Genomic DNA, 72,089 nt, shown 5'->3' with positions numbered 1-72,089 from the left:
GAGAACTTACAGATATCAATCTGACTGATAAATTACAAGCCTCTAGAGTTTTGATTTTACTGGGTTGGGTTACAAGGATTTGTGACAGCTAACCGTAGGGGGCAGATGGCTGGAAATGTGAGCAGGATCCACCACAAGAGAACCATGAGATGGGTGGTCACTACAGGGAATCGGCGAGACCCCTGGGGCTAGAGAGTGGCTGGCACTAGCGTGGGATGGCGCCTTTATTGTTTCATGCTACAGGAAGGCAAAAAGTAGATATGATAGAACTGCAGACAACTTTCTTAAAAAATACCCAGACAACATAATTTCTGCTAAGTTCTTTATTTTTCTTTCTTGAGCCTAAGGCTCCGCTGGTGTGTGATTTGGAAAGAGGAAGTGAGCAATGTCTGGCAGTGGCCACTTGTAGCGTGACTCACAAATAGACCAGCAAAGTTGTTTGCAATTATGAAGGCAGCTAAATCAAAATTAGTGAAGCAGCAGCCTCATTCTGGCAGCCTGCATCAAAAGCAGATTCTTCACCAAGCTAGATTCTTTGGCTGAGAGGCTTGTTCCTGGTAATTTAGTTTGTAGGCTCTTCCTTCACACCGTCCAAAGGTTTCCGAGCATTACCTAATACTCCTCATCAAACTAAGTTTGATTTCCAAATTAGCTTGAATGGGTTTTTTTTTTTTTGTCTGTTTGTCTGTCTACCTGTCTTTCCATCTGTCTAATCTGTTTGAGACAAGGGTTTCAGTCTATGATATTTTTCAAAAGCAGAGGAATATAAAGTTTCTAACATAGAGGAACATGCACATAGACATGTGTACACATGTGAAGGCCAGAGGTCAACTTTAGCTATCTATCTTCTTGCTCACCACCTAATTTTTTGACACATTTTTTTTCCTTTTTCTTCTTTGGTTTTTCAAGAGAGGGGTTTTCTGTCTAACTCTGGCTGTCTTGGAACTCACTTTGTACACCAGCATGGCCTCAGACTTGCAGAAAGCCACCTGCTTTTCCCTCCCTAATCCTGGGATTAAAGCTATGCCTCACCACTGCCCATTAAGACAGTTTTTCTTATTAAACCAAAAACTCACTGATTTATCTAAATGGGTTGGCCAGAAAGTCTCTGGGATTCCTTCTGTCTCCTCATGCCCAGTTTTTAATGTGGTTACTGGAGATCCGAACTCAGGTCCTCATACTTTGTGAAGCAAGTACTGTACATGCTGAGCTACCTCCCCAGAATTTTCTTTTTGAAATCTCGAGAAGCTTACAGAAACAGAAAGGAAAGTCATTGAACTTGTGGTAGTTTAACATTTCTTTATTCAGCTAAGTGCATTTTGCACCTGATCATGAATTATACAGAAACATAAGTGTTGATCTACCATATTTCTAGGAGTTTCGTGAGAATGCCAGACATTTCAAAAAACTAAATCAGCAAGAATGCAATTTTTTTTTTCTTGCCAGGTGTCCTCACCAGAGTGACATCATCTTTAATCCCTGCATGGCAATCCTTGATGCCCAGGGAAGACAGGGCAACCTGGAAGCCCAACTACTTCTTTAAGATCATTAACCTTTTGGGTGATTACCCAAAATGCTTCATTGTGGGAGTAGACTATGTAGGCTCCAAACAGATGCAGCATATCTGCATGTCCCTCCGAGGGAAGGCTGTAGTGCTGATGGGCAAGAACACCATGATGCTCAAGGCCATCAGGGGGCATCTGGAGACAAGGTAGGAGCTTGTGAAGTTACACTGCTGAACATGCTGAACATCTCCCCCTTCTCTTTTGGGCTGATCATCAGCAGGTGTTTGACAGTGGCAGCATTTGTAACCTGAAGTGGTGGACATCACAGAGAAGACCCTGTATTCTTGCTTCCTAGAGGGTATCCACAATATGGCCAGCATCTGACTGCAGATTAGGTACCCGACTGTTGCCTCAGTGCCTCACTCCATCATCAATGGGTACAATCTGGTCCTGGCTTTGTCTGTAGAGGCTGAGTACACATCTCCACTTGCTGAAAAGGTCAGAGCCTTCCTGGATGAACCATCTGTATTTGTGGCTGCTGCCATCACTGCTGCTCCTGCTCCCTCTGCAGTCCCAGCCAAGGCTGAAGCTAAGGAAGAGTCGGATGAATCAGATGAGGATATGTCTCTTGGACTAATCTCCCCAAAGCAACCGAGTCAGTCAGTTTAATTTGAGAAAGGTGAAAATAAAGGCTTCCTTCTCTTAAAAACAAAAAGAATGCAATTCTTCAAAAAGTAATTATCTTTGCTTTTCTTTAATGGCACTTTCTGGTGATATGTGATTCATTACAGTTGCTGTTTGTTCAGAATTTCCAGATGACCTTTCATCTTCAACGACTTCCTGATCTCACCAGAGTCTTTTTCATTCTGAATTGTCAATTCTTTCACTGCTAAATGGATGAAATGGCACCTTTATTTATATGCTATGCAAATGGAAGTGAAAAAAAAAAACTCTTAAGGCCACATCCATGAAAAGAGCATAGGAATCATTCATTAGAGAAGCAGTTAATATGCACTTAAGAACACACATTATAGATACTGAAACATTAGAGCAATGGTTCTCAACCTGTGGGTCACGACCCTTTTAGGGGTCAAATAACCTTCTCACTCGGGTTGCCTAAGACCATCAGAAAGCACAGATATTTACATTATGATTTATAACTCATTATGATTCAAAATTGCAGTTTTGAAGTAGCAATGAAAGGAATTTATTTTATGATTGGGGTCATCACAACATAAAGAACAATATTAAATGGCCGCAGCATTAGGACAGTTGAGAACCATGGCATTAGGTGAGTTTTAATTACAATTATTTATCATTTATTTATTTGTTTATTTATTTAGGTGTGTGTGTGTGTGTGTTCATGTGTGCCTCTGCATGTATTCTATGGCAGTTGCATGAATGTCAGAAGAAACACTATTGATGGGAAAATTTGTGGAGCAGAACATCAATATTACTATTTATTAAGATCTCTCCACCATATATGGGTTTCCATTAAAATACAGAAACTTCAGCCTTTCAGTCCCTTAAGGCTGAAAATTACAGGAATCTTAGTAAAGTTAATGTTCAGAAAAAAGGCCAAAACAATTTTCTTAGCACACATACATTTATTTTTCTAATTCTGCAGTCTGACATCATCATTTTCTAGAGGAACTTGTCTAAGACCTCAAGAAGAAGCCAGCAGGTGCTAATTTCCTCAAATATCTGCCATTCTTTTCTTGCTCATTTAAAATTGAGACATACCTGTGCATCCTCAGGCAGCAACTGTAGTAAATTGATGTATTACAAAGTGTAATGATCTGATTAGAGTTGGAGCTATTCTATCTCTTCAAAGTCAGGTCATCAGATCAGAAGCAAGTGACTTTACTCGCTAAACCACATTGCCAGACCTAGGAAATGCTCTTCAAGGTAGTCTTTATGTAATAATGACTTTATAGTACTTGTGCTATTTCAACTACTTTTGGAATAGTAGAACTGGACTATATGGTGCTATATGAGCTACCTATGTCCATGAAAAATGGTCTGTCACTCCAGGACTTAATTTCTTTATAAAATCAGAGATTATAAAAGAGTAATTATGTACTTTTCAGCTTAGAAACTCTACCTGTTTATTCATCTTATTATTAAGATGACACATATTAAGTCAGTTGTTCTAAGTTAATAGACAGACTAAAAAAGAGGTAGATCAAAGTACAAAATGCAAATGATCAAATGAAGAAAACCTGGAAAACTCCATTTTTTTATTGATACTGCTCATGTGGCAATTCTTTAGGATTTATTTTCTGAAAGTGCCTATGCTGTTATTTCAATTATGTATCGAATGGTCTTATTAAAACTTAACTTAAGGCATTCATAAATAATGGTTGATCATCTATGATAAGGACTGTTGTAGACACTGGGCATACAGTGGCTATATGTCAAATATGATTGGATTGCTGAAAAGATTCAAAATTCATTTCAAGGAAAGTACTGCTTTAGGTACTTTGTAATTGTATTCAGTGCTATTTCAAACATGACAGCTCCTCAGGTAATGGTTTTGACTTAAATAGATAATCTTTGTACAGGAGGTCTATGTTCTCCAAGTAGGTTGACTTGTTTATAATCTTATTTTAGATGTACTTATTTTCTGCATACAAGTATTTTGCTGGCATGCATGTCTATATACCACATGCATACCTGGTACCTACAGAGGCAAGAACAGGGTACTGGATCTCCAGGAACTGGAGTCATGGATGGTTGTGAGCTACTGTGTGGGTGCTGGGAACTAAACCCAGTTCTTTTACAAGAATAACACATACTCCTGACCCCTGAGCTATCTTACCAGACAAGATTTATAGTATTTTAAAACACAGATAACTTATTCAGTTATCAGACATCTCTTCATGATTCAAATATGTAGAACTGTATCATGTATCTATTTCTAGAATAAGGTTTTATAATACAAAAGGCTCAGTCATGATGAGTTGCAGGGTTTCTGTTCCTGCACAAAAACATCATGACCAAGGAGCAAGTTGGGGAGGAAAGAGTTTCATTCCATGGCCTCTCACAGTGCCAAGCTTAAGCTGCTCATCATGACCCTTCATTCCTTAAAAACTAGTACTACCTGGGTGACTCTTACTCATTACCAAGTTCAGCCACAGCACGAGTTCCAACTTGGCTATCTCTAGAAAATAGCATCTTTGTGCTCTCAGGAAACACTTCCCAAAAGATTTTACGTCAATGATGCTGGTCTCTTCTTAATCACTGCTAATTTCTTAGCTCCAGCTGACCAGCATCAATAGTCCCAGTAATTAAAAGGTTTTGCTTTAGTAGTTCTGGCATCTTCTTAATCACAGCTGATTCATCAGCCCCAGCTAACCAAAAGCACAGAATCTTCACAAACAAAACAGCAACAGCCTTGATAATAGTCTTTAATCTTCTCTCTGCAATTTCACAAGCCAGGCCTCCATCTTCTGCACTGTTCTCAACATTATCTTCCAAGCTCCTACAGAACATCCCGCAGAGCTCTTAATATGCCAATGGCTCTTCTAGCTCAAAGTTCCAAAGTCCTTCCACAGTCCTCCTCAAAACATGGTCAGGTTGTCACAGGAATATCCCACTATGCTGGTACTAATTTGTCTTAGTCAGGGTTTCTATTCCTGCACAAAACATCATGACCAAGAAGCAAGTTGTGGAGAAAAGGGTCTATTCAGCTTACACTTCCACATCGCTGTTTATCACCAGAGGAAGTCAGGACTGGAACTCAAGCAGGTCAGGAAGCAGGAGCTGATGCAGAGGCCACGGAGGGATGTTGCTTACTGGCTTGCTTCCCCTGGCTTGCTCAGCCTGCTTTTTTATAGAACCCAGGTCTACCAGCCCAGGGATGGCACCACCCACAATGGGCTGGATCCTCCCCCCTTGATCACTAGTTGAAAAATGCCTTACAGCTGGATCTCATGGAGGCATTTCCCCAACTGAGATTCCTTTCTCTGTGATAACTCCACCTAGTATGTAGGTGGATGATCTTGAACTTCTGATTTTCTTAACTCTACCTCCCAAATGCTAGAATTACATGGTATGGAACTCTGCACTTATTTTACAGAGTGTTTGGGATCAAACGTGGCAGGTGCTCTCCCAGCTGAGCTTCATTTCTAGCCCCAAACTCTTTTAAAATCATAATTTATCATATAAAAGTTCTTTACACATATTATCCAACACACACACAAATACCTGCATATATCTATGCTTTTACAATGGAAAGAAAAGCTTCAGAAAATAACTTATTATGTGTGCAATGTACTTTTACATAATTTATTATATTCTTTTTCTTTGTTTAAAAATACTGGTTATAATAGTTCCAAAAAATTTCAGGATCATTTTGTCAGGCCAGTATTATCTTGATACAAAAGTTAGAAAAGAATGCTACCTGAAAACTGCAGAACCATATCTGTGATGACTATTCATGAGAAAATCCTCAACACAATGCCATACAGCAAATTTAACAGTGTAAAAAGATTGTTGTAAACTGAAATTCCCAGGAGAAAAAGCCACCTAGGTGAAAATTCTATAAGACTGACTGATTAGAAATGTGTGATTATAGTAAGGTAAAATGTTACAAATGTATAGGCAAAACTATCTCTGGCTATTAATAATCCCCTTATTAATGGCCATTCATTTCCTACCCCTGTGACTAAGTAATGTCCTTTCTTCTATCAGATGAAGCATTGGGAGAGCGCTGGCTTCCACCAACTTCCAAACCTAAGAATGTCATCAAATGACATCTAAAACGTATCAGAGTTGTCTCCAACGTTCTGGAACTCACCTGCCTGATATTCCAATCAATGAGATTTCATTTATTTTATGTATGTGAGCACACTGTAGCTGTCTTCAGACACCCCAGAAGAGGGCATCAGATCTCATTACAGATGGTTGTGAGCCACCATGTGGTTGCTGGGAACTGAAATCAGGACCTCTGGAAGAACAGTCCTCTTAACCACTGAGCCATCTCTCCAGCCTCCAATCAACATTTCTCTCTCTCTCTCTTTTTTTCTTTTTTTTAAAATTGGATAGTCTCTGAATTTACATTTCAGATGTTATACCCTTCCCCCAATCCCATCTCCCCTCCCTCTCCCTTTGCCTCCATGAAGGTGCTCCCTCTCCCAACAACCCTCTCCCACCTCAGCACCTTGTTTTAAAAAAATGCCTTGATTTACAGCTTCCTATTGCTCTATGACTATAAAAAGTTCATGTAACCACTTTCACACTAGACTTTGTTATTCCAGGTAATCTACACAGTAATTTATATTGGGCACAGAATAAAGTTTCTTACTCACTTTAAAGTAAAAGCTGTGTTTGTGTTAATATTTTATATCACAACTAAGTGGATTCATCTTTAAGACAATGAATTGTCTAAATGTGAAATGAAACAAAATGTCTTATAATGAAAAAAATCAATCTAATATACCATATTGATAGGACAAAGAATAAAAATATCATGAAGAAGAAAAAAGCATCATGTCAATTGTTTCCAGAGCATTTTGCAAAGTTCAACAGCTTTTCAGTTTTCAACACTCAACAAAGTAGGACTATAACAATATAATAAAAATCTCACATTCCCAGCTCATAGCTTATATCATATTTAATGGTGAGAAGCTAAAAGTGTTTTCTCTAAAGTCAGAAACAAGAAAGAAAATGCCAAGTTTCATAATCATCTCTGTTTTGATTAACGTAATACTAGGAGTCCTGCCCAGAGTCATGTGGGCAGAGAGGCAAAAGACATCCACAGTGGAAAGGAAGAGATGAAACTGTATCTGCTCCCACCTGATGCAATCTTACATGTGAAATGTTGTGTCTGCTGGGAAGAGATGTGAAATCGACGGAGTGAATATGATTAAACAAGATGCATGGAACTCTCAAAGATCTAATAAGAAAAGATGAATTGCAAACAATTGCCCAAAGAATTCTACAAAACTTAAAGCTGGTAGATGATCGAAATAGTCACAGAATACAAAATCAACAAAGAAGTCAGCTGTGTTTCTCTACATTAATAATGAGCTACCTAAAAAAACAAAAAAAAAAAAAAAAAAAAAAAAAAAGAGTAAGGGTCAAGATAGCACCGGATGGAGGAGATTAGAGGACTTGGAGCCTATAGTCTTCGTCTATTACACAGCTAGTTCAAGTCCAGCAGTTACAGAAGATCCTGTATCAAAAATGCCCTTCTCACTCCAAAAGAAATACCAAGGCTGGAGGTATATTATTTCCAGAATTGAAACCAGAAATAAGGGGCTGGAGAGATGGCTCAGTGGTTAAGAGCACTGACTGCTCTTCCAGAGGTCCTGAGTTCAAATCCCAGCAACTACATGGTGGCTCACAACCATCTGTAATGAGATCTGACACCCTCTTCTGGTGTGTCTGAAGACAGCTACAGTGCACTTACATGTCTAAAATAAATAAATCTTAAAGAAACAGCAACAAATTTGTATGTGGCAGGTATGGTGATATATATCTGCAATTTCAGCACTTTAAGTCATAGGTCAGCCTGCAATATACTTTAAGTTGAAGGTCACCTAAGGCTACTTAGCATTATGTCAAATAAATAAATAAATAATATAGACATATAAACCAATGTAACTGCAAGAATTCTTCACATGTGTGGTTGCCATGAGTCTAAGTATGCACTCCAAGTTTCATGTGCTGGCAGATTGACTTTCTCTTCAGCTGTATTCCAAGGAATGGTAGAGACTTTAAAACGTGAGACCTATGTACAAGGTGATTAGATTATCTGGTAAGTTATCTTAAAGAATGATCAACACAGTTTTTCTACTTTCTTCCTGGAATATTGGGATGCTATGTCAGCCTGGTCCCTGAACCTTAGCAGCATCCTTTTTATCATGTGGTCTTTTGCATATTTGCTTCTGTTCAGGTTATTCTGTTACCTGGCATTTCGATTCATACAGCCCACAGTATAGTTTTCTTGTAGGTCATTTTAAGAATTGGATATTTTTTTTCTTTTTTTTAACATCTTTATTTTACAAAACAAAGATAAATGTACAGATTTCAAGCATTTTTTGCCTAAAATTATACAATACATTTTTGTCAGTACTTTTTTTCAGATTTTAAAATAATTTTTACATAAATCTATATGAATAGTCAGTACTTGATCTTTTTAAAGGTAAAATTGGATATTTTTAATTTATATTTCAAATATTATCCCCTTTCCTGGTTTCCCCTCCAGAACCTTCTATCCCATCCCCCTTCACCCTGTTTCTATGAGGATGTTCCCCCATCCACCCACCAACTCCCTCCTGCCTCCCCGCTCTGGCATTACCCTACACTGAGGCATCGAACCTTGACAGGAGCTCCCATTGATGTCCAACAAGGCCATCCTCTGTTACATATGTGGCTGGAGCCATGGTACTCTTTGTGTACTCTTTGTACTCCATGTGTACTCTTTGGATGGTGGTTTAGTCCCTGGAGCTCTGGGGTCCTGCCTGGTTGGTTGATAGTGTTGTTCTTATGGGGTTGCAAACCTATTTAACTCCTTCAGTCCTTTCTCTAACTCCTCCATTGGGGACCCTATCCTCAGTCCAATGGTTGGTTTCGAGCTTTCGACTCTGTATTTGTCAGACTCTGGCAGAGCCTCTCTGACAGTTATATCAGGCTCATGTCAGCATGCACTCACTTCTTGGCATCTTCAATATTGTCTGAGTTGGGTCTCTGTATATGGATGGATCCCCAGGTGGGGCAGTCTCTGGATGACTTTCCCATCAGTCTCTGCTCCACTCTTGTCTCTGTATTTCTTCTTGTGAGTATTTTACTTCCCCTTCTAAGAAGGGCTGAAGTATCTACACTTTGGTCTTCCTTCTTCTTGAGATTCATGTGGTATGGGAATTGTATCTTGGGTATTCTAAGCTTTTGGGCTAATATCCACTTATCAGTAAGTGCATACCATGTGTGTTCCTTTGTGACTGGGTTGCCTTACTCAGGATATTTTCTAGTTCCATCAATTTGCCTAAGAATTTCATGAAGTCATTGTTTTTAATAACTCAGTAGTACTCCATTGTGTAAATGTACCACATTTTCTGTATCCATTCCTCTGTTGAAGGGCATCTGGGTTCTTTCAACCTTCTGGCTATTTTGTATGTCTTTCTACCTCCTTGCTTTTTTTTTTTTTTTTTTCATTGTGCAAAAGCTTTATCACATTGTTTACATTCATAGGGTTCCTTTCCCTTATGTGTTCTTTCATGCCTTTGGGTATGACTCTCATATGCAGAGGCTTTACCATTTTGAATAAACATATGTGTTGCTCTCCAGTAGAAGTCCTTTCATGTCTTCCATGTCTTGTAGAACTTTGAAAATATTCTTCAATTTATGGTCTTCCAAAATGTAGGCTTTGTAGAGATCCTTCTGAGAAGGATTCAGCAAAGCCCACTCTTCCCAACTAAATTTCACATGCACAGAATCATAAATCACTATATCAGTCTGTAGTCCAACTCCCCAACAATCGTCAGCAGCAGCTGTTAGTTGAAGTCCAAGGATCTAGCAGATGCTCAGTCCCACAAGGCAAGCAGCTGAGAGAGAGAGAGAGAGAGAGAGAGAGAGAGAGAGAGAGAGAGAGAGAGAGAGAGCTATCTCCCTGCTTTTTAATAGAATTTTCTTTATTTTTCTTCTTTTTAATTAATTATATATTTGTTTTTTGTGTGTATAGTGCATGTGGAGCCCAGAAGAGGGTATGGGATCTCTTGAAACTGTAGTTACAGGTAGTAGCTACCCAATTTGGGTGCTGGAAAATGATCCTGCAAGAGCAATACTTTTAAAGCCTCTGGTTGATGTTGTTTGTGTGGGGACGGCATCTCCTGTAGTTCAAGCTAGCCTCAAAGTCTGTGTAACAAGGATGACCTAGAACTTCTGATCCTCCTGCCTCTGTCTTTCCAGTGCTATGATTATAAGTGTGCACTGCATAACCAGGATAGATCCCTACATAGATGCAGGATAGGCCCCTACATTTTAAGAGGAATTGGGAGATAAAAATTGAAAAGGGAAATGGATTAATTTGCAGTTTAGTCTAAAGATGTGAGATGGGAATAACTGAAGTTTTTCCCTACCATGTGGTCATCTTACAATTACAATTTATACAAAACAGTGAGACAAAGGCCAAAACATAAGTAAATTTAATTGGATCCTGGAGGCAGAAGACTAGGCTGTACATAGGCTTAGCAGTTAAGAGCTCATACTGCTCTTGTAGAGGACCCAAGCTTAATTCCCAGACCCTATGCTAGGTAGCTTACAACCACCTGAACGTTCAGTTCAAGGGGATATGATGTTCTCTTCTGACATCTCTGGGCACTACACTTATACATATGCACATACAAAGACACACACATACACACAAATGTTTAAAAATAAAAGTAAGTCTTACAAGTTGAGTTTGGGAGATGAAGGATTGATTCCCAGCTGAATGCTGCTCTTTCTTAACATGCCCATTCCTTTGACAGGCACAAAGTGCCAGTCTTTTTACATCTTTTTCTTTATATCCTTTCTTTGAAAATCAGCTTTATGTTCCAGATTCATGCATCTTTGTGAAACATCTGAATTTTGCAAGTGAAAAAAGTGGTACTCTGGAAGCAGAATAGATTGACACAAGACCGTGCTCGTTTCTCTGTGATAACTCCAGCTTGTGTCAAGTTGACACACAAAACCAGTCAGTACAACTGACCCCTTGTCAACATGACACATAAACACATCACTATTAAGCCTCAACCCTTATGTTCTTATTCATCCCCAAGATCTAAATAGCCTCAACAGTTCCACAGCCTTTACGAATTCTACATATTAAATTTTCAATCCCTTGAAAATGTCTAATTTCTTTTAACATTCAAAGTCTTTCTTTAATGCAAAGTTTCTTAACTATGGGCTCCAATAAAATACTTTCTTTGTTCAAGAGGGAAAAATATCAGGGCACAGTCACAATGAAAAGCAAAAATCAAACTCTAACCATCCAATGTCTTGGGTAGACTCTTGATCTGGGCTTCTCCAAGGGCTTGGGTCACTTCTCCAGTTCTGCCCTTTGTAGCACACACCTTGTCTTCTGGGCTCCAGATGCCTGTACTCCATTGCTGCTGTTCTTGGTGGTCATCTCATGATACTGGCATCTCTATAACAATGCTGTCTTCTGCTACAACTATGCTTTACCAATATCTTCTCATAGGCTCTCTTCATGGTGCCAAGCCTCAAACCTTTTGCATGACCCCTTCAGACCTAGGCTGTCAACTACAACTGAGACTGCCCCTTCACCAGCAGTCTTCCATGCCTCTCACAGTACTGATCTTCAGCTGTTTTCCATGACCCCTTCATGCTTTTAAAAGCAGTACCACCAGGGTGACTCACATATTACCAAGTCTGGCTGCCAACACGAGGTACAACTGTGGCTGCCTCTGGAACACAGCTTCTCTGTGCTCTCAGGAAATACTTCCCAGAAAATTTTACTTTAGTGATGCTGGTCTCTTCTTATTTTTTATAAGATTTATTTATGTATTTTATGTACACTGTAGCTGTCTTCAGACACACCAGAAGAGGGTATCAGACATCCATGTGGTTGCTAGGATTTGAACTCAGGACCTCTGGAAGAGCAATTAGTACTCTTAACCGCTGAGCTATCTCTCCAGCCTGCTGGTCTCTTAATCACTGCTAATTTCTTAGCTCCAGCTGACCAGTAGCAATTATCCAAGTAATACAAAGGTTTCACTTTAGTAGTTCTGGTATCTTGTTAATCACAGCAAATTCTTTAGCCCCAGGTAACCAAAACCATGGTATCTTTACAATCAAAGCAGCAATGGACCTGATAAGAGTCTTTAATCTTTTCTCTGCAATTTTACAAGCCAGGCCTCCATTGTTTGCACTGTTCTCAACATTATCTCCCAGGCTCCCACAGAACATCTCACAGAGCTCTTAACACCCAAAGGATCTCTTAGTTCAAAGTTCCAAAGTCCTTCCTCAGTCCTCCTCAAAACATGGCCAGGAATACCCCACTATGCTGGTACCAATTTATCTTAGGGTTTGTATTCCTGCACAAAATATCATGACCAAGAAGCAACTTAGGGAGGAAAGAGTTTATTCAGCTTACACTTCCATATTACTGTTTATCATCAAAGAAAGTCAGGACTGGAACTCAAGCAGGTCAGGAAGCAGGAGCTGATGCAGAGGCCATGGAGGGATGTTACTTACTGACTTGCTTCCCCTGGCTTGCTCAGCCTGCTTTCTTATAGAACCCAGGTCTACCAGCCCAGGGATGGCACCACCCACAATGAGCCCTCCCCACTTGATCACTAGTTGAGAAAATGCCTTACAGCTGGATCTCATGGAGGCATTTCCTCAACTGAGGCTCCTTTCTCTGTGATAACTCCAGCTTGTGTCAAGTTGACACAAAACTAGCCAGTACAGGGTCTAACACCCTTTTATGGCTTCCACACTTGTGCACAAACACTCAAGGTCACACACATTATATACATTTTAAATAAAACAAGATAAGATTTTTTATAAGAACAAAATTGGATTTTTATAATAACAATGCTATTCCTTACAAAAGAACAAAAATGTTGCTTATATTTTTCGTTGTAAGAGACAAAGACCCAGCCCCATGCTGCCACCCTTAGCTCCCTAAATAGTTCCCCTAATCTTTTATAGACCTTGACTCAGGCCTAACTGCGACTCCTCACTTTGGTGAAGAAAACATTTCAGGCAGTTTAAAATAGTTGGTGATATTATTAAACATGTTGTTAAAAGGCTCTCAAGAGGGGAGCATGAAGGTAAAGAGCATACAGTCAAATGTAGATGTGGGTCTCCAAGGGTGAATTACAATGAACTATTTTAACATGAGTCATAGAGTCATAGATACGGCTTTGGTGGCTCTCAGGTTATGTCTGAAAAAGTCATTAAGTATAGGAAGGAAACTCAGGAGCTGCCAACAGAGAAAAGCAATCAGAAGTTCTATCCTGTTCTAATATCTGTGAACCACAGCAATCACTAGCACAGCAAGAGATTTCTAAAGGTGCAATAGTGGCTTTTATATCTTGGGGCTAACCAACAGCTACCTAATTGGAGTTAAGTCCAGCTCAATAGGAGGGAATTGCTCTCTGCCACTGTGAGCATAGTTAACTATCAATGGTGCTGCTGAGGCCATAGCACCTAGAGAACCTACTGCTTCCACTTTTCTAAAGCAGTTTATTACTGAATGGCGTTACAAACACACACACACATACATACATACATACATACAACATAATACATATATAATACATACATACATGCATAACACATATATGTATGTATATACTCTCTGTCTGTTTGTCTGTCTCTAGATCTATTATCCACTGTGCTCTCATTACAGGGTGTCCCTTCTTGCCTGTACTTACCCGCAGCAAGTCCAATAGTGACAAGTGAAGGTTTAAAAGAATTTTGTAGAACTTCATATGTAAAAATTCTTCCCACATCTAACTGCATTGTGAACTCTTTTTCTTATATTCACAGGTACTCTCATCCCTTATCGAAGATGCTTCTTTTTACAGCAGAGGGAGATCATTACAGAGAGTTACACTGGGTTAAAATGCAGACATCAACTAATCATGGGCTGCCCATCCCCACTCAATATATCACAGTGCGTACAATTAAGTCAGGCAGACACATTTGGAGAGCTAAAGGGATCCGGACACCTACTGTGAGGTTGTCTCATCTAAGAAATAAAGGAGGACAAGAAGTGGGAAGAGGCAGGGTGGGCGGGTTCAATATGGGAGCAGTTGGGTTGAGGGGAAGCCGATGAGTATGATAAGATACAGTTCGTGAAATTCTCAAATAATTAATACAATATTTCATCTATGTGAAAAGAGAAAGTTTTGCCCTTCTTTCTATTTCTTTTAATAAGTGGGATTATCAGGTAGTCCCAGAGATGCTGTGGATATAATTATAACCCAGTAAGTAAAGCAGGAAGCCATTAGGATCCTGGAAGAAATTTGACACATGTCCTTTCTCTATAAATGAGGTTTCTGGTGATGGTCTAGAAAATTATAGGGTTACTGCTGGCAATTGAGAAAGGCCCCAAGGAGTTGTTATTTGTGCTGGAAATCTGGTTTCATTGCTGGTTTTGATCAGATTCCTGAGTGGCAGGCTCCTTCTTGGAGCCCCACGATTTTCTCTGTCTTTAAATCTTGTCAACATTACATGTAAAAAGTAATTCAAGTATGTTAAATACTTGAACATAATATCCCAAGTTATAAAGGTCTTAGAAGAAAGCATTTAGAGAAAATAGCACGTTGTTAGAGAAAATAGCATGTTGTTATATTGTGCAAGTATTTCCCACCAAAAGCATGGGAAGAATGAGAGATGAGAGATGAGAGATGAGAGAGAGAGAGAGAGAGAGAGAGAGAGAGAGAGAGAGAGAGAGAGAGAGAGAGAAGGAGGAGGAGGAGGAGGAGGAGGAGGAGAAGGAGAAGGAGGAGGAGGGGAGGGAGGGAGGGAGGGAGAGGGAGAGGGAGAGAGAGAGGAGGGGGAGAGGAGAGAAATACTGCCATGTAAGTCTGAAAAGCAACGGTTGTGTAACAGAGAGATAGCTGAATGAAAAGGTATCTTCAGATACCCTGCTCCATATTACTTCATGTTCTATAAAACAATTATCCTTTTAGGCTCTGTCTTTCCTCAACAGAGTCTATTTCTCAAGCAAAGTTTGACTATATTTTGAGAACAAATACAGGCAGGATGACTGCACCCCAGCAGGCACAAAAACAAACAAACAAACAAAAACAAAAAACAAAAAAACCCCCCAAAACCAAAAAAACCCCAAAATCCCACACTATCTGACTAATAGAACCCACAAAACACAGTCTGATGAGTAACTTACTCCTAAAATAAAAAAGAATGCTGCTCTATAAGTTTATCTAAGTAAGTTGGAACCAGAGAGCACATGGGCATATTATCATTATATTAGTAGCATGTGAGATGGCTTGGCAGGCAAAGGCCACTAAGCTTTACCTGAGTTTGACCCCTGGAACTCTCTTCATAGGGGAAAAGGTTTAACTTCTGGCAGAGCAGGAACATACCCACACACATATTCATACTGCCCCACACTCACACATTAAATAAAATAAATTTTATTTAAATAAAATAAAAAGCATTAAGAAAACTAAAGAAGAGGAGGCAAGGATGGGTTTGTTCTACCTTATCCTTTAGACATATGCCATGTGAGAACTTAGTGAACATTTGCACACTAAATGCCAGCACCTTCATCTCAGACATGATAACCCCCAACCCTATGAAAAAGAAATGTCTTTCTTTCCTTAATAAATCATACATTTTAGGACGAGGGGTTATTATCTGGAGCATACAAAGAAATCTTGCAAACCAATAGCAAAAGAACAGATATCTTGGCTAAAATCAACTAATTAAATAATTGCTTAGTCTTGCTAAGTAGTCCTGGCTGGTCTGAGACTTTCTATTTGGATCACCTTGGATTCTAATTAGCAGCTATCCTCTGCTTCGTGCTCCCACGTGCAAAGATTATGGGCATCATAGTTCTTAGCCTCATTTTTTTTTTAAGATATAGGAAATTGGCAGTAAATCTATAGACTAAAGTGCCTGATATCACTGCTGTTGAAATGGAAAAAAAATAGCAGTTAGAGCTTTGAACTTGTAGGATACAGCATATGCTCTTCTTAATTATTAATTCAGACACTAATATGTCAGGTAAACAAAGAAAGAGCATCCTACTGCCCAGTTCAAGGAAGTGTAGAAATATTTTCTCCAGAGATTGAAAACTTCCGGATATATTTTAATAATATTCACATTAAAATAACAATTCAGATCTAGGCCATAGTGGCTAACAGATTTTTAGTAGATATTTTCTGTATTTACATTTCAGATGTTACCCCTTTTCCCCAATCCCATCCCCCCACATTGCCTCCATGAATGGTGCTCCCTCTCCCAACCACCCTTTCCCATCTCAGCACCTTGGCATTTCCCTACACTGGGAAAATGAGCCTTCACTGGACCAAAGGCCTCTCCTTCCATTGATGTCAGACAATGCTATCCTCTGCTTCATATGCACCTGGAGCCATGGGTCTCTCCATTCGAACTCATTGGTTGGTGTTTTAGTCTCTGGGAGCTGTGGTGGGTTTGGATAGTTGATTGTTTTGTTCTTCCCATGGGGTTGCAGACCTTTTCAACTCCTTCAGTCTTTTCTCTAGCTCCTTCATTGGGGTCCCCGTGTTCAGTCTGATGGTTAGCTGCAAGCATTCTCCTCTGTATCAGTATGGATCTGGCAGAGCCTCTGAGGAGGCATCCATATCAGGTTCCTGCCAATAAGCACTACTTAGCATCATCAATAGTGTGTGGGTTTACTGGGTGCATATGGGGTATATCCGCAAGTGAGGCAGTCTCTGGATGATCTTTTCTCCAATCCCTGCTCCTCTATTTGTCCCTTTATCTTCTCCCTTGAGTGTTTTGTTCTCCCTTCTAAGAAGAACTGAGGCATCCACCTTCTGGCCTTCCTTCTCTTTGAGCATCATAAGTTCTGCGAATTGTTTCTTGGGTATTCCGAGCTTTTTGGGCTGATATCCGCTTATAAGTGAGTACATAGCATGTGTGTTCTTTTGTGACTGGGTTACCACACTGAGGATGATAGCTTCAAGTTCCATCCATTTGCCTAAGAATTTTATGAAGCCATTGTTTCTAATAGCTGAGTAGTACTCCATTGTGTAAATGTACCACAATTTCTGTATCCATTCCATGGGTAACAGTTTTGATATTAGGAAATGATATTTGATCCTGAAGATTCTTTCTTAATTGCCTTTACGAGCTGCTCCACACTGCTGAAGATTGTTGTCTAGACCACTACTCAATTCTCATCTTCATCAAATCACAGGAATAAGGCTCCTAGCTGGGAGACATCTTATATAATAGTCAATGTATGCCCTCCCCCACCCCCTAAATGTGACACGTTGCCAACAGGAGGAACTGTGAATGAAAATTCCTGAAAAGAAGCTGTATCTGGCTCTGAACAAAAGACTTCCTTGAGGAGCCTTTGTGGACACTGCGGAACTCATTGGAATTTCAGTAAAGTGGAGAGATTGGGATTCTCTAGGCTCAGAGGCTAATTTCTTTATTGTGAGCTAGTTTTAGTCTTCTGGAACAGCCATTCCTTGCCCCATGCTGTATCTGAACTAACAGCATAATAATAAATATAAATCTCTTAAAAGCTATTAACTTAGCAGAAAACTTGCTTCCACCAATCCAGGAGCTAAGAATGTTACCACACAATATTTTAGGCCTATAAAAAAGCTTCCTCCAATCTTGATGTACCCGTTTCTCTGATACATCTGCCAATGTATTTTAAAGTTGCCTTGATTTATGACATTTTTGGTTTTATAAAATTATACAAACTATGAAACTGCTTCCATGTCAAAACATGGAATTTGGGCTAACCTAAATCGGTGTTCTTGGGCCATGGTTAATCAGCATAGCTCCAGAACAAACTTCCCTTATTCCTTTAAAAAATAACATTGTTTGCATATATACAATAGTTACTTTTAAAAGCGTGCTGAAGTTAAGCATAATGGGTCTGTTGTTGTAGAGGAGCCTTAAAGGCTCATTAAAGGAAAACTTCTAGCCAATAATCTCTTGCCTGGGTGGAGACTTAACACTGTATTTTGACAGGGTCAATGACCTGGGAAGGAGACCATCCGCAAGAAGAAGAGACTACTCCTAGAAACAGTGGATCCCTTTAAGTCATGCTAGAGAAATAGGCAGGACAATTATTTCTTTAATAAGGTAGTCTACTTTTCCTTCCTATTTTTTTTTCTTTTTCTTTTCTTTTTTTCCTTTTTAGTCAGCCAACATTTCTAAATCATCAGGTATGACATTTCTTTTTTTGATCCTTTCTGTCAGATGCTGGTCAGAACCTAAGTGAGTTTTGGCTGGTAAGTTTCAGCTTTCTTATGCTTTGTCTAAAATCCCCATGCTCATTATGCAGATATAGCTTCCCACCACATGGTGGACCTCCACACCTGCTTAACTCAAACAGCATGGCTGTTTTTCACTCTCTCCCCGTGGACAGATGCTGAGATATACAGTTTACATTGCCTGTCTTTTTTTTTTTTTTAACTTCTAGTAAAATTTTTCTTTAGTTTCTGAGTCCATTCTTTATTTTATTAAAGAATCAAAGACACCCCACCCCCGCCAAGGGCCTGATTTCCCCAGTTTTCCATGAAGGGCTTTCTCAAAATTTCAGTAACATTTGAGGAAGCAGAAGCAGCAGAATTGGTTCAAGTTCAAGACAAACCTTGTCTACATATGAGATTTGGCTGTCTAAGGCTAAATACAGAGACCCTCTATTTAACAAAAAAGGTTTAATAAAAATGGGGAAAGACATGTTAAAAAAATTAAAATAGTTGGTTTGGGTTTAATTCAAACTTGGGTTTCATAAAAGCATAATCAATTTTTTTAATGTCTTAGAGTCAGAGAATATCAGTACACTTGTAGTTGACTCAGGTGAGTTTTATCTTTCTATTTTTAAAGATGTATTTATTTATTATATATAAGTACACTGTAGCTGTTTTCAGACACACCAGAAGAGGGCATCAGATCTCCTTACAGATGGTTGTGAGCCATCATGTAGTTGCTGGGAATTAAACTCAGGACCTCTGGAAGAGCAGTCAATGCTCTTAACTGCTGAGCCATCTCTTCAGCCCAAGTTTTCTTTTTTCTGTAATATCCTACTTTGTGCAGCCTGTCACATGTGTACATGCACATGCGCGCGCATGTACACATACACACACACACACATACACACACACACACACACACACACACACACACACCAAAAAGAAAAAAGAAAAAAACCAAACCAAACCAAGCCCAAGGAGATACAAGGACTGACTAAGATGTGCCTTATCTTTTTTTAAAAAATATTTAATCTGTTTTTATTTTACATTTCAGATTTTATCCCTCTCCCAGTCTACCCTCTGACTGTTTCACATGACATACCTCCTCCCCATCTCCATGATGATGACCCCTCACCCCATGCACCCAGACCTCTCCAATCCCTGGGGTCTCCAGTCTCTCTAGTGTTAGGTGTGTATTAGGTTTATCTTCTCTGACTGAACCCAGACCAGCAGACCTCTGCTGGATATAAGTTGGAGGACTCATGTCAGCTGGTGTATGCTGTCTGGTGGGTGGTCTACTGTCTGAAAGATCTTAGGGGTCCAGGTTAATTGAGACTGTTTGTCCTCCTACAGGGTCGCCCTCATCCTCAGCTTTCTCCAACTTTTCCCTAATTCAACCACAGGGGTCAGTGGCTTCTATCTATTGGTTGGGTACAAATATCTGACTCTTTCAGCTGCTTGTTGGGTATTTCTAAAAGTAGTCACGATAGGTCCCTTTTTGCTAGCACTCCATAGCCTCAGTAACAGTGTCAGACCTTGGGAACCTTCCCTTGAGCTGTGTCCCACTTTGGGCCTGTTGCTGGACCTTCTTTTCCTCAGTCTTGTCTCCATTTCCATCCCTGCAGTTCTTTCAGGCAGGAACAATTACAGGTCAGAGTTTTGACTGTGGGATGACAACCTCATCCCTCACTTGATGCTCTGTCTTTCTGCTGGAGGTGGGCTCTACAAGTTCCCTCTCCACACGGTAGGGCATTTTATAAGATGTGCATTATCAAGGAGACATAAATCTGATCAGGTTGTATATTAATGTTAAAACCAGAATATGTGTTAGGGATGGGGAACTTGACTAGCCTTAGTCATAAACCAGAAATATTAATTTTGTAGAAATAACAGATATGTTTGAGGACTTTGATTCTGGGTTTCTGATTATCATTTTTCTCCTTTTATGAAAGCTAATAAGCACCACACCCTGAGCACCACAACCTGGTATGTGATTGAAACTGAGGCGCTTGAATGCCTAGTGGGTGGAATGATCATCTCTCTGACAGGCCAGAACCACCCCCCATCAAAGCCTTAACCCATAGATAGGGAACCTTGATTAGGGAACCTTGATAGCACTGCATCTCTTGGACATGCTTATGCTACACATGAGCTCTACTTCTCTCTCTCTCCCCCCTCTCTTTCAAAGATTTTTTTATCTTATGTATATGAGTACACATAACACACCAGAAGAGGGCATCAGATCCCATTATAAATGGTTGTGAGCCACCATGTGGTTGCTGGGAATTGAACTCAGTATCTCTGGAACAGCAGCCAATGCTTTTAACCACTGAGCCATTTCTCCAGCCCCCTTCCCATTTAATTTTTTTGTTTATTTTTTAATATTTATTTATTTATATGAATACACTGTCATTATCTTCAGACACACCAGAAGAGGCCATCAGATCCCATTATAAATGGTTGTGAGCCACCATGTGGTTGCTGGGATTTGAACTCAGGGCCTCTGGAATAGCAGTCGGTGCTTGAACAGTCAATGCTCTTAACTGCTGAACCATCTGTCCAGCCCCCGTGCTTTCCTGTCTTAAGCTCTCACCCATGGTCCAGTCACCGCTTTCTAAAAGCTTACCCTCTATTCCTGTTGCCCATGAAATCCAGTCTTTGTGTTTGTGAGACAAAGGACATGGAAACCACTAGGGCTCTGGGGTGGCTTTGAGAGGAAATCGGAGGAGATCATGGCTGGGTCTTAACATAAGTCAGAGCATCCGTCTAGTTGCAACATCTGTCTAGTTCACCATCCATATATGAGATCCAGAAAGGTGGCTATTCTATTGACCAAAATGCTATGAACCGTGTGGGAAGCAAAGTACATGATATCACAGCAAGAGGGCTAACATCACATTCTGAGGCTGATTAAATATGGAACTTCGTTTAGTGTCCTCTGGTTTCTGGCATGATGTAATCTGTAAAATGTCGACAAAACAGTGGCATGACACATGGCCAACTTGCTTTCCAGGTCACTTTCAGGATTTTCCAATCTCGTAAAAGGGCTACTTCTAGATTTTTATAGCTTACTTGCCCTTTTCAGCACAGCCTGAAGTTTCACATAAGAGCATTACTCAGCTAAGCTCTCTGCCAACTTCCTGTAATGCAATTAATCACAGCTTCAGCCTAGGTGTGTGCTAATTCACTAAGAATTAATTGTGCACTTTAATCATTTTCATTGAATCAGTTCCAATACCTGTAGCTTTTATAACAATAAGTACTAGCTTAGACTAATTAAAATTTCCTATCAGTTGTATATGATGTGTTACCATAAAAGTTTCTCCTTAATTTTTCTTGTGTGACTCATAAATTGGCTTAGATGACAGTTTCAAAAGGGAGGAAAATGTTCCCAAGTGATATAGCTATAGCCATGAAATAAACGTTTTTCTCTTAGGAAAAGAGTCAGAAGCTCATGTTCTGATTTGTTGATACAACCTAGTTACATTGGCTAAAATGTAACATTGTTACCATTTGAATATTGTTGCAAGAATCTTTATTTCCTATAGAGTTTGCAACTCTTTGTGTACATACGTAAAATCACCACATTAAAAAGGTGAAAAATATTAAAAAATTCAGGATATCATTCCATATTCTTTTTTTGTACACAATACTTTTAAAACGATGAGGCGGTGGTTTCCAGTGACTGAAATAGTCTTCACAACTAGATAGTGAAAACCACTGTTACCACCCATGGAAGCCTGTATTTATTGTTTATTTTACTAGGTGCCAGAATGAGATGAAACAAGGCTAGAAAGCTGCTTAGTTAAGTTGGGTTCTGTAAATTTTGAAAAGCTACACATTGCTATGAGGCTGTAGACACCAGGCTATTGCTTGTTCTAAGTTGTTCAATATGTGTAAAAGAGTGGCTTTCAGACTGTGCCTCGCCCTAGGTGACCCGATTTTACAAGTAGCATGTGGTTCCAGTTTGAATGCAGACACAGAAGCGAAACAACTTTACATCCTTGTGTACATGGCCAGTATCACCAGTCCTAGTCCACCTATCAGACAGAGATTGATAGATAACTTCTGCCTTGAAGTAAAAAAAAAAAAATCCTCTAGAAACATTGTCAAAGTAGATTAGGAACATAGAGGCTTAAAACTGTATCAAAACCCTGTCAGAAAAGCCATGCTTGAGAACATATGGCCAGAATCCCATAAAAGGGCATATGATACTGTGACCATAAATCTCCAGATTATCATGGGATCACTCAGTGTGTGCCAGTGGACTGACCAAACATGCTCCAGGTGCTTCAGTTTATCTTGCTCCCTAGTGCTGAGGAGGCCTACTTGCATTGCTGGTAATCTGTCTGTTCTGTCTGAAACATGTTCTGTACCTTGACTCTACAGAAATGCATTCCTGCATCGTAACCCTATGACGTTTATAACCTTCCATCTTGCCTCTGCTGCTTGCCTCAGCCTTCAGGTTCTGGCTTTACACCCTACAACTTAGCTTGGTGTCTCCACAGTTTTCCAATTGAGTTTTTAAAAAAAAAATTAAAGATTTTTTAAAATTCTTTTATGTTACAAGTACACTGTAGCTGTCTTCTGACACACCAGTAGAGGGCATCAGATCTCATTACAGATGACTGTGAGCCACCATGTGGTTGCTGGGAATTGGACTCAGGACCTTTGGAAGTGCAGTCAGTCCTCTTAACTCCTGATCTTCCAGCCCCTCCAATTGAGTTTTTAATATCTGATTTAGATTTTGCTGGGGGAGGGTTGAGGCAGTCTTACTATATATCTCAGACTATCCCATGTGTTTGAGTCTTATTTTCCAGAGTGGCACTATTGGGAGACAGGAGCACAGTAAGATGTCTTCAGTCTTTGAAAGAGTTGCTTTCAAAGAAGGCCGGAGGACCCTAATCCTTTCTTTCTATTTTTCTTTTGTTTTCCTGGCCCAAGAATTGAACCATTTACACCCAATCTCACCACAATATGTCTCTTTAGATTTCCAAAGGAGAGAGCCCATTGAATCTTGGAGCAGAAGCTCTGTGACCATGAATCAAAATCTTTTTCTCTTGACAGGCCAAATGCCTCAGGTATTGTGTTACACTGATTGAATCTGACTCCACCATTCTATCTTTTAGGGCAGGGTCTCACTGTGTAGCCCTAGCTGGCCAGGAACTTGCTGTATTTAGGGTTGGTTTTGAACTCATAGAGATACTCTTGCCCCTGCCTCCCTACTCAGTATTATATATTACTTTTGAGACAAGATCTTGTGTATCCCAAGATTGCCTTAAATACCCCCATGCAGCTGAGAATAATCTTGGATTTCTGATCCCTCAGCCTGCTGCACCCACTGCTAGGATTTCTGATGTTCTCCATCATGCTCAGATATGCACAGGTATGTGGATTGATGTTAAGTTGGTACATGATTGAACAGTGGTGAGGTAGAATGAGAAACGTTAGGAAAATCCAGAGGGGGTGGAGAGAAAGGGAAATCAAGATGGAGCTGGAGAAAGCAGACCTAGTTCCTGGTGGTTGTAATTGGTGATAGGTAGATATGAATATTCTTAAGGGATTCTATAGGTCTCTCTCTCTTTTTTTTTTTATCTCATATAGAAGGGCAGTTTGTGTCTTTGTCCATTGGATCAAATCTTATTGTATAGTGGGTTTGTGGATTGAGAATTTAATATATAAACCTGTATGAAAAGCTGAAGAACTTTGGAGTAATGTTTGGGCTGGGAGGTAGAGGAAAGAAAATGCCAGGGCAGTTGTATCCACCTGGGACAGAATCAATAGGTCAGGCGGACCTCCTGGAAAGCATATCACGAGGAGAGTGTAACTTGGGGACCAAGGGACAGAGTCCGAGCACTTGGCTGGGTGGTTAAGGGATAAGCCATCCATTTTAATATTTACTCCAATACAGGTTGGGATTAGTACTAGGGTTTTGTGGATGCTAAATTAGCACTCTCTCAAGTGAGCCATAATCCCAGATCCTGACTAATACAATTATATCTTCAGTGTATCTTCTTAGCGATATTCTCAGCATTTATTTATTTCCTAGTGTCTAAGGTGTTGTAGAATCATTTTTCATTAAAAATTTCAGGAAAAGTTAAGAGAAAGAAATGAAAGGGCTTAAATGTTATGCTTTGGGAGCTCTAGTTAAATGCTGTACTATGTAATTGTGTTGTGAATGTTTTGAAATGTGTAAATAATTCCACAATAACTTGTATTATAACTTAATTCTCAGAGCATTGTGTTATCAGGATAATCAACCCATTATTATTTATTGTAGTTGTGATAGACTTAGACTTAGTGATGCTGTCTGTTGGATGTGTTCTCATTTCTCTTTTTATTTCATACTTTCTTTTCTTCCTGTTGTCTGGATTGGCCATGTTTTGTTTCAATGGTTAATATACTCTTTCTATGCATCTGGATAACATTTAATAGATATAATTATTTATATGTAGAAACATGTATAATAAAACTTAGATTTTATTGAAACATGTATCTTTTTGTTATACAACAATCCCAACACATTCGCCATGTTTTTCTTGATGTCTGCTATATTGAGATCTGCTTTCCACAATCGTATTCCTTTGTAAATATAATTTTTTATTTTGCACATCTATAATTACCTAAACATACATTTCTAGTTTTGCTGCTTGCTGATTTTCACTTTACTTTTATTGTTGTGGGGGTAGCCACCAGAGAAGACTACTCAGATATGGATTTAAGGCAATAGAAAGTTTTTGTTGGCAGTCCAGCGCCTACACTGAGTGTTCCAGATCCCAGGGTAGCCCTGAGCATTTCTCAAGATGAACTTTTTTTAAAGACTTATTTATTTATTATATATAAGTATACTGTAGTTTTCTTCAGACATACTAGAAAAGGGCATCAGACAGATCTTATTACAGATGACTGTGAGCCACCATGTGGTTGCTGAGAATTGAACTCAGGACCTCTGGAAGAGCAGTCAGTGCTCTTAACCACTGAGTCATCAGGATGAACTTTTAAGCACAAATGCCATGTTCTGGGTTGATATACTTGGGTCAACAAGAAAAGCTATCCAGAAATAGAAGGAACAATAAAAGTCAAAAATCAAGGTTAGCAGCATCTTTAGAGAATTTCCTAGAGCAATAGACTTCGATGGATTGGATATTTGTTTTTATTTTGACATTTGACACTGTCTATGTGCTGAATTTTATGGCCTGAATGGTATTTCAATCATGGATTCAAGTGTGCTAAGGTCTGCTGACCTGTTATATTACCCATATAGGTGTTTTGACCATATGCATTTCTGTGCACCCATATGCATGCAGCCAGAAGAGGCTGGAAGAGATCATCAGATCCTTTGGAATGGGAATTTTGGGTGACTTTGGGTACTGCGAACCAGACCTGAGTTCTCCGGAATAGCAGACCTGCTTTCTAATTTTTATTTTTATCTCATATCTTTTTAAAAAATGAGAGCTTTTGAGTGAGTTTTTAAAGTCTCTTTTAATCCCTGAGGTTCAGGAAGTCTGTCATTATGTGTGCACTTGCATGAATGTTGTTTTACTAAATTATCACTTAGTGGTCTCCTTTGCATCTGAAGACTGACAGCTTTGATCATTTCTTGGAAATTATTTTCTGCTTTTGTTTTTTTTATTTTTTTATTTTTTTTATTTTGGATTCCCCATCACATGATATTGAAATTCTGGGTCTAAAGTCATGTGTGATGGATTTCCTAAGATTTCTGTTTCTTTTCCTTCCTATACTTTGGCTTGATGGTATAGCTTTTCTCTATTGCAATATAAAATATGCTTGGGTTTCTTTTATTTATACATTTTTCTAAGAGTTAATATTGGTTGCTCTCTCTCTCTCTCTCTCTCTCTCTCTCTCTCTCTCTCTCTCTCTGTGTGTGTGTGTGTGTGTGTGTGTGTGTGTATTGAGACAAGATCTTATTATAGTACTATATAGTATGTATGCTTGGAACTGGCTATGTAGATCTGACATGATTTGAACTCACAGAGATTAAACAATCTGCCTCCTAAGTGATGAGATTAAAGGTGTGTACTATCACACTTGATTGGTACTGTTTTATTTTTTTAAGGATTTATTTCTATTTATGTGTGTACACGTGTGTGTGTTTGTGCATGTGTGTCTGTGTGAAGGTGTGTGCACATATGTATGGCCATGTAGTTCAGAAGAGTGTTGGATCCCTTAGAGTTGGAGATAATTAATCCATTGTGGGTGCTAGGAACTCAACTCGAGTTTTCTACAAGTACAACACATGCTCTTAACTGCTGAACCATCTTACTACCCCCATTCCTGTTGATTCAATTTTTTAAAAATTTGTTTTTAATAATGGATATATGGGTATGTGTGTGTGCACATAAGTGTGGGTGTTCTTGTAGGCTGGAAGAGGGTTTCAGATCCTGTAGAGCTGGAACTGCAGGCAGTTGTTAGCTACCTATGTAAGACCTGGCAATAGTACTCTGGCACTATGAAAGAGCTACAAGTGCTCTTAAGTACTGAGACATCTGTCCATTGCTCCTTGTTCTGTTTTATTTTTTTTCTTTTTGCCTCAAAAAGTGACATTTATTCAGAGAGAGAGAGAGAGAGAGAGAGAGAGAGAGAGAGAGAGAGAGAGAGAGAGAAACAGAGACAGAGAGAGACAGAGAGAAACCAAGATGTCTGTCCCCCTCCAGCTCTTCCTTGACCCCCACCCCAGGACTGAAACCTGGGATAGGGCAAGGTAGCAGGACAGCCCCTCAAATGAGGTCAGCAACATTGAGGAGCATTGCGGCGCGCTCCTCGACCAGCAACGAAAGACGACCATCACCAGAGAATTCTTCTCAGATCACGCTTTATTGTGGGAGCCTCTTGATTGAAGGGGAGAGCAGGAAGCGAGGGGCCGAACTACCCTAGCTGTCCGCTTATATAGGGAGAAGCGCATACGGGCTTGCCATGATTGGTTGTCACCAGTCTGCTGACACCAGAGGCCTTGGGATTGGCCGGAGATAGGTTATGTACTGCGCATGAGCAGGGTGCAGCGCCTTAGCTCACAAGAGCATTACTATATATGGAGTTGTTTACCTCAAACTGTGAGGAAGCCAGCGCCATCTTGTAATGGCGTCCGCATTCGGCTCCCCACAGAGCATCTCTTCAATGGAGGTGTTGTAGAAAGTCTCAATGTCTCGAAGAGTCCTCTTGTCTTCTTCTGTTACCATGTTAATAGCCACACCCTTCCAGTCAAATGGACCACCTCGCCCAATTCTGTGGATGTAGTTTTCCCTGTTTGTGGGAAGGTCCTGATTGATGACTAAGGAGACCTGCTGCACATCAATGCCTCTGGCCAACAGGTCAGTGGTAATTAATACTCTGCTAGAGCCAGACCGGAACTCACTCATGATCACATCTCGTTCCTTTTGGTCCATATCTCCAAGTATGGCAGAAACAGTGAAGTCCCGGCCATGCATCTTCTCAGTGAGCCAGTCCACCTTCCTTCTAGTATTGATAAAGATGCCTGGGAGAGATGGTCAGAGTTTCATACAAGTCACACAATGAGCCAGGCTTCCACTCCTCTCCTTCCACATTGATATAGAATTGGTGGATACCCTCTAGGGTCAACTCTTCCTTCTTGACAAGGATCCGAATTGGGTCTCTCATGAACTTCTTGGTCACCTCAAGGACATCGGAAGGCATTGTAGCAGACAACAAAACTACCTGTGTGTTACTGTTGAACTTTTGGAATATATCATAGATCTGATCCTTGAACCCACGGCTTAACATTTCATCTTCTTCATCTAGTACGAACATCTTGATGTATTTGGGGAACAGGTATCTCCAGTTAAGCATATCAAACACCCGGCCAGGGGTGCCCACGATGATGTGGGGAGCTTCCATTTGCAGCTTCTGCACCTCAGCACGCATGTTAGTGCCCCCAGTACAGGCATGACAAGAGGCACTCATGTAGTCTCCCAATGTCATAACCACCTTCTGTATCTGCTGAGCCAATTCACGAGTGGGTGTCCGAACCAAAGCCTGAGTGGCCTTTAGATCTAATTCAAACTGCTGCAGAATTGATATGGCAAATGTAGCTGTTTTCCAAGTCCCAGTCTGGGCTTGAGCAATCACATCATAACCCTTGATACAAGGAAAAATAACTCGCTGCTGGATGCCAGAGGGCTTCTCAAAACCACAGGCATAAATACCACGGAGGAGGGATTCTGAGAGATTCATGTCATCCGAGCTATCTACAATCTCATTCCAGTTACTCTAGATGACGCCTTCTGGCTCCATCCCATAGGGGCCATTGTCTCTGGATCGAGAATCCTGACTTGCAGACACGATCCTTAGAATCTCCCTTGTTCTGTTTTAAATATGTCTTTCCCTTGCCTTTTCTATTCTGAAAACATTCCTTATGCCTTAAGTATGTTTTTCACTTGCTGTATTTATTTTTCTCCTTAGATGTTAAGTCTTTGTGTTATTGACTATGTGAAGTTTCCTACACGGGGTGTCCATGGCTCCAATACTAATTGATATGTCTTGGTTGCATGCTTATCTTTGTTCTTGGGTCTTTAATAATATATCTACAAACAGGTGCTATTTTGTAAAGTTTGCCTTTGATTAATTGTGGGAAGGAAAAACAGAAATGTAACATGCTGCTAGATGAAGTATGCTAATAGATTGACTTCTAGAGATAGCAGATGCCTATTCTACTTATTTTAAGCAAAATTTGTAGGAAGACAAAGGCAGTGTGTAAGAGCTGGCACCAAGAGTCACATTTGATTTAAGATGCTCTGCATAAAGCTTCCCATTTATTATAGTGAAATTCTGTGATTCCCGAAAGCTATTTCTTTTATAGCATTGAATCTAAAATCAATGATCAAGAATCTATCATTACAATCATCTTCACGTACACTTTTGATTATTGTGATTTTTTATAACACTTTAATTTTTTATAATCAGAGATTTATTTTTATTTTATGTTCATGAGTATTTTTCCTCCAAGAGGCTACATACAACTTATGTGTGAAGTGCATACTAAAGCCATATGAGGGTGTGAGAGCCCCTTAATCTGACATGACAGCTGGTTGTGAGCCACCATATGGGTGCTGAGACTCAAACCCAGGTCCTCTACAAAAGCAACCAACACTCTGAATTGCCAAGCTGCCTTTCCAGTCTTTATGCTCATTTTTTCTAGCTATAAGGAATATGATTTTCAGTACATAAAATCATGTGTGCTCTGTCAGAACTATCACCCTCTTTCTTTTCTATGGATCAGTTACTCAGTTCTTTGAACCTTGTGTTTCTTTTTAGTAATTATAGTGTGTATACTTGCAAAACTGTGCATGATTTGTTATTCTAAATATCAATTCTGGTTACTGTACTTTATCAGTACAAACATTTAGTGCTATTCACTTTTCTGTGGAAGTTGTATATAATCAGATCAATATTAGACTTGTTTAATTTTACCTATTTATAAAACATCCAAATGGGTGGATAAAAGTATTAAATCATATTTATGGTCAATATCATAAGATTTGCGTATGTGCAAAACTTGCAGCAGAGGGATATGAGCAACAGGGTCAGTTGCACACTTAACTTGCATACCCAAGATAAATAAATCAAGGTTTTCTAAGTCTAAAAAGCCCAAGTGCATAGTTTTATGGACACTTGTCCTCAACTCAGTGCTGCATATGGCCACTCTATTCATGTGCACAGCTTGACTATTCTCACAATGATGGCTCAAGTTGGGGAAAAAATGTAGAACCATGCAGAGAGTAACTAATGGACTATTGCAGACATATACATAAATGTTAAATCACTATGCAGTCTACCTCTGGCTGTGGTGCATATTAATAGATTAGACCTGATGGTACATGTTATATAGAATAATTATGTAATAAATAAAAATACTTTATTAAAGGATAAATGTTCAGTTTCTATTTATTATGCCAAAGCCAGTGCAACAAATATAGACTTGATTATGGGTCTAAGACTCACTATCCTACAGGTTTGACAGCAATGCTTTCGGGTATTTTTGTTGTTGAATCTTATTCTTTAAATAATTATCATCATCATCATCTTCATCATTAATATCCCCCCTCTCTGTGTTTGTTTGTTTGTTTGAGAGGGTAGGCATGTGTGTGGAGGTGAGTTGGTTCTCTTTTCACCTTGTTGTGAAAGAATCTCTTGTTTCTCCTGGGCTGTTATCCCCCAATTCGCCTGGAAGGTTTCTTTGTATCTTTGTTTTGAGACAGATTCTCCTGTATCCCAGTTAACCTCAAATTTGCTTTGTGGCCAAGATGACCTTGAAATCCTGATCTTCTTGCCTTGGAAACCCTCCAAGTTCTAGGATGAAAAACTTGCGTGATTATATCAAGCTTTACTTTTTGCTTGTTGTCATGATTTAGCTAATAGTAGTTTTGTGTAATTAGAAAAAAAAGTATGGGCTCTATTACCAAGTAACTTGAATTCTATACAGTCCCTAGTTCTTTTGTGGACTTGGTGGGAGTTTGGTACATTTTTCAACGTATGAGTCCCCCTTTTCAGTTCTGTCATTTGGAAAATGAGGTAATAATAGAGCAAAGTCTTTGTGAACCTTAAGGAAGTGATTAGAATAGTGCATAGTATATATAGCCCCTTAATAAGTGTATATAGCTTCTTATTAAATCTGAAAGGATAGTCAAAAAATGCCATAGCAAGTAGCTTAGTGAATGAGTGTTTGTCTAGCATGGAGAAAGTATATGTGTACCGTAGATCTAAATGTTTACACACACACACACACACACACACACACACACACACACACACACACACACAATCAGGGAATGACAGGCAATGAGCATAGAGGATTTTTACCTTTTCTCCTTTTTCTTGCATGCTGTCAGGGAGTATAGAAATCTCAAGTATTTCTTCTTGAGAAAAACAAATTATTCTAGAATTAGTGGCAATAGTTACATAATTCTGTGGTTCTCTTTAAAAGGCATTTAAAAATCGTGCTGCTAGTTTGGGGTTATAGTTTAGTGGCAGAACACTTGCATGGCATGTGCAAGAACTTGCTTTCAACCCCAAATACCAAAATAAGTAATCATTTCTCCCTGTTTATTTAAACTCTTACTCTATCTGCAGTAATTCAATTTTTAATGTTTGGCTTAGAAACTGTATATACAGAATAAACAAGTAGTAAGATAAAATGCACTCCTTTATAGAAAACAAATACTATATACTATCGAATTACTATAATTCAATCGTAGCTTTGCAAAACTGTTCCTGTAAGAAAATGATTCTGTAGTTATTACTGTTAATCCATGAAATCAATACATTAGCCACGTTCAGCAGTTTTCTAGTTTTCTTTCACAGCACTTCTGATATTGTACCTATTGGTCTGAAGTCTTGTCTCATTGTGTAGTTCTAAGCTGTGAGATCCTATAGGAGACAGACCAAATCATAGTATTGTTTCTGTAGGGACTCATCCTGTGGTAGAGCCATCCATCTATCAAATATTGGAATGGTTCTTGGAATATATACGGCAAAAGTAAGCACTATTTCAAAAAGTTTGTAAACATTTTTAAAGTAACCAATGTCAACATTTTAATTATTTTATTTATTTAGATTCCAGCCATCGGCTCCCACCTGGTCACCCCCAATGGTTCCTTATCCCATTCTTTTTCCCCCTTCCCTTCGGGAGGATGCTCCCCCAATCTCCCTTCCCTGGGGCTTCAAGTCTCTCTTTTTTATTGGTTATTTTATATATTAACATTTTAAATGCTATCCCCTTTCCTGGTTCCCCCCTCTCTTTGCTTCTATGAGGACACTCCCCTCCCACTCACACACTCCCACCCACCTACGCCCACCCCAGCACCATGGCATTCTCCTACGCTGGGAAATCTAGCCTTCCCAGGACCAAGGGATTCTCCTCTTATTGATACCAGACAATGCCATCCTCTGCTACATAGGCAGCAGGAGCCATGGGTCCTTCAGTGTGTACTTTTCGGTTGGTGGTTTAGTCCCTGGGAGCTCTGTGGGGTCTGTTGGTTGATATTGTTGTTTTCCTATGCGGTTGAAAATCCCTTCAACTCCTTTCTCTAACTCTTCCATTGGGGTCACGGTGCTCAGTCCGATGGTTAGCTGCAAATATTCTCATCTGTATCACTAAGACACTGGCAGAGCCTCTCAGGAGCCACCCATATCAGGCTCCTGTTAGCAAGCACTTCTTGGCATCAACAATAGTGTCTGGGTTTGGTGGCTGCATATGAGATGGATCCCCAGGTGGGGCAGTCTCTGGATGGCCTTTCCTTCAGCCTCTGCTCCTCTCTTTGTCCCTGTATTTCTTCCCGTGAGTATTTTTCCCCCTTCTAAGAAGGACTGAAACATCCACATTTTTGTCTTTCTTCTTTTTGAGCTTCACATGGTATTCTGAGATTTTGAGCTAATATCCACTTATCAGTGAGTGCATACTGTGTGTATTCTTTTATGACTGATGTACCTCACTCAGGATGATATTTTCTAGTTCCATCCGTTTGCCTAAGTTTTTCTTGAAGTCATTGTTTTTATAGATGAGTAGTTCTCCATTATGGAAATGTACCACATTTTTCTGTATCTATTCCTCTGTTGAAGGACATGTAGGTTCTTTCCAGCTTCTGGCTATTATAAATAAGGCTGCTATGAACATGGTGGAAATATGTCTCTGTTATATGTTGGAGAATCTTTTCGGTACATGCTCAGGAGTTGTATAGATGGGTTCTCAGGTACTATGTCCAATTTTCTGAGGAACTGCCAGACTGATTTCTAGAGTGGTTGTACCAGCTTGCAATCCCAGCAACAATGGAGGAGTGTTTCTGTTTCTCCATATCCTCAGGAGCATCTTCTGTCACCTGAGTTTTTGATCTTAGGTACTGCATTTTATTCTAGACATTCAAAAGTATAGCAGAAAACAAAAACAGCCCACAGTCTCTGTTATCCCGGAATTTTTGTACTCATCTCTATGTGATGGTCTAGTCTGATGGCTCCTCTATCAGACTTTTGCTAAGGGACCTATGATTCTTTCTGGCATGTTTCTAAATAGAACTATATATATATATATATGTATATATATGTATATATATGTATATGTATGTATGTATATATATATGTATATGTATATATAATTCTTTTAGTGATCAAGTGGCAATTCTCTGTTAAAAAAAGACAATGACTCTTTCGATAACACCAATTTTTTTAATTGATAGTATGAACTGGATTGAACTGTTAAGTAAATAATGAAATTGCATGTTTTGTTTTAAAAATATTTTCATAATTATGTGTGTCTTAGTCAGGGTTTCTATTCCTGCACAATCATCATGACCAAGAAGCAAGTTGGGGAGGAAAGGGTTTATTCAGCTTATACTTCCACATGCTGTTCTTCACCAAAGGAAGTCAGGACTGGAACTCAAGCAGGCCAGGAAGCAGGAGCTGATGCAGAGGCCATGGAGGGATGTTACTTACTGGCTTGCTTTTCCTGGCTTGATCAGCTTCCTTTTTTATAGAATCCAGGTCTACCAGCCCAGGGATGGCACCACCCACAATGGGCTGAATCCTACCCCCTTGATCACTAGTTGAGAAAATGCCTTACAGCTGGATCTCATGGAGGCATTTCTTCAACTGAGGCTCCTTTCTCTTTGATAACTCCAGCTTGTGTCAAGTTGACACAAAACCAGCCAATACATATGTGTTTTCTTTTGTGACAGGGTCTCATGCAAAACAGGCTGGCTTCAGAATTTCTGTGTAGCTCAGTAACATTGAATGATATCCTGACCTTACTTCCTGAGTGTTGAAATTAGAGTCAGGCACTATCACCCTTTGTCTGTTGTGGGGATTTAACTCACAGATTGCATGTTAGGCAAGTACTTGAGCAACTGAGATGTAGTTCTAGTCTTTCGGTTTGATCTTGAGGCTCCTACCTCTATGGGACTGAGTATAAATGATGGTGGTGGTGGTGGTGACAATGAAAGAGCCCATTTTCATGATCCCCTCATGTTTTATAAAACCAGATACAAAATAGTTCCAGTGAATGGAAAGTGGAGCACAGGCGCTGCAAGTTGAGTAGCATAGGAGGGAAACAACCCATTGTCAGGGTGAAAAGACTATGTTAATCTTTTTAGCTTTACAGAGCTAGGGACATTTCCTAATTCCATTATTTTATCCAGATAATGTTCAAATATACAGATAAAAACATGGATTCTGCATACCACACCACAAATGTTCTGTAATTGATATTTTCCTTTCCTGGCTTTCTCACATACTCTTCTATCTATCCATCATCCAGGAGGAAGAATTTCAAGTACTTTCCACCCCAATAGATCAGGTTCAAAAAAGGACCTCTTGATTGTTACAACTTTGTCCAATGTTCAGCTTTGACTTTAATCTCTTTTATGTGACAAATTGAGTGTAGTTTTCAAATGCTGATAATTCTGTAAAGAGTAATCTTTTCTATTAAGCTCCTGTCTAATTGAGGTGGATTAACTTAGTTGAAAGGCTTCTGGTGGCTTATTTATTTAAACATTTTTTTTGCAATTGCCCAGCAGGTGTCCAGAGGCTCAGATAACCCATGAATCTCATTCATTGTAATAAGATATGCTTATAATAATAATTCTATTAAATGTCACTTCTTATCCTTGGGCTTTCTTGATTTAATCCAGAATGAGTCTATAGCTGCCAGTATCTTTTGTGGACTGTACATGCTAAATTAATTACAAGCCTGGAAACATGATTATCTCTATTCATGGTTGACTTGATCTTTGTCCTTTTCACCTTTTTCAATTTGCTTTTGTACACTCATTTCTTAGTCACCTCAGTGATAATGCTTAATATGAAAGCAGTAATAGACAGGATTAAAAACCCTGTCAAAAGACTATCAAATTTTTAGCCCTTAAATATATTTATAATGTTAAAACATCATAACACCCACAGGAAGAACAACAATATCAACCAACCAGACCCCTCAGAACTCCCAGAGACTAAACCATCAACCAAATAGTACACATGGACCCATGACTCCAGCTACATATGTAGCAGAGGATGGCCTTATCGGGCATCAATGAGAGGAGAGGTCCTTGGTCCTGGAAAGGCTCAGTGCCCTAGTGAAGGGGAATGCCAGGACAGGGAGGTAGGAATGAGTGAGTGTGTGGGGGAACACTCTCGTAGAGGTATGGGGAGAGGGATGGGATAGGGGAATTCCAAAGGAAACCGGGAAAGGGGATAACATTTTAAATGTAAGCAAAGAAAATATCTAATAAAAAAGAAGAGACACAATAAAATCAGGCACATTAAAATTTACATGTAAAAGTCATCAAGAAAATCGTGTGTTTAGAGTATCTCTTCCTCCCTTAAATCATTAATGTGTATTAAAAGAGAAAAGAAAAATAAATGAATACACGCTAAGGATTTTTCCCAGGAGAATTTAGACCTTTATATATGAGGTACTTTCTTCTGTCCTCTGTGGTAATGAAAGTGTAATATCTTCGCAGCACAGCTAACTGCTTAATTGCAACAGAAAAACAGTAAGAGTAGATATCTCTGTAAAAGGAAAAAAAAAGTCTTTGAGTTTTCCAAAACATTCATCAAGAGCAAAAACTGCTTCTTACTATTGCAGAGCCTGCCCATAGGAAGCATATATTACATGGTCTGTAATTCTTTTAGAATAAAAAAATGTGACCTTCCTATATCCAAGTTTTTACATGTGGAACAAATTCAGCAAGCATAGCCCCTGAGACCCAGATAAGGCGATGGAGAAGTGAGGTCCCTGTGTTAGGTTGTTAGGTCTAGCCTCCCCTGACAACTACTCTCATTTGCCTATGTACTACTTCGATCTATTTTCTCCACCACACATAGTCCAGTTCCCTATGAAAGAGATCACTATATCACTCAGAAATCTTAAAGTATATACTCACTATTCTTTTACAGACTATGATTTTCAAACTCTCATCTCGGGGAATTTTTTTTTTTTTTTTTTTTGGTAAAAATGAGGGAAGTGTTAATTGAAATCAGTGGGATAACAACGGACACCTTTTAGGATGGAAAAGAGAGGGAGATGGGGAGGGAGAATTTGGCAGTTTTTTTGAAAACACAAACAAGGAACTACTATATAAGCATCTCCAAGTTACATGCCTGTGACAGCAGGGACTCAGTCTTTGTGTGTTAATGTTTATTCTAGAACTATTTACAGAACACAAAAGGTGAGAGCAATTAAAGTTATAAATGAATGAATAAACAAAATGTGCTATGTAGAATCGTATCGAAGTGTGTAAAGACCAAAGTGTCGAAACATGCAATAATATGAATGAATATTGAAAACATCATGGTTAGTCAGGGAAAGAAGTTAGACACAAAAGCAAATTTTGTATGATACACTTATGAAATATCAAGAGAAGATAAACTCAGAGAGAGGAAGTAGATTGGGGAGGGAAGAGAAATGCATGAGTGCACTGATTAAGGGATGTGACTGATATTACTGGGGGAATCTAGAATTACCTAGGTAACAAATCTCTGGATATGTCTGTAAAGCCATGTTTGGAGGAGTCATGGGCCCCAGAATAGATTTTGTTCAATGGTCATGCTGTCAATTTGCCTCCTAAGTAAGTGTTTATACTTATACCCATAGATCTAGTCTGCTGTCATTTTTGATCAGAGAAGACTCTTTAAAATGAACAGTAATCAACAGGGAGATACATAACTAGTCATGGTATTAAGAATAGGAGGCTGAGTGCCTACCTTTAAATGGGATGTCTGTATGCCCCAAGCCTCAGGGAAAAAAACAACATGGGCTTAAGAGGCAGAAAGAAGGTAAGAGCAGAAGGATAGACAGGAATGATGTGAAATGCTACCTTTCTGAGAATGGTGTTGTTACTAACTTAGAGCATCTCTGCTTACACGCATAAGACAAGTCAGCTATAGATGGAGTAGATGATTTTTTTTTGTTCCTACACATATTGAGGAGCTGTTGGCAATGAATAATTGGTGGGCAAGTGAAAATAATTTTTCCCCATTCATTTACTTTACATCTTGATTGTTGCTCCCGTCTCCTTGTTCCCCCTCATTTTTTAAAGATAATATTTATACTTTTTGAGATAATAATTATATCACTCCCCCTTTTCCCTTCCTCCCTCTTGCTCTCTTTCAAAATACATGCTTTATTTTCTTTAATTGTTGCTAGTGAAGATATGGCCACAAGCAGGTTCATTTTCCAGTATGTATTTCCATACTTGGGGCACATGTGGGCAGCATAAACTGGATTTAATAGGTTAGCTGAAGATTAATCTCAGGGGCTAAGAACACTTGTTGCTTTTGTAGAGGACCTGGGTTCAGTTCCAAGCACCCACATGGTGGCTAACAACTATTGGTAACTCCAGTTCCAGGAGATCCAATGACCTCTTCTGACCTGTAGCATCAATTCATATATGCAGGCATAATACTCATGCACACAAAATAAATATATTTAAAAACAAGACGTGAAGTTGTGAGGAGGTGTGTCGGAGGGGCAAGTGAGAGTTAAAGGGAAGAAATTGGAAGTATATACAATTATCATGTATCATTGTATATCTACATAAAGATTTAAAAATCATACAAATATTTTATTAATTATTATTATTACATATTGTTTGTGTGTATATGTGTGTGCATGCATGTTTGTGAGATAGATGTGGAAATCAAAGGACAACTTTTGGGCGTAAGTTTCGTCCTTCAACCTTACATGTCCTGCGGATAAAATTCAGTTTACTGGGCTTTACCCACTGTGCCATCTCATCAGCCCTAGAGTTCTGCTTACTGTACACCTCACGGCTTCGGCACAGGAGATGGCGCAACACACTTTTTGTTAGGGTCTAATTACCTCAATTGACCTAATCAACATAAGTCATCACAGGCATGCCTAAAGGCAAAATAATTCCTCACAGGTATGCCTGAAGACTTGCTTCCTAGGTCACTTTGGATGCTGGAAGGTTGACAATTGATCTTTACCATCGTAAACTTCAGGGAGATGAAACAGTCTCAAAAAGTCACAAATGTCAGTCTCTTTGATTTTGACATGTTTCAGAGGTATAAAATGTAAATGAGGAAGCAATAGTCTGTGAGACCTTGTATAAGTTACTTTTTGGCTCAAGTTATACAATAACCATTAAATAGCCTATAGAAGTATACAACTGATTAGTGCTTGCCATGGGTTCTCAGAGATCTGGAAGGGGAGAGATTTGTGACTGTAAAGGGAAGCCATGAGGAGCTCTTGTGATGAGAGTTCTCTTGAGTCTCTTGATTGTGGTAGTTAATATGCACACCTACATATATGGTAGTATTGTGCAGCTATGTGTTCTATAAACACCAGTGTGTATCTAGTAGAGCTGTTCAAATTTAAATAAGTTCTATGGAGGGGACAAATGACAATCTCTTGATTTGGACATATTCCAGTGGTATAAAATGCAAATAAAGAAGCCTAGAGCGATAGTCTGTGAGACCTTGAATAGGTTACTTTGCGGGTGCTGTGACACAATATCATGGGCAGGATAACTTAGACAAGGAAGGATTTATTTTGTCTTATGGTTTCATAATGATGAGTCATCATGGCACAGTAGAAGTACGGCAGCAAGCAACAGACATGGCCCTGGAATCAGGAAGCTGAGAGCTCATATCTTGAATCTTAAGCACCAAGTGCAGGGCAAACTGGAAGTAATGGAGGTTTTTAATCTTTTTTAAAGCTTTATTTATTTTATGTATATGAGCATGCTGTCACGGACATACTAGAAAGTGGGCATCGGATCCAATTACAGACAATTATGAGCCACCATGTGGGTATTGGGAATTGAATTTGGGTCCTTTGGAAGAGCAGTCAGTGCTTTTAACCTCTGAACCATCTCTCCAGCCTCGAGGTTTTCAATCTTAAAGCACATTTGCCATGATAGACATCTTCCAGCAAGCCCATCTAACCCTTCCCAAATAGCACCACTAACTGGGGGCTAATTGTTCAAATACCCAAATCTATGGAGGACATTTTCCATTGAAATTATCACAGACCTCTTTGCTTAGTTCGTTTGCAAGTTTGTGTGTGTGTGTGTGTGTGTGTGTGTGTGTGTGTGTGTGTATGTAAATATTTCAATAAATGTGTGCTTATATGGGTAGTCATGTATAAGATGTGAATATATATAAGCAAAACAAGTGTTTACACAAATATACGTTGAAAGAGATATAGATGCAAGAGAATGAGTATTATCTTCATTTTAACAGTCAGTTGCCGAGTGAATCTATGACCACAATTTTGATTAAACAAGAGTTGAATAAATACATTTTCAATGACTATCATTCCATTAAAGAGACTCTTTCTGAGTGGTTCCAATCAATATACCATTAATCTCACAGGAGAAACCTATTAGCTAGTAACATAAAGTAATTGAAATCTATCAGCTTCCCTTGAAATAGATTAATTTTGATGATTGCATAATTTATTCTTCTTTCTGCCTCTCTACTAAACCAATTTGTGTAAAAACATCCAGCTATGACCTGATTTGTCAAATGGAAGTCCTAGTTGACCTCTCTGCAACATTTGCTCTTGTTAACCAATTTCTCCTTTTTCCTAAGTGACCTAATTCTTCAGCTTTCTTGACATCGTTCTTTTTTTCTATTATTTTATTTTTACACTCAAGATTTTATTCCCCTCCCGGCCCACCCTCCTACTGTTCCACATCCCATACCTCCTCCCCTTCCTCCTGTTTCCATGAGGATGTCCCCGCCCCATCCAGCCCTCTGACCTCTAAACTCTCTGGGGCCTCCAGTCTTCTAAGGGTTAGGTGCATCTTCTCTGACTGAATCTAGATCCGGTCGACCTCTGCTGTATATGTGTTGGGGGCCTCATATCAGCTGGTATATGCTACCTGGCTGGTGATCCAGTGTGTGAGAGATCTCAGGGGTCCAGATTAATTGAGACTGCCCGTCCTCCTTATAGGGTCGCCCTCAGTTTCTTCCAGCTTTTCCCTAATTCAACCACAGGGGGCAGCAGCTTCTGTTTCCCATTCATGACTCTCTGGCCAGCTTTACTTGTTTCTTTCCCACACATTTTTAGTGTTTTCCTATCGATTCAGAAATAAACTCTGCCATAGATTCCACTATATCATTCCCCAATATCAGTTTCTCTGAAGGTTAGATATTATTAAATACTCAATTGTATTCATTTAAAAAATGCCCAAGTTTCTCTAATTCATCTTGATTTATTTCCTTCTATTCTTTCACTTTATATGTACTTTATGCCATGGATATGCAATAAGTTTCTGAATTAAAACAGGGACATCCTTGGTTTTCTAAATAACATACACTTTAATTCTACTGTGTAAAAGTTAGACACTACAGTGGAATTGTCAGCTATCTTTTGTGACTGAAAACAGTCTGTGCTTAACTGGTTGTCATGTGCACTTGTGACTCTCTTGAGACGTTCACATCTCAACTGGGTGTGCACTTACATTTCCCTAAGACCTTCTCTTTCCTTTAATGTCTGCTTAAATCTATATCAAATGTCTCTTCTTAATAAGTCATGTCTCCATGGCGATTTGTTCTGAAATTCCTTTCGGGGACAGAGTAAAGAATTCCAGCTCCATCAGAATACAGAGTTCCAACTCAGTCTGCCAGAGGAGACAGCATGGAGTGGTGTCCTCAACCTCCATGTATGTGTCTACAACTGGATGATCAGAAATGTGTGTGTGTGTGCTGGAGAGAGGGGGAGGAGAGAGAGAGAGAGAGAGAGAGAGAGAGAGAGAGAGAGAGAGAGAGAGAGAGAGAGAGAGAGAGAGAGAGAGAGATTGAGAGAGAGAGAGAGAGAGAGAGAGAAGGAGAGGGAGACAGAGAAGACAGAAGAAGGGAGAAAGGGAAAAATTGAAATGCTAAGATATACAGTCATGGTTATAGAGGTAGGTGGAGTACTTTGAATTTGAAGTCAACTCAGCCTACATATCAAGTTCCAGGACAGCTTGAGCTATATTGCAATAGCCTGTCACAAAAACAAAAGGCTGCTGTAGTAAGCTATTTCCCCTGGGACTTGACAAGACCATTGATCATCATGGAGTGTTACAGGAAGCTGTGGTTACCTGCAAAACACTTTGGTCCAGATCCATGACAATGAAATAAACAAAACAATACATTGATGGTTTAAGTGTATGGTAGTGAGAATGGAGCTGCGAACATTTTCTCCTGGAGGGAAATGTTTTCATTTAGTTTAGATCTGAGATTCCACATATGAGAACTCTCTTTTTTCCCCCAGCTGCAGATGGTCCTGGAGGGTGTTAGACTATATAAAAGGTAGAAGAGACTTCATTTTCTTTTTCTTTTTTATTTTTTGGTTATTCTCTGTATTTACATTTCAAATGTTATCCCCTTCCCCCACCCCACTCCCATCCCCCTCCACTTGTCTCCATGAAGGTGCTCCCTCTCCCAACCACCCTCTCCACCTCTGTGCCTTGGCATTCCCCTAGAGACTTCATTTTCATGAGTTATTCCACAAGCTAGAGTAGAACTTTTGTCAGCCAAAGCTGTTTTTTGAGGCATTCCTGTTCCTGTAATTTAACTCCTCACCCATATTCCAGTATGTAAACCCAATTAAACCATTACCTTCAATAAACTGGACGTGGATAAAAGAATTTCTCTGCACTGTTGGTACCCTTATTTGCAGTGAATAGGTCTATCTTCTTGTCTCCCCAGGAAAGGTCAATCAGCAAATTGTGATTTTGCCAAATAGCACTAAAACAACATAATAATGAATCAAAACTGAATTTTTGTCTGTCTAATATAAGTGCAGAAAATTACTAACTTAACCTGGGATTTAAGAATGGGAAGAGTGACACTATGATATTCCTTTGAATTTTTATTAGATATTCTCTGTATTTACATTTCAAAGTTATCTCCTTTTCCTCCCGTTTTCATCACCCCCTCCACTTCCTTCCATGAAGGTGCTCTCTCTCCACATCAGTGCCTTGGCATTCTCCTACACTGGGAAAATGTGCCTTCATTGGACCGATATTTATAAGATTCTAAACTCTGTTTAAGATCTCTTTCAGTTGGGTAAGTGGCTTGACTACAGTGAGGTCATGATTGTGATCCCATAGTGATAGTTAAATGTACGGCAATCATAATGTAGTAGTGAACATTTCCTCTTAGAGAGTGGGGAAAAGGTCATTAATATTTGCGACCCTGGATTTTAAAAACAGAACTTCAGGGTTTTTTCTGTTGGTCCTCTCAGGAACTTGTTTGGATATAAGATAAACTTTGTGGAGCGTTGTCTTTCTGGGAATAATGCTTTAGAGTAGTAAAACTATGCTGCACCTGGGGAGGTAGCTATGAAGTAGAGTGCTTGCTTAGTGTGCCCACGGCTTTTGTTACAATCCCCAACACCAGCAGAAATTAGTTTAGTAGAACAGTGGAAAGAATAATACACAATCACTATAATTAATCTATTTCAAGGGAAATTGATAGATTTCAATTACTTTGCATCCTGGGTATATATAATGGATACATATGAAAGTATACATAGTAAGCTGAGAGAGTGTCTCATTTTCACCATAAAGTATGGAGTGATGCTGTTTCCCATGGTATTTTTGTAATCTGGCTAATTAATAAGCAGTAACAGCTTGGCAAAAAAAGACAGTATGGACAGGTGTCATACTTAGTTTTCTGTTGCTGTGGTGAACATCATGACCCAAAGCAACTTTTGAGAAGGAAAGGCTTTATTTCATCTTACACTTTCAAAAACACATAGGACAGAGGAAGATTGCTTATGAGCTTGCTCAGCCTGCTTCCTTATACAACTCAGAACCAACTGCTAAGGGGTGAAACTGCCCCCAGTAATCCAGGCCCTCTCACATCAACCACTAGTCAAGAACATGCTCTCTAGACTTGCCTATGGGCAATTTGGAGACTTTCTCATCTGCGTCACTCTTTGCAGATAACTCTAGCTTATGTCAAGTTGACAAAACGAAAAAAGATTGGGCAGTGTAGAAGGCTCTTTTGAGTTGATCAATTAGGAACTGAGACTTAATAGCATAATGTAAGTGAGCTATACAAAATGGAAGTGTTTCCTGGTATAGCAACAGAGAATGGTGGGACCTAGAATGAAAAAATAATCATTTAAAACTAAATGAAGGGCTGGAGACAAGAACACATTCTGCTCCTATAGAAAACCCATATTTTATTCTTAGCATCCCGTCAGGTATCTCACAACTACCTGCAATTCCAGCTCTTGAGGATCTGATATCCACTTCTGGCCTCTACAGAAACCTGCAATCATTTCCATACCTACCTATAGAGAGACAGACAGACAGACAGACAGACAGACACATATTTACAAACAACAACAACAACAAAATTTAGCAAGAACTAAACCAAACTTTTAAGTAGCTAATCAGATATTAACATGCCTCAAGGTAATTGAGAATGTACTCCTCACACTGTGAAGCTTGTAAAAGCAAGAAATGAAACTGAAGAACTGTGATTATTGTTTAAAAGAATGGGATCTGAATTGCCTCGCAGGTCCCAGGCAGAGACATGGCATTTCAAGCTGCCTTCAAGATTATTATGTAACAAGAGGCTGAATGGGGTGCACTATTGTTTCCTCCCTTATAAGTAAATCAATCTTAAGGACCTAGTAATAACCCAGAATGGTAAATGCCCCCCAGGAAAGCTATCTGTTCTGAGACTGTAAGCAATGATATTGTTCAAGACTTATGCAGAGTAGCTTACAATCACTGTTAATTATATTTGGTAGAAGACCCAAAGGCAGGTAGAAGAGTTGGGGGAAAGGGCCAATCCCTTTCAGATTATCCTTATTTGCAGATTAACTGCTAAAGGTAGGCATCATGGGTGACTGCCTAGGAGCATGTCTTTGATCTTCTATGGTTGGTCCTAAGTTGAAAATAGGTAAAAATGCAAGAAATTATCAATTTTTAATTATTCCTGATATTTGGGACTTACAGAAATTATTATGTGGCTTCCTTCCTGTATTAGTGGGTATAGGGTATGGACTGGGTTGGTTCAACTCTAATTTATAATTAGTAAGTAGTTTCCTGTGCTGGTTACTGAGTTCAACATTTATTTTTTTTTTGAGATGTTCTTGATAAGCATCCCAGTCTATATTCAAACTTGTGATCCTGTGGCTTCAAACTACTAGGTGTACATTAGTACAATTAGGTGCAGAATTCTAATTTTACGTATTATTTGGGTATTATCCTTACATGTGGTTTCCCAAGGGTAATGTGCTTGGGGAACAACACAAAGAATAATGTGGCTGAATGGGGAGAAAGGAAAAGTATGAGATGAACCAGGAATGAGTAGTACAGAGTAGATCTTCCAAGGGAAGGTGCTAGTCCTTGTGCCCACAGATGACTAGGGAAACCAGAAATGTTAATCATGCAGGGTTGTCTCTTTAAAGGAGGAAATGAATACCTGTTTTCTGCCCAGAAGACAGGGAACAGATGTTGTTAAAGGCCCGATGACCTTTGCTATCTGTAGAACCAGATCTCACATATATCTTTCAGGAATGTTTATCACAGACTCTTTTCCTTAGATGTTTATTTTCAGCTTTGTTTCTCAGCTAGTAAAACTCATCCTTAGAGGAGGAATTGCATGTACATTATAGCCTGTTGAACTCTATGCTATCTTGGTCAGAGACCATTACTAAATCCTAGGCCCTTAAGCTATGAAACCCATCTTCATGGCACATGTACTTTGAGTTGAGTTTCAGTGTAATTATGCTTCCTTGTGCACTAGGGATTTTACACCAGGAAGCTCCCCAGCAAGTTGTATTGTGTTTGAATGTACAAAAACAAACTACTTGGTGTCAAACTCTGGAAATTTGAACCAGCATTAACTAAATCAGGCTGAACCAAGTTTTCCTCTTCCTTTCATGATTTATTTCCCAGCTGGCTCTGACCCCCACAGTAATGGTTCATTTTAGATCATTGATAGGAGCTGTTTTGAGTATGCTTAGCAAGAAGACAATGTGAACCAATTTCTTTTTAAAAGGTCACTTTAACCATTAAAGTCTAGAGAAAGATAAGTGCAGGATCCCAAAAGCCATGGAGTTGGCCATTGCCATAGTTTTTGTTTGAAATGATAGCAATCTAGACCAGGATGATAGTCAGGAGGAAGTAATGGTCAATTATTTGGACATGTGTAGAAGGTAGAACTAGCAAGATTTTTTGATGAGTTGGGAGAAACAGAATGGGGAAGGGGAGAGGGAGACACATAGAGAAATTAAGACCACCTTCAAATATTTTGTTGTTATTTTGTTTTGACATAGTTTCTCACTACATAGTCCTGGCTGTTCTGGAAGTCACTATGTAGACCAGCCTGGTCTCAAGCTCACAAAGATTCACCTGTCTTTGCCATCTAAAGGGTGCTGGGAATAAAGGTGAGTGCCACCATACTCAGCACTATTGCTTTGAAACAAGATCTCAAACTTGAAACAAAACCCAACTACAAATGGCTTTAAGCTCTTGACTTTCTTACTTCTACCTTCTTAGTGCTGAGATTATCAGTATGTATGTGTGTGTTTGTTAGTTTTTGTCAACTTGACAGAAACTAGAGTTACTTGGAAAGAAGCTTTCATTGAGGAACTAGCTCCATCAGATTGTCCTGAGGGCGTGTCTGTGTGGCATTTTATTGATTTATGACTGATGTGGTAGGTCTGTCTCACTGTGGGTGGGGTCACTCTTGGGAAGGTGGTGGTGGGTAGTGTTAGCGAGGAGAACAAGTAATGGGGAGCAAGCCAGTAAGCAGCTTTCTTCCACTGTCTTTGCCTCAGATCCTGTCTTGAGATTTTGCCCCAATTTCCCTGTATGATGAAGTAAACCTCTTCTTTCCTAAGTTGCCTTTGGTCTGGGTGTATTATCACATTAACAAAAGCAACTAATGTGGTATTTCACCACACCCAGGGACTCTGTCATTTGAGTGAGCACTCTACCAACTGATGCCCATGTCCATCCCATAGCTTTTTCTTTTTCTTTTCTTTTCTTTTCTTTTTTTTTTTTTTTTTTTTTTTTGTGAGCTGAGTAAATGGTGGCATTCCACAGAGGGATACCTTGATGCTCCTTCATTAAATTGTGTCTTGCTATATGGCTTACCATGCTGTGAGAGGGTGAGGATGGAGTCTAATTAAATTTCCTCCTCTGATTATTTAAGGATTATAAATCTAACAGACTCATGGAGTTTGCTGACAAACTCTGTTAAGTGAAAACAAACAAACAAACAAACAAGCCAACAACCAACCAACAAACCAAAAACAAACAAATGAGTAAGTTTGGATGCTTGGCTACCAAGCAGTGTCTCCAACTGTGGTGCCTATTCCTGTCCAGTCCCTCCCTTGATACTCTAAAAGAAATGCATAATACCTAAGAACTTTTTTTACCCCTAAGGAGTATATTGACCTCCTTATTGATGCAGTTGATCTAGAGGATCCTAAAACCTGCATAAATAAGAATACAGGTGTTTACATATATTTCCATCCAGACGATCAGAAAACAAGAAAATACTTATTTGCATATTTTACTCATACAGAAAAGGGAATAGATTAATATCTACCAGAACATTATAACCTAATAGACTAATTAATCTGTTCTGAAATTTGTTGTGATCTTCTTTTTCATGCCTCCCAAATGCTGGGTTATTGGTGTGTGTCACCATAACTGGAGTCTTTAAGGGAAATTAAAACATTTTTATTTAGCAATTAATGTATTTCCTTCCATACTTATAGTAATGGTCTAATGTAGCCAAAGCTGGCCTTGAAGTTTCTATATAGCCTGGTCTTACCTTGACCTTGTGGTGTAACCTGGACTGGCCTAATTTTCCTGCCCTAACCTATGAAGTTCTGGCATTACAGGTGTAAGATCACCATGTATAGCTCTCAAATTGATGCCTTCTGATAATTAAATAGAGTCATTCAATCTTTGATCCCAACCATCAAACAGAAGATTTTAAAGTAGTATTGGGCATGCAAGCCAGAAAGACTTGTCATATTCCAAATTTATAATGCTTCTCCTTTTATACATATAAAGTAAAAGCACAAATGTAGGCCCAACTGAACAAGAAAAAATTTAATTCATCATTTGAACAGTGAGGTAAAAGTAACAGGATATATGCACAGGACAGTGCTAGAAATGGGCGTAGTGGTCTCGCCTACACTCCCAGAACTTGAGAGGCTTACACAGGGGATTTTTGAGTTAGAGACCAACATGAGATGACTAATCATACTCTGTGTCATTGGTGGAGGGCATGACCAGAGTGCAGACAGCTCTGAGTTCAATCGCCTGGGTTGCATCAAAACGACAACAACAGCAGCAGCAGCAACAACAACAACAACAATAATGATAATAATAATAACAGCACAGCAGCAACAACAAAAATAAACACAGTGATAGTATCACGTTTAAGTTACATACATAAAAATTTGTGTACTGAAAGATATAGTTTATTAGGAAACAAGGTTACTCTTTTCTAAGTAATGACAACTAAAAATGTCTATTACATCTGTCTTGCAGTAAGATAACCAAAATTAATGCCATCAGGGTAGAATAGAGTAGTTGGGCCAGAGCATGAATTTCATCCTTGTCCCTGAGAAAATCCAGCCATTGTGTTAGAGGAAATAAAATAGAGGAGGACAAATTTGATATTTAAAATTAAATTTAAAGGCTATATTCAATGTTTTATGTGTATGAATGTTTAAGAAGAGGGTGCTGGATTACCTGGAACTGGCGTTCTGGATGTTTTCAAGCTGGGAACTGAACCTCTAGAAGAGCATAAAGAGGTCCTTATCTCTAAACCATCACTTAAGCCCCAGAGTTAGATATTTTGTCATGCAGTTAGACATCAAGCATTACTATTTATTTATGTGCCAGGTTTGATGTTAGTGAATGTGGATACAGAAATGAATCTCTTTGTCCAAGCATCTTACTTGCATGCAAAGGGAAGGACTGGAATGCAGGGAATAATTCGAGGATGTAAGCAATTATTTCATCTGAGATCATGAGGGGAAAACAAAAACTAGTTTCTAAGAGGAGGGATCAGGACAAGCAGTGGATCTGGATAATGAGATGAACCAATGTGGTTTTGTTTTTGTTTGCTTTGTTCATTTTTGAGATAGGATTTCATGTAGTCTAGGCTGACCTCAAACTCCCTATGTAGCAGAAGCTGGCCTTAACCTGCTGCTTTTCTTTTCTTTTCTTTTCTTTTCTTTTCTTTTCTTTTCTTTTCTTTTCTTTTCTTTTCTTTTCTACTCTTCTCTTCTCTTCTCTTTTCCTTTCTTTTTCCTTTCTGTTATTTTCTTTTCCTTGAAGGGAAATAGCAATATATAGATGTAATACAGAATTGAAGGAACTTTTCCAGCAGTAGGAAGGGTATTGTGAAAGAGAAAGGGGTCAGGCTGTCGAATTAAGACTAGATGAAGGCATCGGGGAAACTCTATTTTAGACTGAAGAATTTGAACTGATGTCTGCACTTCCTACGATGACTTCAATATGTCAACAATCTACGTTCATATTGATTGAGTGTTCCCTCCTTCCTAAAACTGGATATTGTTAAGTAGCACTAGATATCTGAGAAAAACGTTTTACTTTAGAATTGCCATGTATTTCAACTATATATTGGCAAGTTGTGTTTGTCTGTGTATTTTCCTAAAACTCTTGTCAGCAAGGTGAGATGCCACTTCCTTCAATGCTCCTGATGCTATTGGCAGTAGGCTCAGCTATTGTTCTCTGGAAGAAAGAGTTACATCAGCACACAGGTTAGAGCAAGCAAGCATTCATCATTAATTGTAACAAATACAGAGGAGAATGCTTGCAGCTAACCATCGGACTGAACCTGGGAACCCCAATGAAGATGCTAGAGAAAGAACTGAAGGAGCTGAAAAGGTTTGCAACCACATGGGAAGAACAACATTATCAACCAACCAAACCCTCCAGAGTTCTCATGCACTAAAACACCAACCAATGAGCACACATGGAGAGACCCATGGCTCCAGTTCATATGTAGCGAATGACAGCTTTGTCTGGCATCAATGGGAGAAGAGGCCTTTGGTCCAGTGAAGGCTCATTTTCCCAGTGTAGTGGAATGCCAAGGTGCTGAGGTGGGAGAAGGAGGTTGGGAGTGGAAGCACCTTCATGGAAGCAAGGGGAGGGAAGATGGAGGTAGGGAGAAAAGGAATAATATTTGAAATGCAAATACAGAAAATTTCCAATTAAAAATGATGGAAAAAGCAAATTACAGCATCTGGAGTGGAGGGTAGGCTAAACTGAGGGCAGTGGCAGCGTCTGTGTCTTGCATCTCTATTTATCAATGTTTGTCAACCACTACTTGTCTCCTTTTCTATGACTAGGGTGGTTGGTGGTATTCTCCAACCTGAAAGAGGCAGAGGTTTTTTTTAGAAGTTATCCTTACATACTACATAGTCTATTACAATTATATGCAGGAATATATATGAAAATGTAACTACTCAACCAGGAGGTGATGGTGCATGCCTTTAGTCCCAGCACTTGGGAGGCAGTGGCAGGCAGATCTGTATAAATTTGAGGCCAGCCTGGTCTACAGACTGAGTGCCAGGACAGCCAAGGCTACACAGAGAAACCCTGTCTTGAAGACCCCCCACCCACCCAAAGAAAAGGGAAAAAATTATAATTACTCATAAGGTTAAGATGTTTACTAAGAGCAAGGTCAATGGCAGCTTGAATGGATTCCTCAATGGAACTTTGGGAGAGCTGCCTGGAGGACTAGGTTAACAACTTTGTTACTGTTCCTAGAGCCCCATCCTTTTTCTTAGCTAGTCAGGTCAGCTATCTCCTGCTCAGGTGAAAAAAAAAAAATCTTCTTACGTTCTTTTGTGTTTCCAATCTTATGCTTTTGATGCTAACATTCTTTTTAACCTTAGTGCTTGTTTTAACTGTAATGAACATCAACCTTATCATCAGGATAGTAACTATATCTACCACCTGAAGAAGTAATTCTCCCCATGGGTTTGTTACTTTTATTGTTCCTGTGACAAAATATCTGTCTGTCCGAAGCTTCTTAAGGCAAGAAGAATTGATGTTAGCTCACGGTTTGAAGGTGTGCTGTCCATCCTGGCTGCAGAAGACATGAAGCACAGAGTCATATTGTACCCTCAGTTAGGGAAGAAAGAGATGGATGCTGGAACTCCAGTCCTTTTCTCCTTTTCTCTTCATTCAGTATGAAGTCCATGGGATGGAGCTGTTCACATGCAATGAGGGAATTTCCTTCTCAGTTAAATGTTTCTTGAAATATCCTCACACACAAGCCCAGAGATGTGTTTCCTAGGTGATTTTAAACCCACTGAAGTTGGCAATTAAGATTAATACCACAACCTCCCAGCAAGTAAACAATGGTGTTTCCTTTCCCTGGAGATTTATTTCTTGTATAAGTGGAATCTTGGTGATGTATTTTATTTGGCTTGGTTTATTATCCTTAGTATAATTATTTTGAGATTCATCAAAGTTTCTTCAAATCCCAATATAGTCAAGGGTGATCTTGAACTTATGATTCTAGCTCCATTTCCCTGAGTGCTAGAAAAAGAGGTATGTGCTACCATACTTGGCTGTTTAAAACATTTTATGATAGACATGTTTTAAAAACATAAAAATTTATGTGACTCCCTTCAACAAAATCACATGACACCTATATATTTTAGCCATTTTATAAAAATAGAGTTTATATTAATTCACCAATATATTTTATATTAACCAATCTATAAAACATTATAGTTTTAACATGTAATAGGTATGTGAATTATGAATGAGCTAGTTTATATTATTTGTTCATACTATATCTCCGAAAGCCCATATGCATTTCAATTTTAACTAGTCAAATTGAACAAATCCTCTTTAGGCACATGTAGTTAGAAATGAGTGCTTAAAAATGTATTTCTTTGTATAAATGTAATCATAAAACAGATTCTCTTTCTCTAAGGCTTCTTATGGTATCAGCAGGAGTATATTTTCAGCATGCATTCATGCATAATTTCATAAAAAATAGAAATGAAATAAAGAATGAAAATAGAATTGTCAGGATGCAAAAGCCTGACAGTCTCAGTTCCATCCCCAAAGCCAATAGTAGACGCAGAGAACCAACGCTCCAAAATAACCCTCTAATCTTTGCACATGTGTGATAGATGATAATAATATACGTTTTAAAATAAAGAAATTTAAAATGAAAAAAAAATGCTCAATAAGAATAATATGGAAAATGGGAGAAAAAAATCAACTCAAGAGCCACAGCTTCCGGCACAAAGCTGGTCGCTTTCCATGGTTCGAAGAAATTCTGTAATGTTTCCTAGCCTCTGGTAATCTTTAAAAAAAAAATAAAATTCTGGATGTGACGTATTAAGCAAGCTGACGGAAATAGAATTGAAAGTGTTCTAAAATGGCGAACCGCACAGTGAAGAATGCCCACAGCGTCCATGGCACCAACCCTCAGTATTTGGTAGAGAAGATCATCCAGACGCGAATCTATGAATCATAGTACTGGAAAGAAGAGTGTTTTAGACTTACAACTGAACTTATAGTCGGCAAAGCCATGGAGTTAAAGTTTGTGGGTGGTATGTATGTTAGAAACATACAGCCAACACCTTTTCTGTGTTTAACCTTGAAGATGCTTCAAATTCAACCTAAAAAGTATATCATTGTTGAGTTCATAATAAACAATGAAGATTTCAAGTATGTCTGGATGTTGGGGGCACTATGCATGAGGCTGACAGGACTGCAATTGATTGTTACAAGTACTTGGAGCCTTTGTACAATGACTATCAAAAATTAAGAGCCAGAACCGAAACGGAGAGTTTGAGCTGATGCGTGTGGATGAGTTCATTGATGAACTACTACACACGGAGAGAGTCTGTGACATCATTTTGCCTCAGTTACAGAAACGGCATGTGCTGGAAGAAGCCGAGCAACTGGAGCCTCGCGTCGGTGCTCTGGTAGAGGACATGGATGACGCGGGATCTAGTGAGGAAGAGGAAGAGGAAGACGAGAAGCTGGAAAGAGTGCCATCACCTGACCACTGACCCACTGACGGAGAAACTACAGAGACTGGGACAAGCCAAGGCGCTCACCTGCAGTGCGCTACTGGAGGAGCCTGACGCCATCGAAGCAGGTCCAGAAACAGACAACACAGATTCCGCTCTAAATCCCCAGGTCACCAACATAGTCACAGACATAGGAGTCACTCAAAGTCTCCTGAAATGTCTAAGAAAAGCCACAAGAAGAGCCGGAGAGGAAATGAGTAATGGATTCATCTTGATTTTAGTCCAAATGACCTCCAGTGGATATGCGCATGTTTGTTTAAGTGGGATGATCAAGATCTCTTCAGGCAGCTATGAGTATTTTGGGTTTTTCAAAATCAACTTCTTGTTTGTTGGGGCATATTTTTATTTTAATATTACAGAGGTGCTAAGTTTTGTATCTCTTTGGATTATAATCAGCAGCTTTGAGGAGTGTTTTTGACCTAATCAGGATTTGGACTAAGCAACTATTGTTATTTATACTTAACAGGGTCAAGGAAGACCTGGGAATTGGAGAGGTTCCTGAGACTAAAATGATGTGATCCTTTTATTTGTAATTAAACCTGATACAGTTCTCCTTTCTCTCTGTTTTCTTTCTTTTTTTTTTATTTCTTCTCTATGATTAACTGCTTTGAGAATCCTCTGGCTTATGCTTCTATGTAAACACCCAGCTAGGAAAGCATAGTAATTCCTACCTTCTAAGTACAGACAGCAGGAGTGGCAATAAACACACAAGATAACTAGTTAGTCGTTTTGCAAGAACGGAAGAATCCATTCAAACATAAAGACTTTTCTGGATTTTTAAATTCAGATTCATGAAACAATCCAACATGGTTGCACTTAACAGCCTTGATACAAGGCAGGTTCACGCGTGTAATCTCAGCACAGGCTGAAGCCGAGTCCTGTTCCTCATTTTGACCTAAGCTGCTAGATCACAAGAGCCTGCTTTCAGAGGGTATGGAAGTGAGAGGGTCGTGGTAGGAATGAAAATAACACATTCAGTTTGGTAAATGTGAGACAGTCGTGGTGTTTCTATGTGGGTAAAATAGGGACTAGTGGAGTTCAGCATAGTGCTCTAGGCCAGAACTGACAGTCACGGAGGATTTAGATTCCCAGAGTGTGAGCAGATACGAGAGCAAGCAGCAGTGCCACAGGCAATACTTGAGACTAGTAAAACACTTGTGACTAGTAATACAGGTCACCTAGGAAATGTTGGGATTAGCAATTCACAAAGGTAAGAGAAATCAGCAGGTCAAAGACACAAGTACATAGGCACTGATACTTGACAGTATTAAGATGCGAACTACAACAGCTCCTTTGCCAGTACTTACCTTTTGTCCTTTAAGATGGGAGAAATGATAGACTTCCTGCAACTCTAGTCCTAGGAGGAATTATAAATGTCAGAAGCCTTTTGGATCCAGCTTCTCAGGCAAATTTATCTGGTTATAGGGTAAATATTTCTATTGCCTCTTGCTGACTGGGGTACTTTTGTAGCAATATTAAAGCAATTTCTAACAGTTTGTGTTTTCATATTCTTCAATGATTCCTCTCATCTTGACATATAAATTAATAAAGTTGTCTGTAAGGCCTAAAAAAAATCAACTCAACAGTTTCTACCATGTAAAAGCAGGAAACATAGTCTTACCCGGGGAAGAGCACACCGATTGGTTATTCAATACCTAACAGTCAGCCTTGAAAACATACTTATGTGTAACATTATACAGATATAATGAACAGATTATATTTAGGAATTACACTCACACACAATATAAAAGAGGCCATGAGTTTGAAAGCAAAGCAAATAGGGGGTTTATAAGAGAGTCTGGAGGGAGGGAAGGGAAGTGAAAAATGCATTTATATTATAAATTCAAAACCAAAAAGTAAATGAAAGAACAAAACAAACAAGCAAGAAAAAAAAAAGAGAGAAGTGCAGATGGCTGTTATGGTACACATTGGTTGGCAAGTCCTGAAGAGGACAAGGTAGGAGAATCACACGTTCAAGGCCAGCCTTAAGGCCTTGTATACCTTAAGGCTGGGGATATGACTTAGTAGAGTGCTTCCCGCATATGTGAAGCCCTCTGTTTTATTTCTTGCAGCGTGTAAGGGAGGCATGGTGGCACATACCTGTAATCTCAAGACACGAGAACTGGGACATATTCAAGGTCATCCTCAGCTGCATGTAACCCTGCCTCAAAGTAACAATCAAATTTGAGATGAGACACATGAAAGAACTCTGTCCTTTACACTGAAAATCATAAATATTTGAACACTTGTAACTATTCACAAAGATAATAGTAATTGAATATCTAAATTATCAAAGAATACAGTAGAAATCAGATGAAAATTCCAAGCAACTGCAAATAGTGCAGGAAGGGAGAAAAAAGCACAAAGAAAAACCAGAGACAACAAATTGAAATCATGGATGATATAGTTTCCAAAAATAGAACTCCAAACAAAATATTAAATTTAAAAGGAAATGATTTGGGTTCATCAAGTTTCCAGTAACATGGATTTTTCAGTCATGCAGGGCAGGATTGCAAAGTAGAATATTAAACAGATATTTGTTACCATTTTTATTAAGATAGTGATCACAAGACTGTAACTACTTGGACTAGAGAAATGGCTCACAACCTCCTGTAACTCCAGTTCCAGGGACTCCAACAGCATCTTGTTTCATTTAACTGAGGCTGGCTTACAGTTTAAGAGGTTTACTCCATTACTGTCATGGCAGGAAGTGTGGCAGCATCCAGGCAGACATGGTGCTAGAGGAGGAGTAGAAAGTTTTACATCTGAATACAAACAGTAGGCAGAGAGAGGGACAGGGAGAGGGGAGAGGAAGGATGGGGAGGGGAGAGGGAGGGAAAGCCACGGGACTTGTTTGAGAATTTGAAACCTGAAAGCCACCCTCGGTGACATACTTCCTCTAACAAGGCCACACTTCCTCCAACAAGGCCACATCTCCTAATAGTGTCACTCTCTATGAGCCTATGGGGGCCAGTTTCATTCGAACCTCCACAAAGTCCAACTGATATTCCACTTGTAAGATGCATTCCCAAGTGACAGAACCTGTTTATATAAACAAGTGAAAAACTGCATATCTGACAAAGACTGACTAATAGAAACCTCATGCAGCCCTATTAATGTGATAACTATTCAAGCAAGAAAATGGATAAAACAATTGTGCTCTATTTATTCAGTGATGTACAACAGTAAGATTAATGGTGATGATCTCAAACTTAATAAGCAGTCATTATGATAATAAGTTGCTGGAGAATATGTACATCATGATACATTTATATTATTTAAAATATGCATTGCATGTTTTTAATGCAGAATGTATAAAGAAACAAATCACATTACCGTTTGTCATGAGACACACCAACCTGAGAACAGTGATATCATCAACAAAACCTGTTGATGTTGTTTGTTTTGTTTCTCTCTCTCTGGTAACAGAGAACATTAATTCCCTAAAGTGTTGGTAGAATTTCAGAGAGACAAAGACAGAGCCAGATTTTATTGCGAATGGCACCTTTAAATGGGGATCCAGTGTAGTGTTAGAGTACATACTTATCCTCATGAAAGACTTGACTCCCAGGATGACAGCAAACAAGCAAACAACAACAACAACAACAACAACACAGGTTTTTCAGTGTGAAAACTTAATTAGTGTTTTATATAAATTATGGTGTAACAGCTTCTAATTAGCAGGAACGAGAAAGAGATTTTAGTTTTACTTTATCATGAATCTTTATATTTGCCGTTGTACTGGTTGGTTTTGTATCAACTTGACGAAAGCTAAAGTCATCAGAGAGGAAAGAGCCTCAGCTGCGGAAATGCCTCCAGGAAATCCAGTTGTAAGGCATTTTCTAAAGCTAGTGGTTATGGAGGAAGACCCAGCCTGTTGTGGGTGGTATTGTCCCTAGGCTAGTGGTCCTGGGTTCTATAAGAAAGCAAAATGAGGAAGCCAGGAAGAGCAAGTCAGTAAGCAGAACGCCTCCATGGCCTCTGCATTAACTCTTGCCGACGGCTCCTGCTCTGCTTGAGTTCCCATTCTGCCTTTCTTTGATGATGAACAGTGATATGGAAGTGTAAGCCAAATGAACCCTTTCCTCCCCAACACTGTTTTTGGTCATGGTGTTCGCCACAGCAATAGAATCCCTAAGTAAAACACTCATTATCTTATTGGTTCCCTTCCTCTTTATCTTCTATCTTCTTTCAGCCTTACTCCAGTCAGTCCTTATTTGCTGCTTAGTTTTTGCCAACTTGACACAAGCTAGAGTGTTCTGGGAAGAGAAACCTCAACAGAAAAAAATGCTTCCATCTCTTTGACCAGTGCACAATCTGTGAAGCATTTTCTTGGTTAATGATTGATATGGGAGGGCTCACACCCCTGTGCACTGTGCAATCCCAGGGAAAGTAGTACTGGGTCATAGAAGAATACAGGCTGAGCAAGCCAGTAAACACCATTTCTCCATATTCTAGACTTCAGCGCTTACCTCCTAGTTGTTGCTTTGAACTCCTGTCCTGGCGTCCCTTCATGGTGGACTACAACTATAAACTGAAAACAAAATAAATACAAAAAAACACCAAAACAAGCAAACAAACCTCAAAACTTAAAAAAAAAAGCAAAAAACAAAACAAAACAAAACAAAACAAAAAAAAAAAAAAAACAATCAAACGTTTTGGCCCTAGTGTTTCATCTTACTAACAGAAAACTGCAGCTTGGCTTCCTTTCCTTATGACATCTATTCTGTTAAACTCCCTGTGCTTCTGCCTTCCTTAAGCTCACCTTCTTCACATTCATGAGCCCGCCCCCCCTTTTAAAGACCTATAAACACACATACATTAAATACATACATATATAAATGTGCATATAAATAATATATACACTAAATTCATATTTATAGACACATTTACGTACACATATAAATCTCAGCTCCACATATGAGAGCAAATTCGGAGCATTTTGGGGAACATATCTCAATGACTCATTGACACTTTCAAGGAAATGATGAGTCTTTGGGGAAAAGCCTATAATGAAAAAAAATCAAACTTTTTCTGGACAAGAGTCTTCTTTTAATGCATTTGGAAGGTATATTAGGGCCTAAGGGTAGGAAATCTCAGCATCAGTATCTAAGCTGAGAATGAAGGCTGAATTCTCAGTACTTAACTCTAGAGCAGAGGACTAGGTTCACAGGGAGGTGCACAGGACTGTAATGCTTATTTCCTTCAAAGAACTGAAGAAAATAGGAGAAAATAGTGTAACATGCCAAGGTGCATTAATGGACTTACAGAAAACTCCTTTCTTTTCTTAATAATCCTTTGCATTTTTCGATATGTGTAAGGCATTTTATAAAGTGTTCTGTTTCATATACAAAGATTTATTCCACCTTTGTAAAAACGTCATTTTGCAATTAAAGTGCCATAACTAGAATTTATTATCTTAAGCTAATTGGACAAGACTCAGAAAGACAAATGTCACATTTTCCTTCATATGCAGGCAGGCCCAGTAATTTAATTTTTACATATGTATCATATAGGTGTATTGGTATAGAGAATAACACTTAAAAGGGTCTGTGAGAAGGGAATCAGAGAATTGAGAGAGAAGATTGGGAGAGAGGGAAAATAAAGTAGTTAAATCTATGGATTACGAGAGCAGAAGGGAGAGTAGTCAGGGGAAAGGGACCAATAGCCTGCAGACCGGAGTGGTGGAGAGAAGTGAGGTAAGATGAACAAAGATAAAGTATATATGAAAATGTAATACAGAACTTCATTTATGTGAGCTATACCTCCATCCAAAGGGGCTACATTTTACTTGCTTTTTCCTTGGGCGAGAGTTTCTTTGAGTAGCATTCTCTCTCTCTACATATCCATATTACACACATACACACACACACACACACACACACACACACACATACACACATACACATATATACATATATATGTATATATATATATACAGGTATAAATACAGATAATTGTTCACATATGAATATAAGCACATATATTTGTGTATATATATATATATATTGCATATGTGATGCGAGTGTGTTTTATGTGTCAAGACATAGGTATATACTGTATTTATATAAGTGCTTATGTTCATACTGACAGAATCTGAGAAGTTCTATGACTCATTTGATTTCACTTATACTATATTATATTATATTATATTATATTATATTATATTATATGAGCACTCTATTTGAATGTATGACAGATGAGAATATCAGAAAGAGAGGGCATCAGATCTCATTATAGATGGTTGTGAACCACCATATGGTTACTGGGAATTGAACTCAGGACCTCTGGATGAGCAGACACTGTTCTATCCACTGAGCCATCTCTCTGGCCCTTTAGTTAGCTTCTTAGCTAGATATGAGTGACTCCTGCTTCATATATTAGGCAGTGCACTATGAAAGCAGCCAGTGTCTGAAGAGGAGAATGATAGCTCAGTGTCATTTATTTACTTTGTGACCTGGGCCTTGTTGTTTAAGATTTAGAAACCTCAATATCTCATAGATAAAATGGGGTGATAGTAATGACTACGAGGCAGGCTTTTGTTAAATTTATACTATAAAAAATCCAAGTAAGATATTAGGCATAGAACTTGGGACAAAATATATGAGTTATTATATCAAAGAATATTATTTTTGAAGTTCTACATGTGCGGGTTTGTGCACAGTGTGCAGGTGCTTGAGGCAACATGGGGCCGTTGGATTCCCTGGAGCTGGCATTGCAGGGGGTTGTGAACCATCTAAGGTGGCTTCTGAAAACTGAACTCAGGTTTACTGTAAGGGTACTATGCTCTCTTAATCACTGAGCACATCAAATACCCTTTCAGACAACCTGAAATTGTAGCTTAATCTCTAGCCTCAGGAGTTACAGTCTTATCATCTTTATCTCTGATAAAAATGGTAACAAATCTTTGGTTAAAATTCTACTTTGCAATCTTGCCTTTCTTTGCGTGACTGAAACACACTGTTACTGGAAACACAATGAACCCAAATCATTTCTCTTTGAGTTCGATATTTTGATTGGAGTTCTATCTTTGGAGACTATATAGTCCATGTCTCTACAGCTTCAATGTGCATGGTTTGGTGGCCTGAAATGTTATGACATTAACCTTTCTCCAGGCGTCTAATGAGGTTTAGAATCCAAGGTTGGGTGTAAAGTCAAGTTTTATGTTTCTTTTATTTGCTTTTGGATCAAAGTTCCTACTTTTACTATATTTTTTTTCTTGCTCTACATCTTCTTACATTTTGCTGTTTGGGGTCCAACTTTCTATGTGTTTCATTTTCTCAAACCAACCTCTACTATTTCAAGTGTGATATCTTTTTATTACACAAGTCCTTTGGTTTTTTATTAATAATTTTATTTATTTACATTCCAAATGATATTCCCCTTCCCCGTTAGCCGTCCAACCCCTCCGAATCCCACCTCCCCTCTCCTCCCTCCCCTTTGCCTCTATGATGGTGCACCCCCACTCACCCACTCCTGCATCACCACTCTAGCATTCCCCTAAGCTGGGGCATCCAGCCTCCACAGGACCAAGGGCCTCCGCTCCCATTAATGTCAGACAATGCCATCCTCTGCTACATATGTATCTGGAGCCATGGATCCCTCCATGTGTACTCCTTGTTGGTGGTTTAGTCCTTGGGAGCTCTAGGTGGTCTGGTTGGTTGACACTGTTGTTCTTTCTATGGGGTTGCAAACCCCTTCAGCTCCTCCAGTCCTTTCCCCAACTCCTCCATTGGGAACCCTGGCTCAGACCAATTGTTGCCTGTGTGTATCTGCATCTGTATTGGTCAGGTGTTGGTAGCACCTCTCAGGAAACAGTCATACCAGGCTCCTGTCAGGAAGTGATTTTTGGCATCAGCAATAGTGTTTGGGTTTGGTGTCTGCAGATGGGATGGATCCGCAGGTGGGGCAGTCTCTGGATGGCTTTTCCTTCAGTCTCTGCCCCACTCTTTGTCCCTGCATTTCTTTAGTCAGGAACAATTCTGGATTAATATTTTTGAAGTGTGTGGAGTGGCCCCATCACTCAACCTGGGGATGTGCCTATCTTTATTTCCTCTCCCTCCCGCTATCTCCTGTGATCATTTTGTTTCCACTTCTCAGTAGGATTGAAGCATTTACACTTTGGTCTTCCTTCTTCTTAAGCTCCATACGGCTTGTGAGTTGTGTCGTAGGTATTCTGAACTTTGGGGGTTAGTATCCACTTATAAGTGAGTGCATACCATATGTGTTCTTTTGTGTTTGGGTTACTTCATTCAGGATGATATCTTCTAGTTCCATCCATTTGTCTGTGAATTTCATGAAGTCATTTGGTCCCATAATTCTGTTTCACCATTTTCAAATTGTCCCTTTATTCACACTTCTTTCTCATTTTCAAAAACATAATTTAAAGTTAAAATATAATTACATCATTTCCCCCTCCCTTTCTTCCCTTCGACTATTCACATGACATCCTTGCTCCTTTTAAAATTCATGGTCTCTCCCCCCCCCATCTCTCTCTCTGAGTTCTATTAGTATTAGTATTGCTAATATATATGTAATTTTATGGTTGACATTTGACAATACTTCTGGTATCTGATAACCTTGGGGAAGACTAATTCTCCATTTGACAGAAGTCATTAATTGCTCATATCTCTTTATCTACGTGTGGGGTTCCATGAAAATTTCCCCCATCTGCATTGGCATGCCATTTATCATTGTCCTTGTACAGGTCTTGGCTAAGCATTCATTCCAATCAAATCCAGGAGACACAATCTTGCAGGAGACTTCCTGGTTCTCTGGCTCATACACCTTTGTGTCACCTCTGCATAATATTTCCTGGGGTGGATTGTGTTGTAGATGTATCAATTGGTGTTGGGCATCTCATAGAAATTTAAGGGGAAGTTGTCTGCATGTTTATCCTTGTTAATACCTCCATACTGCTGTGATCAGAGGCCCATACCAGCATGCCCAGCTTTCTCCATGTGTGTTGGGGATCCAAGCTCAAGTCCTCATGCTTGGGAGGTAAATACTTTCCCTACTGATCCGTTCCTTAGACCTTCTGCTCCTGACCTTTGCACTTCAGCTTGTATCTGTTCTCCTAGCTGGGTACCATGGCTGTGACCCACTCTTCTAGTTCTCAAGTTTCAAACTTCTTCTGGTTGAGAACGTTTAAACTGCATATTTCCCCTTAAATTATTAAACATGTGACTTAAGATTCCAAAAACAAAGGCAAAGCATGTGAGGGCATATTCAATATTACATATTATTGTCATTATTTCTTTGGCGCACACTACAAATCTTTCCTGGGTGATCATGTCCAATAACACTTGTTAAATTTATTTATACATTTGTTTTCTGGGTTCTGCACCTACTATTCAACTGTTTATTTCTGCATTTTAATGCTTTGAATGGTTTCAAACTAATTACGTTCCCCTTTGACATGTCTTTTCTATCTAAGTGAATAAGGCCATTAGACCTTTGTTCAAACCTTGTTCTTCTTACTCCACTTATGCCTTTCACCACCAAATAATGGTGATCTTATCTTTATCACTAATAACCATGATAGCATCTCTATTGGCCCCTTCACACCTTCTGTTGCTCTTCTTCACTTCACTTTCAGTCAACGATACTGCCACAGTACTATTCTCTAAACTGACAATAACAATATATGAGAACATTTACACACACCAGTCTCTTTTCCAAGACAGATTGTGTGGTAAACAAATAAGCAAATTAGTGAATGATTTATTCACATTACAGATGTTTTAAATTTCTTATTTTTAACTTTTTTATGGATTGTAAACACTTGGTAGTTTAGAGACAACATGTCTTATATCCAAGGATAGACTCAAACCTGCTATGCAGTTCAGGATGAGCTTGATCTCCTGATTTTTATTTTTCCATTTCTCCACCTCTGGAGTGTTGAGACCCTATGTGTGCTAGCAGCCAATTGATGCATTGCTCTTGACTGAAAGCAGGGCCTTTATTCTAGCCAGTGGGCTACAGCTCCACTCCAGAAAAGTTTTCAATGTGTAATTGAAGTCTCTGCATTGTGTAATCTGGTTTTCCTCCATAATATGTATGGTTTAATGAATAAAATACCTGCTATTAAAATGAATTAGTGTATCATAAACCACCCAAGTTATTCTTCAAAATGTCTTCACCTGCATTTATTCCTATTCTGCATATCCAGTCTTTGTCTTCCACGACCATATCCAAAATGGGAATTGGAAAGCTGACAACTCTATGCTGGTCAGATTTCAGAAGGTAAAATGATGACCTTGCAGTTAATTCTAATGTCTATAATAACTGCTTCTTTAGAGACTTTTCTTTAGAATCATTTAAGCCTCTATCTAATCCATTCTTAGTGGGTGGTGGGGGAAGCTTCTCTAGTCAGCCTTTATTTCTTTTTTAATGTTGTAGCATTTATCACGGAGCATAAATGTCTGTGCGCTTGAAGGCATCTACCATTTTACATAAGAACATCATTTACACAGAAGAGGAAGTGTTCTCATTTCTGGAATGGGGAGGGAAGGGAAGAGGAAACAGTCACATATATCAAGAACTGGCATTGATTAGGAACAGTCAACCAAACATCAGGAAAATGGTTTAATTTGTACTGTAGTTTATAACTGAAGCATATTTTTTACCCATTCCTTTCATCTACATAAATTAAAAATATGGAGTATGCTTTGTGTAAACCTTTTCCCAGTCTGGTAAATAGTCACTGCAGTTATAACACTATTTTAAGAGATGGCAGGGGCCACAGATATAGCTTAATTGGTAGAGTGCTTGCCTAGCATGCATGAAGCCCGGAGGTCACTACCCAGAAATGCATAAAAGAGGTGTAGTGGTGTACGCTTTGCACTGGGTACGTAGAGGCAAGAGCATAAGAAGTTCCAGGTCACCTTGTGCTACAGCATGAATTTGAAGTCACACTGGGATAATAAGACTATGTTTTTTAAAAAAGCAACAGAATTGTGATAATTTGTTTTCAGTTGTTGGGATGGATAATTAATATCCCCAGAGTTGTTGTGTTATAGAATGGTGATAGCTTTGAATCGTGTATTCAGTACTCACAAAGCAAAGCATGGGGAGGATAGTAAATATTAAAGATAGATAGAGCACAATGAATTGCAGTGAGGTTTTACTTTTTGTTTCTGTATAACTATGAATAACTTACACATTTCTCATGTTTCCTATACTGTCTTGTCTAATAGACTGCACTTTCTCTCCTCATTATTCATAGGTTTACTGCGATGGTTGAATGAAAACACAAAATAAAAGCTTCATTTACAGTGTATCCTGTTGGGTTGGATTGATGGCTCAGAAGTTAAGAACATCTTTTCTTGTAGAGACCCCAGTTTGGATTCTTAGTACTCACATAGCTCACAACCATTCCCAATTCCAGTTCTAGGGACAGGAAACCCTCTTCTGATCTCTGAGGGCACCAGGTACATTCATGGTGCACATGCATACATGCTGGCACACTGCTTATGCCCATAACATAAGATCTGTAAACCTATTTTAAAGAAAAATATCCTATTGGTGTGTGTGTGATCTCACTTGTTCTTCACATTTACATCGTTGAATGGTATTCTAGTTTTCATCTCATGCTAAATAAACAGGTTTTTACCCATTAGTTTGCAAATGGCAAAAGAATGAACGCTAGGAAGGTAGCAAATACCAAATAATAACGAGGCCTCCAAAAGATAAATCCCACAAATGTATCACAGTTATTATAATTTATATTGCAATAAAGAAGCTAATGCAATGCCATTTATATCTTCAGAGGACAGACATTTGTTATCAGCAAACAAAAGAGTCAGCATTTATTATCCAGGGATCAAAGCGACATGCTGAATATTAATATAAATCTGATTCCATTTTAATACAATATGAATCTAGTTCAAATATAAATGAGTTAAAACCAGTGATATCCCAATTTTCCCACAGAACTCATTTTTGTAAAAAAAAAAAAAGACCAAAGTTACTTTGTACAAACGTAGTTGAATAAAATGTATTACTTAATCTAACTATTTAACTGCATTAAATAGACCTGTTTTACCTATTTTGTAAGTATTGTGAGATCTGCATGTCAAAATTAGTTATTGAAGTCCAAAAATTTGATCTTGGCATGGATAGAAAGGTTAGACTGGATAAACCCAACTTAACTTGCTTAACATTAGAATTTGTTACTTAATATATAATTCATAACCCTTTGCAATGGCCTTGTTTCATACGATTAATGATTCTGACATATGTGCAGTACACATCATTAGTAGCGCCCATGGTAATATTGTATTTTACTTGGAGAATTCAGTTGGTGTCTGTATTAGGCTAAATTGCTGGAAATTGTTGATATATGAACATTTTAAATATACATATGATCTAGTAAAGTTAAGATTATTTTTTCTTAAAATTGAGAACTTATTCATGTAAATGACCTAACTGTTCATATATTAGATAACATGCAATTTGAGGGACAGTAGGTTGGGGCAGGGAATTGTCAAGTCTGCATTTTGCATAATTTAAAATAAATTTAAATTATGCCCACTGATTATTATAGCTGACTTTTAAAGTAATAATATGCTAATTAATACATTTGAGGATATAATATACTTGAATAAAAATAGAGACATTTTTCTTTGCTGTCATGAAAGTATTGTTTATTTTCCCAAACATTAAATACCGTGTGAGTTACCATAATGACACATCTGCTTAAATGCATTTCCCTTTATGTTATATCACTTGAAGCTCTGGTGGATTATGTTGCTATTTTGGTGTAATCTCTGCTGTGTGCCATGGTTAATGCTAAGTTAAGATCTGGATCCCGTAGGGGTTGCCGTGATGAAAGACGGTGGTTGTTTTCTTGGTGAGGAACATGATTATAAATTAGGAATCATCACCTGACATAGTACTTCCAAGGTGGTTTTAATATTCTGAAGTTCAGGTTGGGGTGGTTAGGTAATGCATCTTTATCAGCTTCAGCAAGGCATCGAGGAGCTTGCTGTTCCCTGTTGTCAAAAGTGTAATAAGATACAATATTTTCCAGCCACTGACTTCTCTACTATAAAGTGCATTCAAATACTGTGGGCACCAAAAGGAGAGCTTGGAATGAGGGGGACCCTGTGTCCTTAACTTCTTGGCTATATTGCCAGCCCATGAATAGTTAAAAGTAAAACATTTTAAAAGCCCATGGAGTCTGAGTACTGATATAGCCACAGCGTAACCTACCAATATGTATTCCTGTAAGAGTGACTTTGCATTTTGGAAAATATGAAACTCAAAGTCCTATCCAAGTTTTAGCCTACCCACTAATTTCTTATGAATCATGCAGAATGCAGTGGCTTTCTCTGATGGGGCACAGTTGTGACAGGTGTGGCAGCCAGCCTAGCTGCTATGTTTAGTTCTGCATATGGGGAGTTTACACTGTGCAGCCCCTTGGAGAGGAGAGCATTGGCAAATGACTGTGTATACATGTAAAACGCACTTGGGAATTTCACCACCATGCTAGATTTAGATCACAGTAAAGGGCCAGTCTAAATTGGTTACAGACTAAAAGGATATAGGCCTGGCACAGGTGCCATGAATTTAACATCCACTCTGTTTTAATACCACTGCCTCAGTCCCCAAGGGGAATTCCATGAAATTTGATGACCATGCTTTAATTACAAGGGGCATCTCATTTGTGTGTGTGTGTGTGTGTGTGTGTGTGTGTGTGTGTGTGTGTGTGTGTAGGTAAAATCTAAGACAGCTATACCATTTCTTTGGTGGCAAAACTATGACCAATTTTGCAATTTCTAATTTGTAAACTTCACTCGCCTCCTTTGGTTTCACTTTGGAAAGTCAAGTTTTTTTTTTTGTTTATTTTTTTTAAATTAAATTATCTATTACTGGCACACTAGAGCTACTCATGAGAATGGAAAATTTCAAAATATATTTCTCTTGTATATAAGTGAAACACTTCAGTTTTTTGGCAGGGACTGGGAAGGGAAGAGCATTTTCTGGGAAAGACAATGTGATTATTTGAGGACATTGATCTTATAAAGGATCTGTCGCAGGCTAACTTTTAGTCCCATCTTCCTTCCTCTCACTTCGTCTTATGCTCATATCGACAACCTGATGAAATCGCTCTCTGAACAGTTTTCAGCAAGAAAAACTCAAGCCCCCCAAATTGGCAGGCTTCAGTCAAAGTCATACTCATTCAGTAGCAGAATCCCAAGTTCATTTCATTTCTGATTTCAAATACACTTGGGTCTTATTTGCCAAGTCTGCCTTCAAATCAAGTTCATATTCATGTGCAACTCAATCCTGGGAGGGCAATGAAGAAGCTGCATTTATAATGTAGAACATTATCATGAGAACAGTTTGACTTAATTTCTCCTTGATTTGGAGGCAGCTCCTTGTCTCAGATTGTCGTAATACATCTGCCATCCTCTGAGTTTTTACACGTTCAGTCATAGTAACAACTCAGATACAATATACACATTTTTTTTTTCACTAGAGATTGTCTGCAAAATTTCTCTTTAAATTCTAACAGGTTCTTTAAATATCTTCTTTTGTTTTGAAGAAACCTGATGTCTTTTTTGAGGAAAGATGAACAATCCTTACCATTCACCTGTGACATGATTTAGTTCTATGTCAGGAGACATCTGTGCTATGTGTGAAGCAATTCTTTAGGGCTATGGTAATAAATTAAAGCCTGTCATTTTTCTGGGGGAGGGGTCCTCACACATTTAATGGTAAAGTCTTGTTCACTCTTGCAGCTTTTAGGGATCTTGTGTTTTAACGACTGCTGTTTATGAATTTCTGTGGTCTGAGGTTTGTTCAAGGCTCAGGCTCTCTTTGGTTACTATGGAAACCTGCCAGCCCAGTCAGCTGCTATTTCCTGGATTCCATTAAAAGAATGACTCTTAAGCCTTTTAGAGGTCCCACAAGCACAGTCAAGAGGCAAAATGACTCCTATCAAACACAAGCAGCTTGTCGTTACATGGAAATTCTCACGTAAGAAAGGAAGCCTTCCTAGGCATCAGCATGCCAGGAGTTTTTGCTCATATTCGCTGAATCTCACCATCATACTGACTTTAAGGAGTGGGAATTCGGCTTTGCATCTCTACATCTGTGAACTGAGGAACACTTTCGGTGCTGTCAGTGATGGGTGAGATGACATGTTTGAGCCGAAGAAGCATTGTGAAGAGCAAGATGAGAAGAATGGCCAGGAGACTCAGGAATAATCCAACATACATGTACAGGTTGGAATACTTGTCAGAAGTGGTGTCAACCTCTGTTGCCAGAGTGGGAAAATGGGCCCGTCCTGTGAGATTTCCATGGTACTTAAAATGTACCTCCGTCATCACTCGACACTTGAGTTGCTATTTGCTTCTTTTTGATTTCTATTGCCCTTGAAGCATTCCACTGTCCCTTGGCCTGTCTGTGAATGTATTGGTGGCGATCTAACTGTCGGCTACAGAGGGAAATCAGTAGTAGTGTATTAGCAAGAAGGCAGTGGTCTTCTACGTTGCCAACGGTTGTGCTTCCCTTCCCTCTAGCAAGCAACCCTCGCCATGATTGGTTTATCAGAACTTCTTAGTAAGTTTAGCTAAATAAATAGATGAATAAATAAATAAATAAATAAATAAATCTATATTGAGTTCTCACACTCTTAATTTTACACTGATGAAAATAAGTATGGTAAGAATGCTTTATAACACTGACAAGAAGACAAGAATCTCCTAGGAATTTTGCTTTTTATTTTTTTCTAAAAGGATAAAAGGTTCCTTTTTATCTAAAGCTCACCTAGATCTGAAGAGGAATGGTGTAGATGTAATTGGATTCCTCCGTGAGACTGTTAGCTGAAGGTTTTGGCTATCTCTGGGTTTTTAGCCGTTATGCCTGAATTTTTCGGTTTTCCCTAAGGTTGGAGACTTAATGTTCAGCCAGATTCCCAACTTGGAGGATCTAAGAATACAGGAAGTGCGTTGTCTAAAGCTTGGTGGCCATCCCTTGTGGTAGGTTGCAGGAAAGGTGTTGTTCTACCCACTGATTTTTAGGAGGTGGAGGTCTCAGAGATGCTGTCAACCGGCCAGGGCTCAGAGAATTCAACTGTTAGGATTCTTCAACAGATCAGTTTTCCTGAAAATAAATAAAGGTTCAGTTATCTAAAAACAAATAGGAGGCACAATATTTTGAGATAGATATGAACAAATGTATTGCAAATTACTTTGCAGTCTAAAAACTAGCTTTAAAACAAACAAAACTTTACATAATTCTAAATGTCTTTTCCCAATGCAGGCAATAGCCATTAAAAGGTGAAAGAATGGCACTCACTAAACTGAAGCTAATTACTAGGCTACATTAGTAAAGTGTTTCTCATGCTGACCGATCATGAGATTTACCTACCGTTATTAATATACAGACCTTGATCCCCAGCCTACATTTTTGGATCCTAATCGTCCAAGTACGACTTTGGAGATTCAGACTTTATTGGTCTGGGATGGGGCTCAAACGGTGTTAATTGGTTTAAAGCTCCCCACGTAACTGTAAACTGCAACCAGGACTGCGGGGCACTGTAAAGTTGGCCATTGAAACAAAGACCAAAATTTCAAGATTTGATTTCCAGTCTCCAGGCCCCAGTGCCAGATCTCACTTTAATGAATCACAGAATGTTCAGAAGTTCAGGCTTCCCTGATACTGTTGCTCTTCCTCATCTGGGCTGGTGGTGTGAGGATATTCATTTGATTCGGGGTTTGGAAAACCAAAAGAACTTGTGTGGGGTATACCTATTCTGAGTAACTAAGGACAGAAACTTGTCTTTGTTGGTAAAAGCAGTCCTCTGTGTGAATAGAATGGTCGTGTTCACGATGTCCAGGATGAAACAATAATATAATGGAGTAAAATAAACAATGGAAACAACCATATTTTGTCACACTTCTGCAGGCAACGGCAGCAGTTGCTGGCAATGTAGCCGCCTTCTGTCTCTTTCGAATAGACCCAGTGAGTGTTAATAGAAGTACAGCCAACAGTCACATTACTCACAATCACTGAGTTTTGCCCCTACAGGGAACACTACAGTCTGAGTTTATATTCCCTAGTCTTCATTGTTATAGTTTGTGTGATTCACATGTACCTCAGTCTCCCCACTTAAGGTCCCTACTTCTTACACAGAGCCATCTTGGTCATTAGAAATGAGCAAAGGAGAGAGGAGGGAGTCTACTTGTATTCTCTTTGATCTAATGGTTCAGAATACAAACTTGCTATACTTAGAAATACATGTGTTTTGATATGTAGCTATCTGGCATCAATATCTATAAATATACATTCTGAGCACGCGACTCTGCACACTGATCTTTAAGAATGAAGAAATTGCTTTTCCTCTAGATAGCCAATCTGTTTCATTGGTTGCTTGAAAGTCTAAGTTTTTCTATCAATTTTTTGTCACATAATATAATTTAATTATATTCCTCCCCCCTCTAAATTCTCTCAAAGCATCTTCACCTCCCTAGCCACCCAACTTAATGTTTTCCCCCTCTTTCTTCCTCTCATTCTCTCTTAAAAATACTAAAAAAGAAAAATGAAAATCCAAAACAACCTAAAAACTCAATAAGACAAAAACAACAAATCAAAACAGAACAAAAACATGCTCTTTCTTGTGCTCTCTCTCTCTCATACACACACACACACACACACACACACAGAGAGAGAGAGAGAGAGAGAGAGAGAAAGAGAGAGAGAGAGCATGGAGCTCATTTTGTTCTGGCCAACTACTCCTAGGCATGGATCCTACCCTAGAGTGTTGTTCATATACCCAGTCACATTCCATTGGAGAAAACAGATGTTTTCCCTTCCCCAGCAGGTATCAATTGTATCAATTGCTAATAGCTTGGATGGGAGTGAGATCCTGTGTTCATTTCCCTTTCTTAGTGTTGGCATTTTTGTCTGATTTGAATATTTGCCAGTCTTCTGCATGCTCTTCTAAATCCCATACCTGGGACCCTGACCTTATGTGGCAAGAAGGCCTTTGCAGATGTAATCATATTAAGATGAGGTCATTGTGTTGGCCACAGTCCAGTGACTGATATTCTTATAAGACACTCAGGGAGAACACCAAAGCAAAGACTGCAGTGATATATCTACAACCCAATGCCAAAGATTGCCAGCAGACACTAGAGGCTAGAGAGAGATAGGAAGGATTCTCCTTTACAAATTTCCAAGGATGTGCTTCCCAGCTGATGCCCGACTTTACATTAGTGGCGGTCTAGGCAGCTTCATAGATTAAGTGAATACATTTTATTTTTTAGACAGGGTCTCACTATATAGCACTGGCTGGCCTGAGATTTTCTGTGAGAGCCAGACTGTTCTCAGGATTGCAGAAATTCTCCTGACTCTTCCTTCCAAGGGCAAGGATTTGAGGCTTGTGCCAAATATAGCATCCATTTCTGTTGCTTTAACCCACCTAGTTAAACACCTGTGCTATGAGGCTTTTATGAAAGGAGCACATAGAATAAGGACCCTGCAGCCCTGGGCTTTCCATGCTAACATTTCTTAGTGAGACCTGAGAGAAGTCTCTTCACCAGAATAATGCATCTGGGGCATGCTAGTTAAAATGCAAATTCCTAGGTCATTTCTCTTGAGTCCTGTTCAGAATCTCTGGGGACAGGACCTTGAAATTTCTGTTTGTAGCAAGTTATCCACTTAGTTTCTAAGCATATTCTTTAGGGAATGCTTTTTAGTCATAGGTGTATTTCAGGATTACTTATTAAGCTTCTAGGGTGCTCTCTCTCTCTCTCTCTCTCTCTCTCTCTCTCTCTCTCTCTCTCTCTCTCTCTCTCTCTCTCTCTCTCCCTTACTCTCCCTCTGCAGAGGTTCTGAACATTCAGTTTATATGGAAGGTGAACATCTGTACTGCTTAAAAATTTCACAGGTGACCTTATTATGCAGCTAGACCTAGAAGCACCACTCTTCAAATAGAACAGAGAGCTTCAAATTCAAGACTCTTGACAGTCACAGGCAACTCACACAAGAAGCATCTTTTGATCAAAGTGCTCCCGTGAGTATTAAGTGTCTTCTTCTTCTTTTTTTTTTTTAAGATAGGCTGTCAGTCCGAGTAGCTTTCATTTCCAACCAACCTTCTCTCTATGGTTCCTTTCCAATAAAATAATTAAAAAAGAGACAAATCCCCAGTGCAAATCTAATACAGTTAAAAATGCTTCAACAAAGGAAAAAAATATAAATGTATCAGAATCCTGGGGAAAAAAATAATGTTACACACTACCCTAGAGCCAGTCTTGGAGGTATATGCCTCTTAGCTCATGAGGTGGAGGCAGAAGGACCAGGAGTTCAACTCCATCCTCAGCTGCATAGGACAATCATGACCAGCCTGGGCTACATGAGAGCTGTCACAATGCCTCTCACAAGGGAGGGTGGGGGAGGAAGGGCCGACAATGGGGAACAGAAGAAGTAATGAGACTAACCTGGAAATAAGAGCTTCATATGATTTTCACCTTTGACTCTTATAAGTTACTTTTGCTCACACCTTCCAGATGAGAAGCAGAAAGAAAACAAAGCATTTGTTATGCACTAAGCCATGAAAGAGACGTCAATAAGATTTCAGTATCTTTCTGGTTGGCCCTGTAGCTAAAATAC

General features: G+C 39.1%; 1 protein-coding gene and 2 pseudogenes across 3 annotated transcripts; 1 reads left to right on the top strand and 2 right to left on the bottom strand.

Moving 5' to 3' along the window:
• Positions 1-27,468: 27,468 nt before the first annotated feature.
• On the bottom strand, positions 27,469-30,788 carry LOC308415067 (eukaryotic initiation factor 4A-I-like; annotated as a pseudogene). Its single transcript has 2 exons — positions 30,772-30,788; positions 27,469-28,748 (listed from the first exon to the last, which is right to left on the bottom strand). The product of its transcript is annotated as a eukaryotic initiation factor 4A-I-like (transcript).
• A 21,017-nt stretch (positions 30,789-51,805) lies between these two features.
• LOC308414653 (pre-mRNA-splicing factor 38A-like) lies at positions 51,806-52,667 on the top strand (annotated as a pseudogene). The gene has a single exon. The product of its transcript is annotated as a pre-mRNA-splicing factor 38A-like (transcript).
• A 14,864-nt stretch (positions 52,668-67,531) lies between these two features.
• Positions 67,532-67,801, bottom strand: SERTM2 (serine rich and transmembrane domain containing 2; the record flags this gene model as incomplete). Its single annotated transcript, XM_080909969.1, has 1 exon — positions 67,532-67,801. One exon carries the CDS (start codon positions 67,799-67,801, stop codon positions 67,532-67,534), a length of 270 nt encoding a protein of 89 aa, XP_080766095.1.
• Positions 67,802-72,089: the final 4,288 nt, after the last annotated feature.

The sequence above is a fragment of the Micromys minutus genome (assembly GCF_963924665.1).
Source record: "Micromys minutus genome assembly, chromosome: X".
Classification (NCBI taxonomy): domain Eukaryota; kingdom Metazoa; phylum Chordata; class Mammalia; order Rodentia; family Muridae; genus Micromys; species Micromys minutus.
This window is presented reverse-complemented; position numbering and strand designations above follow the sequence as displayed.